Source organism: Malania oleifera, chromosome 12 (genome assembly GCF_029873635.1).
Source record: "Malania oleifera isolate guangnan ecotype guangnan chromosome 12, ASM2987363v1, whole genome shotgun sequence".
Taxonomy (NCBI): Eukaryota; Viridiplantae; Streptophyta; class Magnoliopsida; order Santalales; family Ximeniaceae; genus Malania; species Malania oleifera.
Window position 1 is genome coordinate 58,754,016 of NC_080428.1, and position 72,089 is coordinate 58,826,104.

Consider the following 72,089-nt stretch of genomic DNA (forward strand, 5'->3'; position numbering starts at 1 on the left):
CTTTAAATCCATGCTTTGACTCTTTTAAGCTTCATTTGATCCTTATGAGCACTTTGACCTTACTTTTTCATATATGAGCCCTGAAATATCATTACTCACTCAAATACATTAAATTTCACTTGTTTTTTAGCATCAAAACAAGATAACAAGATTTTAAGCCTTGTAAGGCCAACAGAGAATAAAATATGAAATGGACTATGTTGCTTGTGTATATTAAATGCAACTATGTAAATGTAAGACAGTTGAAAGATAGCCATGTTAGCAGATTCTAGCACATTTTTGTGTAGACTAACTGATGATAGCTAAAAGGAGTTGTAGACTCACTGATGATGGCTAAAGACTAGCTATAGTACGAAGGAAAGAAACGAAAATGCAATGAAACGACAATGGAATGATTATGGTATGAAATGACAAATGTGAACGATGAAATGTTGAAGAATTACGTAACGTGAAATGCAATGCATTGTTTAAAGCAATGAACATGAGCAGATGTGTATGAATGAATAATGACAGAAAGAATAATGTTTTATGATATTAGAAGTATCTATGTACGTAGAACATGTTATGATTGGGCGGGGCGTACCCTTCGTCTAAGGGCTTGCTGAGAAAGGCAAGTGCACTAGTAACTTCAGATGGGGCAGTAGCTGTATAACGTACTAGGATAAAGGGAACCTACTTGTATGGGCAGGTAGATTTCCCTATCCTTGGGGCCATCGCTAGTAAACCATTGTTGAACTGTGTGAGTACGAGATTAATCTAATACTTAAGGGCTTACTAAGTAAGGTAATTGCCCTGATATGCTTCAGCAGCGACCCTAGGGTTGCCTAAGTATCAGAGCAGAAGGGTGCTACTTGTATGGGCGGGTAATCACCCCTATCTTCAGGTAATCTCATAGGTTAAATCTTTTGCATGTGATTGATTAGGTTCAAAGAATGATTTTAGTGTTATGTTAATGATTTGCAAATGTGAGTAAAATGATATCTATATACCTCATGTTAGCCACACGCTGTTTTAATATGTATATTTCTTCCCTTACAGAGATGTGTCTCACCCGAATATGATTATTTATTTTTTAGGACATCCTCGAGGTTGGGCTTATAGAGCTCGAGGGTTTTTAGCCTTTTTTAGGATTGTAAAAGAGAAAGGGAATATTTTTGATATACTTTGGGGAATGTAAATATGTATGTTTTATGTCTTTATGTTTTAAGTCTGTTGAGAATGTAATGGTTGTGAACATACTAAAATGTTTTTAGAGATTTGTGTATGTATGGAAATGCAGGTGATTAATGGATAATATGGATTATAGATAGGAAATAGTGAACTCTGGTATTATAGTGATATGTATATTTGGAGATTATGTTTATGTTTTCCGCTGCGTATATTATGGATTATCAAGATTATATCAGGTATAACGCACTGGACCCGGGTTTAGGGGTTCGGAGTGTTACATTTTGGTATCAGAGTAATGATTTTGGGATTTTGAGAATTTAGGAAATGATTTATACCATAGTATAGGAATGAGTTAGGATGAAAAATAGAGATGGGTAGGTTAGGCGTTGAGGAATAGGTTTGGTGTAGGGAAGCATAGGATTTTGTCTTATAGCTTGGAGGCAGAAATCTCTTGGTGGACTTTTGTGATTTTCTAATTCAGTCGATTGTTTCAGAAAACCACGGTAAATCCATCGACGGTGATGTTTCCTAGCCTAAGATTGGTCCTTATATAGAGATTTTGAATTTTTATTGGATTTAATTTAATGATTATGTTATTTGGAATTATGATATCGAATTTTTATCTATTTTCTATCCTATTTTTCAAGATGGATCCTAAAGATGAGGACGTAGAGACTAAAGGAAGATAAGATTCAGATACTTCCAGTGGAGAGGACATTGATACCTCCAAGGTGCTATGGGATATAGTTCGCCAAGTTAGGGTAGAGATGAAGAAGGAACCTAAAAAACAGAACTATCCACCTACAGGTCAGGGCTACAGTATTAAAGAGTTTATAAGGATGCACACTCCAACCTTTACAGGAGGACCTGATCCAGTGGCTGCAGAGAATTAGGTACAGGAAATAGAGGAGATCATGATTGTACTCGACTGCACAAACGAGCAGAAGGTCCATTATGGATAATATGGATTATAGATAGGAAATAGTGAACTCTGGTATTATAGTGATATGTTTATTTGGAGATTATGTTTATGTATTCTGCTGCGTATATTATGGATTATCAGGATTATATCAGGTATAACGCACCGGACCCGGTTTTACGGGTTCGGGGTGTTACAGTTAAAGCTAGTGAAGATTCACACAGACAAGAACCTTGCGGACATGTTGACAATATTAGTGACTCGTGAGAAGTTTGAGCTATGCAGAGACATAGTCAAGATGGATACCAATTAAAGAACGGTTGCATGCATTCTCCTATGATGGGTATGGAGGGGGAGAATTGATAGGCCCATACCCTAATTAAATCAAGAATTATAAAGCAAAATTTCAGGTGTTTATCATCCCTTGCGGTTTCTCCTCCATTACTCACCTACGGATGGTTCTCCACAAAATTAGGAAAAAAAATTCAAATATGATTGTGACAGTTTTTCTTGGGTGATTAATCCTCTTCTATGTATAAATAGGTGTGTGTCGTGAATGTAAGAGATATCAGAAAATAACATAGTTGAGGGAAGTGAGTATGAATGTAGAGAGAGTTGTGAGAGTTGAGAGAGTTTTGAGTGAGAATTTTGTCTCCTCCTCCTCCTTCTCCATTGTATTTTTTAGAAAATACATGCTGTAGTTATCTCTCCCATGGACGTAGGCTAGAATTAGCCGAATCACGTATATCTTGGTGTCCTTTTGTGTGTGTTTTAATCTCTATTTTTGTCCAGGTTTCCCAACAGGGAGGGAGTAGATATGAAGTACAATGCTTTAGAGAGTTGCATAGTGGACCTTAATGATAAAACATTGACATGTTGGCAAAGGGATGTGAATGGTATCCCATGTAAACATGTCATTTCTACAATATATTTTCATAAATTCTATCTTGAGGTGTATGTGGGGAAGTGCTACTATAAAGTACAATGACACATTTAATGTTGTAAAACAACTTTATTTTGCTCATCACTAATAAAGATGCATGACCAAATACTAACATGGAGTCAACTAACCCTCTTCTATTTAGAAAAGGACATCGAATGCCTAAAAAGGTTAAAAACCACCATGGATTTGCTAAATGAACTTTATCCCCATAAAATAAGTCAATTGCTTCCAATGTTGAGATATGAAAAGTGTAGGGAGTATAAGCATAATGCTTGATCATGCAAGGAGATTGTTGATATGAGCTTAAAGAAGGTGGCAACCGTCCAAAATTAATGAGGTAATTTTCATTTTTTTAAGAATATCTTGCAACTTTTAATAATTGAATTGTAGACATATGACATACTAAAGAATATGGTTGTTTCGTGCTAAACTCTATTGGTGGTTAACAATATTCCAATACTACGACTAGGATACTTTTAGTGCACCAACATCATCCTAGAGGAATGTGGCAACAACTTCACTTGGAGGAGTGCCAAAAGATGATCCAAGTGCTACGATTGTAAGAGATACAAGCATCCAACAGAGTCTCAAATCTCTCATTACCCCACAAGAATCTAGATAAATTGACTTAAAAGGACCTACATGAGAGAGACATTTTATTATATTTCATCGACTTCGATTATATTTTTGGACGTGTTATGTATTTTCATATAATTTTATATTTTTTGATTAATTTATCTTAATGAGTTGTTTGAGTTTGCAATTATTAGTTGATAGTTTTTGGACTTTTTTTTTATTTTATGTTTTCAATATTTTTGAGGTTTTTAGTTAACTTTCTTATGAGTCTTTATTTTTACGAAAATATTAATTCAATGTTGCATGTTATAATGGAGCATATATCATGGTGTGTGGGTATATAGTTGAAAGTTGAGGTGTAGTCCGAAGAGGGGGGGTGAATTGAGTTATTAAAATTTCTTTTAATACTTTTTATGAATTCTTAACTTCTTGTTGATTTTAACAATCACACAACAAAGTCTTACTTATTTAATCAATCCACAAACTAGAATACAAGACAAGTAATGAAAAACTTAATTCACCAAACAACCAATCAACAACTTAAAATGAACAATCAAAATACCAAACCAATATAAGGTATGCAGCTTTTTAGCACTTTCAGCTTTTAATTGTAGCTCTGTAACGAATGAAATTTTTACACTCTCTTAACAAAGATTTCCACAAACGACTAAACAACGTACTCCCTTTTTAGGTTTTTGCAAACGTTTAATCAAAACGTACTTTCTTTTATTAAGAGTCTTCTTGTTAATCTCAGTTCTTAGCTTCAGCAACCTACACTTTGCATTCACACACAAAAAAGTATATAGATGTTGAAAATAAAGAGAGTAAGGAAGGAGAGTGACACCACATTTTTTACGAGGTCCGACTTAACCCTAGCCTACATCCTCACCTTTGGCCAATACCACCAAAGGATTCCACTATTGCACTCCTTTCCAAGTAGAGCAAATTGTTACAAGTGATTACCCACACTTAGTCACTCCTTCACTAGGCTGGAGCAAAGCCTCTCCAAGTGATACCCCACACTCGATCAACGATCCAACAACCTGGAATCGTCCAAGAACTACAAGAAACAAGAAGTAATTTCTGCGTACAAGAATACTCTCACAAAGAGCAGATTAGTAATCAAATATCAAATTGAAATAAGATTGAAGTTCAAGTAAGAATTCACCAAGTTCCTTCTCCAGATGAGAAATAAGCAATGGGAACTTAGAGAATGGTGATCAGCAATGTAGAGATTCAGCAATTCAGTTGAGCAGGAGAAAGCTTTGATAGCAAGATAGCTATCAGTAGATTTTTCAATTTTTTTGTTCTATATCTTATTTGATTTGCAAAACCATATATTTATAGGCTTAGAAAAGTAATTTCGTATTGCCTAAGATTACTTGGAGTGTCTTCCAAGTTTTTAGAAAATTTGGGGCACAAGAAACCTTTATTTGAAATTTAAAATATTTAAAATTTCTAACTGTTAACAGTGTTCAGACGACTGAAGTATCAGGTTCAGTCTTCTGATGTTCCTTAACACATTGAAAAATTTGAACTAGACACAGAGCCAGACGACTGAACTAAGGGTTCAGTCTTCTGAAGTTCCAAATCAGACTACTAAACTGAGGGTTCAGTCTTCTAAGGATGTACTGCCTCTTCTGTATTCCTTCAGAAAAATCTTCAATAGACTAAAATAATTGTTCAGTCTTGTAAAGAAATTCTTCAGTAAACTGAACGAAATCTTTAGTCTTCTAAAGTACATCTTTAGGCTTCTGAGGGTGCACCTCAGTCATCTAGGTAGACCAAATTCAGATTTTTCATTTTAGTTTTGAAAAAACATTTTTGCTCTCTTACTTTAATTTCTTATTAAACATTTTCCGAAGTTTTAAATAAGGTCTTTAAGTCAATGAATAACCCTAGAAGAGCTTTCAACATATTTCACAAGATATTTAAATACGAAGTACTTATATAAAGACTTCTTAGGACTTTTGACATTCTAAGCACTTAAGTCTTCATGCTTGTCTTTTTTTAACTCCATCTTGTCTTCAGGCTTCAACATACTTTAAGCTTTTAGCAAGTCCTCTTTAACAACTATGCTCTTATGATCTTCAAGCATTATTAATTAGATCATCTTTGAATACATGCCTTAATATTCTTTAAGCTCCATTTGATCATTTTTCTTTGAAGTATAAGCTTTCATTGATCTTTGTGAGCACTTGACCTTGTATTCTCTTTCTTAAGTCCTGTCACATCATCACTTAACCAAATATGTTAAGTTCCTATGATTTGTTATCATCAAAACAAGATTTTAAGCCTTATAAGGCCAACAATCTCCCCTTTTTTATGATGACAAATAAGGAGTAAAAAATTGAGTAAGTCTTAAAAAGACTCCCCCTTACTATAAGCATCAACATAACAATATTTGCAATATCAAGATCAAGGTCAATATTAATTTCATTATCATGCTCATATATCATATCATTCAAGATCAAGATACTAATAATGTATCAAATTAAGTATGCAGTATTATGCTCAATTTTTGTCCAAAATTTCTCTCCCTTTTGACATCAATAAAAAAGAGTAAGATATCAAGTAAAACGTATAAATACTAAGGCATTGAGCAACCATAAGCAAAAATTTTCATTCATCATGCATAAAAAGATAGTCAACAAGTTCCAAAGTAGCATGAGAAAAGTACAAAGGATTATATATCATAATTTTCATTGATTTTCAGTAATGAACATAAATCATGATATCGGTACTTATTAAGTCTAACTCCCCCTAAATAAAATGTATCTTATCTTCAATAAATTCTTACTTTCATTTGAAGTATTATGAAGATACCAATTATGCTTTTATATTGATCATGCCATGCTTCAAATATTAATTTATTTCATGTAAGTACTCATAGATACCAATATCAAGAATAATACCAATATCATATCATTATCACAAATATCATAACATGCTTATGAATACAAATATGTTGTCATGCTCAAGTATTAATTAACATACTCATGGATAATATATTTCATAGATACCAATAGTAATATTATATCATGAGCTGCTTATGGATATCAAATTATGTTCATAGATACCAATTTTTTTTAATTCAACTCTCTTTCCCCCTTTTTGACATTAATAAAGAAGGTTATCAATAAGCATATGCATTCTAATGCAAGGTACAACACAAGACAAATAAGCCTTGGACAATTCATCCATTGATTGTGGCCAACAATATTATTTTCATTTGTTTCAATATGATAAGTATCAATAAGTTCTGAAACTCATCCTTATCCCCTATTTCAACATGTCTAATATCCTTGTATTATGAAATGATTTTCCATAGATTTGATCAAGGAGAATTTTCCTTCTTGAGTCAGCCATATGCTATGAGCATAAAACAAATTCATTGCACCTACAATACATTAATCAGTTGTATTTCATATTTTTCACTTATGAGCTTTGTTAGTGATTGATTTTCTAAATCTCAAGCATGTGCAAATAATGTTTTAAGTTGTGCTAAAAAAAATTCAACCTTAAGTATTTACAACAGTTCATCTAAGGTTGTGCTTTATCATCCCTTCAGCTATAACTAAATTATTCACCATGATATGCATAGTTAATATAGACTTTCAGATTTATGCATCAAATCTTTGAGGTAGACATATCTATTTATATTTTATGAGTTAAGCATGTCTATTATCATAGCACATTTATAATTATTATTTTATCTCTTTTTGGATTGGCTAACTTAAATTCTACAGGCTGTTTACTCATTACTAATCCATTTCATATAATTTTAGCTTTTGTAACTCCTAATAAGAAAATACTCATACCTAAAATCTATGGTTTATGAACTAGCCTTTTATCTTGGTACCCATACTTTCTTGGGTCCGGATGGTTTAATAAGAGATTTTTCTTTTATTTTCCAAACTTGTCTGATTTTTACATCTTTCCTCTATAATGGATATTCAAACTTGATGTGTCCCTCCTTCTTACATAGGAAGCATTCAAATTGTTACAAGTGATTCCTCACACTTAGCCACTCCTTTACTAGGTTGGAGCAATGTCTCTCCAAGTGATACCCCACACTCGGTCAACGATTCAATAACCTGGAATCGTCCAAGAACTACAAGAAATAAGAAGTAATTTCTGTGTACAAGAATACTTTCACAAAGAGCAAATTAGTAATCAAATATCAAATTGAAATAAGATTGAAGGTCAAGTAAGAATTCACTAAGTTCCTTTTCCAGATGACAAATCAACAATAGGAACTCTGAGAATGGTGATCAGCAATGCAGAGATTCAGCAATTCAGTTGAACAAGAATTTAAGCAAGAGAGAGCTTTGATAGCAAGATAGCTTTCAGCAAAAGTTTCAATTCTTTTGTTCTATATCTTATTTGATTTGCAAAACCATGTATCTATAGGCTTAGAAAAGTAATTTCGTGTTGCCCAAGATTACTTGGAGTGTCTTCCAAGTTTTTAGAAAATTTGGGGCACAAGAAACCTTTATTTGAAATTTAAAACATTTAAAATTTCTAATTGTTAACAGTGTTCAGACGACTGAAGTATTGGGTTTGGTCTTCTGAAGTTCCTTAACACACTGAAAAATTTAAACTGAACATAGGGCCAGACGACTGAACTGAGGGTTCAGTCTTCTAAAGTCCTAGATCAAACGACTGAACTGAGGGTTTAGTCTTTTGAGGGTGTACTGCCTCTTTTGTATTCCTTCAGAAAAATCCTCTGTAGACGGAACTAATTCTTTAATCTTCTAAAGAAATTCTTCGGTAGACTGAATGAAATCCTCAGTCTTCTGAAGTACATCTTCAGGCTTCTAAGGGTGCACCTTAGTCGTCTGGGTAGACCAAATTCAAAATTTTCATTTTAGTTTTCAAAAAACCTTTTTGCTCTCTTACTTTTATTTTTTATAAAACATTTTCTAGGGTTTTAAATAAGGTCTCTAAGTCAATGAATAACCCTAGAAGAGCTTTCAATGTATTTAACAGGATATTTAAATATGAAGTACTTACATAAAGACTTCTTAGGACTTTTGACATTCTAAGCACTTAAGTCTTCATGCTTGTCTTTTTTTAACTCCATCTTGTCTTCAGGCTTCAACATACTTTAAGCTTTTAGCAAGTCCTCTTTAGCATCCATGCTCTCATGATCTTCAAGATTTATTAGATCATCTTTGAATACATGCCTTAATATTCTTTAAGCTTCATTTGATTGTCTTTCTTTGGAGTATAAGCTTTCATTGATCTTTGTGAGCACTTGACCTTGTATTCTCTTTCTTGAGTCCTGTCATATCATCACTTAACCAAATATATTAAGTTCCTCTGATTTGTTATCATCAAAACAAGATTTTAAGTCTTTTAATGCCAACAATAGTTAATAGTTATAACATGGTTTAAAACACTTATTAATATTATCAATACTATTAACATTATATAATTTTATTAGTTTATTTGGGCCATGGATTTGGCTATAATTGGATGTGACAAGTCCTAGCCCAAACCATGTTCCTTAAAGTACCATCCATGCTTGCCGTCGACCGTAATGACACCATAATGTAAGGAAAAGTTCTACAAAACAAAGAAAAATAAAGCCAGCAAAATGAACACAATATAAAATATTGTATTTTTTTTCTCTTGTGACATTTTATCATGCATATATAGTAAAATTTAATAATGATAATATTTTTTTAAGCTTCCAAAATCTTGTCCAAAAAAAGTTATCACTTATTGATACATCATGTGCATCATATGATTCGTCAAATGTAACTATCTTCTACTAACAAAAAAAGAGTTTTTTCTAATCATAAGGATACCTTTTAGAGTGTAAGTGTCCATTTTTAATAGTGTAAGAGGGCATTTGTGATGAATAATATAATTTAAGGGGTACAAGAGTATTTGTCCCAAAAAAAAAAAATCCTTGTGTCAATTTGTTTTGTTTTTTTTCATGGATCGTACAAATGAGAACAAGAAATGAAAGGCGGTGAAGTTAGACTTTTTTCCCGGTTTATCATTATTTTGAAATAATATATTAAATAATACCCAATTTGGAAAAATATTTCCTAGAATGACGCTCACATAATCTCACTGCTTGGTCCAATGAGATTTAAACAAATCTCGTTGGACCAAGCAACTATATTTTCCACGTGGAGGGCTTCGGTGGTGACGTGTGGCATTGTCTTCCTGCAAATCTTGTTGGACGAAACAGCGAGTTTTGCTTCAAAAATAATCCATGAGCTAAAGCATGGCAAATCTCGCTGGACCAAGCAACGAGATTTGCTTCGGCCCTTCAATAGCCCTTTCTCCTTCACTTTTGTGCCCAAACAAAGAGCATAGGTGTTGACTTTTTGTGTCTAATCCCTATTTTTGATGTTGACAAAGCATATGTATCTTACCTGTGCACCGAGCTTATGAATAGGGTTAATTATTTGCACGCATGGATGGTAAAGATACAGTTGATGTCTTAAGAAACTCAATGCTCACACCATATGATGGCGTTTGGAGAAGCAAAAGGAATGAAGACCTATTTTCAATTGTATTTGCATTCATTTTTATATTGGTCTATAATAATTTATATTGGTCTGTAATAATCTCTGTATGTCATGCATGTAGGTAATTTGTAAGCTCAACATGACCGTAGATTGACCATAGGGACCGAATGACCTTAGGGCACCCTTCGGTTGATTGACGCTGAATTTTTTCGGTGTTCTCATAGACCCTAGAATGACTCTAGGTCCCAACACTCATGCACATATGTCATACAAAATTCAGAAGTGTTAAAAAATGAAAATTGAATACTATAGGGAAGTTTGAGAGAGTTCGGGTGACCGAACCTCAGGGGTTCATTTCACCTCGAGCGCCCGAACTGTTGGGAAGTCAATAGTTTGACTTAGGTTCAGGCTACCAAACCAAGAAAGACTCTATCTGCCTCGGGCGACTGAACCCCTAGATGTGACCTTTTCACCAACTCGGGTTGCCGAGTAGTTTAGTTCAAAATAGGCCTCGGGCAACCGAACACGTGCATTTGGGCTACCGAACCTAGGACCGGGCACCCGAACCTATGAACAAAATGCTATTGACTTTTGTTCGGACTACCATACCAAAACTCGGGCTGCCAAACTATTTTTTATGGGTTTTTAAAAATGAGTATGGTCGGGCAACCGAACCTCGGTTCAGTCACCCGAACCTTTTTTGTATGTTGTATGCTATATGTTGTAAGGTTAGAGTTTTTCTTGTATTTTTTAAAATAAGTTTTGATATTGTAATTTTGGTAATTCTATTTGCTACAAAATTAATTTGTTGTAAATATTAATAGAAGAATTTTTTAACTAAATTTTGCGAGTATGGAATTAATTATTCACTAAAAAATAAAAAAAAAATTATGAAATTAATACTCATCCAATTATCTTGCTAACTTGACAGTTGAAACAATTTTTTTAGGATACTTTTCTAATGAATAGTTAAGTACAAAAGTAAAAGAAATAAGATGGAGTTTGGGAGAGTGAATTTCAAAATTTAGATTTAAATTTGTGTTCATTTAAATGTAGTGATCCTAATTCTATACTCCTAAATGCCCGTTAAAGTACATATTTGAACTTTTTATTTTTTAAATATTTTCAAAAAAGTATTATAAATTGATCTTATTTTGAACTTTTTAAGAGTAGTATTAGAAAGGAAGAAAATAAAGAATTGGTTTAAATGTGTAATTTTTTATTATTTTCAATTTTTTTAAAGGACAACCTATTTTTTAATTTTTTAAAACTATATAAGTTAACATGCAAAAATTACACTACAAATGACTATAATAAAATTTCATGAATCACTCATAACTCTACTTTGCATACATCATATATTCTTATTTTTATTTTCATGACTTTTGAAAACAAGGATACTTGACTAGTTAATAAGGAGAAAATCATATGATAGATTCGATTTTAATTTTCACACAGTATCATTTTTTTTTTTTTTTGTGTAGCGAAAGTGTATTTAATTTTCTTTTTTTAAAAGAAAAGGTGCTAGTATTCCTTGAAATTTGGACAAAAAGTCGCAAAGGGGTTTTGATTAGGCAAGTAATCGGTAGGAATTAAAAACCCTATATTGTTGGTTACAATTTTATGGTCAGTGAAGTTTGATTTTGAATTATATAGAAAAGTTTGATTTTGATATTCCTTATATTATTGGTTACAATTTTATGATCAGTGAAGTTTGATTTTGAATTCCACGTGGTATTGGGTGTAGTATTTAAATAATATGAATAAATTTAAATAAGAGCAATTATCTATTTTTCAGTAATTTCATACAATTGAGATTGTTTTGCATTAATAATTTGTCAAATGATAGTTTGCTACATCATGATTTAAGAATCGTACTTATATTTGTTGAATGTCATTATGCGAAACTTCATACAAATATGATTTAATAATATTATTGCAATACGAGCATTAAATTTGAATTTATGTCAATTTGAAGGAAATAGTATTCTGCGTCGAATGTCATGACCAAACATGGCTTCTTCCTTGCCAAGCTGCTCTTTCTACTGTAACTCTTCGCTATTGTCTAGACCCACCTCTTCTAGACAATTTAAGCAGCTCGATAAAGATTGAAATTGGCTCATTAATCGTTCTTTCTTGTTATTTGCTAGCTTAGAAACTCAAAATCCAGCTTGCAATATGAACTAACTCAATTTAGTTTGTTGGCCTTACAAGATTTAAAATCTTGTTTTGATGATAACAAATCAGAGGAACTTAACATATTTGGTTAAGTGATGATATTTAGGACTTAAGTATGTAAATACAAGGTCAAGTACTCACAGGATCATTGAAAGCTTAGACTCCAAAGAAAGATAATCAAATGAAACTTAAAAGGCATGGATTCAAAGATGATCTAATAAAACTTGAAGATCATGAGAGCATGAATGTTGAAGAGAACTTGCTAAAAGCTTAAAGTATATTGAAGCTTTAAGACAAGATGGAAGACAAGCATGAAGACTTATGTGCTTAGAATGTCAAAGTTTTAAGAAGTCTTGACATAAGTACTTCATGTTTAAATATCTTATGGAAATATGTTGAAAGCTCTTTAGGGGTAATTATGGACTTAGAGACCTTATTTCAAACCCTAAAAAATGTTTTATAAATAATCAAAGCAAGAGAGCAAAAAAGAACTTTTGAAAACAAAACTGAAAAACCATAAAATGGTCTGCCCAGACGACTGAGGTACACTACCAGAAGACTGAAGAGTTGCCTCAGAAGATTGAAGTTTCACTTCAGTCTACTGAAGAATTTCTTTAGAAGACTAAAGAATTAGTTTAGGCTGCTGAATATTTTTCTGTTGGAATACAGAACAGACAGTATAACTTCAAAATATTGAACCCTCAATTCAGTCGTCTGACCCTATGTCCATACTAAAATTTGTAGTGTTTTAAGGTACTTCAGAAGACTGGATCCGACACTTAAGTCTATCGAACACTATTAACGGCTAATTTTTTTAAAATGTTTTAAATTCAAAGAATGGTTTCTTGTGCCCCAAAATGTATGAAAACTTGGGAGATACTCCAAGTAATCTTGGGCAACATGAAATTACTTTTAGAAGCTTATAAATACATGGTTTTAGCAAATTAAATAATCAAGAAATTGAAAAATATGCTCACAAGCTGAAAGTGATCTTGGTCTCTAAAAGCTCTCTCTTGGTCTCACTTTTGCACAATTGATTTGCTGAAAATTATGAAGTGCTGAAGCAATCTTCTCTGATCTCTATACTTCTGAGTTGCTAATTCTCATATGGAGAATATCTCAGTGATAAATTATTTTGAGCTTCAATCTTATTTCAATTTGATATTTAAATATTGAAGTATATAGTGTTTTAAATTGTACTAATCAGCTCTGTTTTGAGAGTGTCTTTGTACACCGTATTGTTTCTTGCTTCTTGTAGTTCTTTGACGATTCCAGGTTGTTGGATTGTTGTACCGAGCATGGGATATTGCTTGGAGAGGGGTTGCTCTAGCCTATTGAAGGAGTGACTAAGCATGGGGTATCACTTGTAATGGTTTGTTCTGCCCGAAAAGGAACGGTATAGTGGAATCTTTAGGTGGTATTGGCCTAAGGCGAGGACATAAACTGGGGATAAGCCGAACCTTGTAAAAAACGTGGTGTCACTCTCCTTCCTTACTCTCTTTAAATTCCAGCATATATTAACTGTGGTTGAATTTACTTTTTGATCATATACACTGTGTGGATTGGATATTAAATAAACTAAAGATTAATTTGATTTTAGGATTTATGGAAACCAAAATGAAGTACGTTGGTTGATCAATACAAATTGCAAAAACCGTAAGGGAGTACGTTGATTGGTTAACACCCAAGACTCATTAACTGAAAGTTTATTTAAAGTCCAAGTTCTTGGAAGGAGTGTTGGATTTCATATTGTGTATCATATTGAGAAATCAAATCCATCAATACAGGGCTTACATATATTTACAGGGCTACGAACAAGCAAATATCTTGAGTTCTTGCAAAAGCTGAGAATTGCCAAGAAGCTGCATATTATATCTTGATTTGGTATTTTGTGGTTAGATGTTTGTTTAAGTTTTGTTTGCTTGTGGTTTGTTAAGTATTGGTTTGTGGATTGTTTAATTAACTAAACTTTTTATGTGCGTTTGATAAATCAACAAAAGGTCAAAGAATTCATAAAAAGAATTACATTTTTTAATGACCTAATTCACCCCCCACTCTTGGGACAACTCCTTAACTTTCATAGCTCCTTAGGATTGCATGCTGATTGATCTAAATGCCAACTACATGGTTGATGCAGTGACTTGTGAATTGCATGCTGTATAAACTCATAAGATATCTGGCGCATGGTCTGTGATATTCAGGATGATAAAATGTCTTGTTTGTAGACGACATGCTGCCGAATTGTTGATAAGAATTTTTCTAAAATAATCAAAGTGTATAAGCCATGTGACGAATGATTAACAAATGCTGCATGTTGAACTTTATTTTAAAGGATTACTGCATAATGAATTGAGTTGTGATTATAGTTTATTAGCTTAGCATAAATGAAAAAAATGTCTTATGCAATGTGCTTATATGTACAATTTTGTTTTTCGTAGGTCTTTATTATATCCTAAGGATCGATCTAAATGGCAAGAAGCTCAAGCAGTGTTCCAGTGACAGTGTTGTTGTATATAAGGGGAATTATCACTGGAGTAGAAGGTGTTAGTTATAGTATTAAGCCATTTCGACCAATTCGAATTGGTCATAGGTGTAAATTAAATCAATTGTATACGAAGATATACAAATATTTACATATTGATCCAAATCAATATGCATTGTAGGTGACCACAAGATACCCTATGTGGGTTTTAATGATACAGTCTTCTATGAGGTTGTTCCCATATCTTATGATTATGGTTTGCGCATTGTGTTGGATGCACACTACGTAGGTCCAACATATTTAACTATGCAGTTATATGTCGAAACCATTCCTCAAATGGGTTTTCGCGGATAGGCAGCCAGAGGCGCCTGTCGAGCATTTGACTGAAGTGGAAGAAGGCACCCAACAAACACATCATGTTAATATGAGTTCGGAGGTTGGTAGTATGCCTACGGTGGATTTCAACGAATGTCCGAGATCGTTGTTCGAGCCATCGACGTATGAAACAACTGTTCTTGACACGGGTGATCGAGAAGGTTGCAAAGAAGTTCTGACAGAGGGTCCAAGATCGTTATTCTCCATTGCAAACGATGCATTGGATGAGGGGATGAACATTACGAATGATGTTAATCTTCAAGATGAAGACACGTACGAGCGGGATACAAGTGAAGGGTTAAATGAGTTCCCCGATGATGTGAACCCACCCCCTAGTGAAACGAATGATGCCATGTACAACACCCAGTTTATGGACGAACCTCCGATGTATGGTCATATTGACATAGATGCTGCATATTTAACTGCAGAAGAGGAGCTTCCTATACGGGTGACTCACTGGGATGAATCCTCTAAGCTAAGTAAGGGGATGCTATTTGGGTCATAGGATTAATTGATAATAGTAGTGCGAATGTATCACGCTCGAACCCACCATGACTTCTACCCTGTACAATCTACCACAATGTTATGGGTTGTTAGGTGTAAGGAGTTCGATTGCTGATGGAGAGTGCGTGCAATGTATCAGATGAAACACCGATTATTAGAAATCACCCAATATGGTGGTCCGCACATGTATTTTAATGATCTTCTCTCGCAAGACCATAACCAAGTCACATTGCCCCTCATTGCTAGGGAGATAGTGAATATGATAAGGGGAGATGCGTTGACATCAATTGCCACATTGAAAGAGTTCATAGATCGTCGCTTCGGCTATTCGATCTCACATAAGAAGGTTTGGTTGGGTAAACAGAAGGCAATTGCCCAAGTATTCGGTGATTAGGAGATGTCCTATCAAACATTGCCAAAGTGGATGGAAGTAATGTGCGCGTACAATCCTGGGACTATAGTCAAGTGGAGATGAACTCTTGTTCCAAGTAGTGAGAGCACTACAACATTTGTATCCGTATTTCGGTCGTTTGCAGCATCTATTCAGAATTTTCGTCCCTACCCTCTTGTTATATGTGTGGATGGGACACACATATATGGTAAGTACAAGGACAAACTCCTAATTCCGATGTGCCTGAATGCAAATAAGCAAATATTTCCCTTTGCATTTGCTATTGTTCAAGAGGAAAGTCTGGACACATGGAATTGGTTTTTGTATTGTCTTCGTTCCATTACTGATAGGGATGACATTTGCCTTATATCAAATCGGCATCTAGGAATTCTTGCTGTAGTGCAATGTAATCCTGATTGGAAATCACCACGTGCCCACCACCGATTTTGCCTTCGACACGTGGTTAGCAACTTTAATACGAAAGTATAGAGTGTCAATCTTAAGCATATGGCTGAGCGAGTAGGAAGAGAGCATCAAGTAAGAAAATTTGACAAGTGGATGGAAAGGATATTCGATGAGGGTGGAGAACCAGCAAAGTCATTTTTCGATCAGATCTCTCCTCATATGTGGACTCAAGCGACAACGGTGGAACTATAGTAGAGTCCTCCCGAGTGCATCTTATGTGGAGACAACCTAGTTGATCTCATGGATAAAACATGGAAGGGATTAAGATGGATTGATTTTAGTATTAATTAGAACCAATCCAACCAGTAGGTAAATATGAGATGGGAAGATAAATGAAAACCGACAAGATAGACAACCAAAAATGCACTGACAATTTAGTTACAGCTCAAGATCAATCATGTACATTAAATTCAGCACAAACAAAAACATGAAAATTCAACTGTAAACAACCGGGTTCTTAATTAATACCACGACTTCATATTTATACTCACAATCATTCCAGCATGTGCGCATACGTAGAGACCATTCTAGCATGTGCGCTTACCAGGAGGAACATTGTCTGGACACCCACCAGCTTGGAAGAACTTAGTGTGATGATTCTTCTAAACAACAATTACCACAAATTTGGGACACCACTTCTCATCAAGGAACTTAAATGCCTACACATATGAAACATTGTTCAAAAAATTTGTGATCATAGATCTATTTCAATTTAATCCAAGGAAATAGTGGGGGTAACAAGTGCAAAAAAAAAGGACTTGGATAAACACAAACACCTCTATAATTTGATCCAACTCAATGTTCAAAACCTGGTTGAACTGAGATTCGCTAACTCCATCCCTAAATCAAACAATTAACTAACTAATAAGTGAAGATTAATCTAAGATAAATGAAGAAAATAATTGATAGGAAAATCATCCTTTTAATACTTGATAACATTAATACTTTGGATCCAAAGGATATGTATATTGATGTTATCAAGTATTAAAAGTCATATTTTTGTTTCTATTTAGGTGAATGATTCATGCTACAAAAGGAATTTTTTTTTGGGGGGTTTCAATATGCTAGTAAGGCCAAAAGATTATATTTATATAATATTGCAACTTCTCTAATATCTACAAGGTAGTTAATGAACCATACAAGCTAAAGAGAAAATAAACAAATCTCATACACACATGGCGTACAAATCTAGAAGACGACATCAAATGAGAGATGTAGTTTCGGGACTTCCAAAATGTATAGTCTGAAGGTAGGTTGGAGCTTTCAGCTTTTCTAAACAATTAGGAAAAGAGAAGCATATATATAAGTGCTAAAAACGACAAATAAAACAAGGATGGTACGACCACACGTCTTTCTAAATTCTTGGCATTTAGGCTGAGACAATGAGACTGGAGCCTTTTCCTGTAATAAGCATATAATGACTGTTACGTGGCTCATTCCTATTGAAGGTTGGTCATTGTACTTGAATAAGGATCAACCAATGCAAAATATATTAAAGCAAAAGAATCCATCCATCTGTTGCCTCCTACTATTATAGGCTCACATTTTAAAATTTTCATCAAGACATTATTTGATAAATAAATAATGCTTGCATTGTAACGTCCCCAAAAAAATAATTATTATAGGAGGATGTAGTGATTTCAATAAATAAATAAAATAATAATAACAATAATAAATAAAATAATTAATTAATTTAAATAATAATTATTAATTAAATAATATAATATATAATAATAATATAATATAATAATATATAATATATATATATCTTCCTAATAGAACCCCCCCAAATAATTTCTCTCTCTCTCTCTCTCTCTCTCTCTCTCTCTCTCTCTCTCTCTCTCTCTCTCTCATTTCCTCGGCTAAACGGGCGTCGATCAAAAAACGGAAGATACCTATCGGTTCCATCCTCCGCGACTGACATTTTAACTGGAGTGGATTTGTCATAGGAGTGACGCAGGCACCACTCCTAGGATAAGGTAGCCCCTCTCTCTCTCTCTCTCTCTCTCTCTCTCTCTCTCCTTAATTTTTCCTCAAATCTTTAATCAAATCGACGATCGGACACCACCACGGGATCCTAGCTCCGATCCTCGCCATTTTAATAGGAACAGATTTTTAATTTGGGTTTCTTAGGCACCGCTCCAAGGCTAGGGTATGATAGTGGAATTATATCCATGAATTATTTTTAAAGTTTAATTAGTATTGGGAGTGTGTGGGCCTATGAAATGTTAAAATAATTGTAATTCTAGGATGTAGTTGATTGAATTAAGGAAATGTGAATTTCAAGGTTTTGAACTTTGAATGCCATGGGGCGTGGATTTATGATTGTTAGTAGGCCTTTTAGTAAGTTAGGTAAAGGGAATAAATTATAACAGTTATTTTGAAAACAACTAGTTGAATTAATACGTGAAAATGAGAATATGATATTTTGCCTAAAATTATTATGATACAAATGTCAAATAAAATTGTATGGCATATGATTTATACTGAATTGTGATGTTTTGGGATTTGCAATATGGGAAATAATGAAAAATGGTAAATAAAATTGTTTTATTAAGAATGATAAATTATGTTATATCAACGTGTATTTTACTAAGAAGTGATAGAATATGAAATATGAATATAGAAATGTTTTCTATGATAAATGAGGAAATATGAAATGATGATATGTTTTATTGAGAAATGTTGAAATACTTGAAATGAAATATATACTAAAATGTGATTACTGCAATGTGAATATTGCAATGTGAATACTGAGTTGTGAATATTGAAATGTGAACATTGAAATGTGAATGTTACAATGTGAATAATGGAATGTGAATACTGAATTGTGAAAATGGAAATGTGGAAATGAGAACCCTGATGGACTGGAGTATTTCTGAAAGCACGGTACCATTGCTAGTGGGATGATAAGTGTAACCACACGGTCTCGTGGAGAGTGTGGCGTGACAGTCGATTGAGCTAGTGAGAAGGGTAGTTTTGCCCCTAGAGTCTGGCCAAGAGTTAGGTAGACCAATCGTACTACAGACAATGGATTTCGTATTTTGATTTCTTATTTTGATCTAACTGGGTAGGCCAACTGTGGTTTAGATCTAGCCTTCGAGCCTCACAACCTTGACCATGGGGGGAAATGAGGGAAGCATGGCGTGGAGAATATCCTCAAGGCAGCCATGAGTTATAGACAACACATGTATTGGTTACCAAGGATACTCATGAGTTAGATTGTGAAATGAATATGAGAAATGGAAGAGTGTGAGTTTAATAACATAAATAACTAGGGCGAAGTAAAACTCTCTGTCTGAGGGCTTACTGAGTAAGGTGAGTGCCCTGATAAGTATCAGTTGTAGCCGCACCCGAACTATTCGGGCAATGTTACAAATGATATCAGAGCATATGGGCGTGTAATCTCCACTATCCTCGGAAATTTTTGTTGATAAATATGGGTTGCATGTGCATGAATTTGAGAAATGGAATAAAGCTTATAAAAGATTGTGTTTTATATCTATATGATTATGAATACGAATTTGTATATTTTCTCAGATGGTATTATCACTTAAATGAATATATTATGAAATAATGAAACTCATACTGTCACACACTGTATATAATTTATTCCGTCTTACTGAAATATGTCTCACCAAAATATCTAGTATTTCAGGAAACTGTGACAGACCAGGTGATAGAGTTCCGTGGTGTAGGGGAGTTGGTACACTGATAGACAAGGTGAGTATTTTATTTAGGGATACATGATTCCTAGTGTATATTGTGGGTTTTTGGTGATGTGTATGGTTGTATAGAACTCTAGGTATTTGTATTCTAGATGGTTTGTAAATATTGACTTCTGCTGTTAGGAATGTGTGTATATGGTGAACTGATTACCTGCACCCCACTCCGGGTCAAGTTATGTTTAAATGGTATTAGAGTTTTTGACGTGACCAATGTTTGATTAATATTTATTATTTATTAAAGAGGAAAAAAATGATATGAAAATCGGGGCGTCACATGCATGAAATTCATAATGGTGACGTCAAATAAGTACCACGAATTCTGCATGCACAATTTTTATGATCTACTACAATCAAGACAAATAAATAAGTGACTTGGAATTCCTTATGTAGAAGTGTTGAATTTAATAAGTATTGATAATAATTGTTGGATTGGAGAAACCCTGAAAATTATAAGTGATATTTGATTGTATTTAAATAAATGTTATTATTAGTTTTAAATATAATTTAAATTAGAATTATTAAGATTTTTAGTTAACAATTTCAATAATAATTATTTTTAATTAAAAATAATCTTGTTATTAATATACATTTACAACGTATGATTGTTATATTATTTTATGATAAAAATAATAATTTTCATTAAATTTAAAAATTTATTTTATTTTATGTGAAAATTTAAATTAATAAATGATTCTGTTAGTTTTGGTGTATTCCCAAGAGGGGGGGTGAATTTGGTATTTAAAAATTTATCTCGTAGGTTAAATTAACCAGTAGCGGTTTTACACAAACCTAGGGTCTTTCTATATAATTATAAACCCAATCAATACATGTATAACAAATAATGAATTAAACATAAAACATACATGTGCTGAAAATGAAAGTGCGAAAAATAAATTGTGGAAATATAAAACACACGCACGATATGTTATCGGGGTTTGGTCAATACTGCCTACGTCCCCGCCTCTAGCTCGCAAGCCCAAGAATTCCACTAATGAGTCACTTAACGGGTGGAGCGGCACTGATTACAACCAGGTCAATTCAAGAGGTTGACCTTAACCAACACGCCTTACCAGAATGGCGCACCTAGTTTTCCTAACCGGGTTTAAGCCAATCCGGGACTATTCCACAAGGCTAGTCTCCCTCTTTAGGCCTGTGCCTGAAATACAACCAATGTAAAATTTTCGTACAAATAAATGCTTCTTATACAAGCTGATTATGTACTACTAAGCACAGTATAATCAATGCACCTCAAGTATGTATGAATTATAAACTTGGTGCTCTATGTGTGCAATCAACACCAATATTATGGATAATCTCAAATATGCACAAGAGTGTATAAACAAGGTTTTTTTTTTATTGAAATACAATATAAAATATCTCAATGCAAGCTTAGGGTTTTAAAGATGCCAATAGAGTATTCAAGTAACCTCAAAAATATTTTCTCGAATGTATCTAGCACAAGAGTTATTTGAAATCTAACTTTATAAAATATTTTTGCACACACAAAATACAAGCCAAAATGAGTCTTGCAATAACAATGCAAAGACCCATTTAGCTATAGGATTTTTCCCACACAAGATTTATCAAATTAAATCGTTGGAGAAATCTTTGCTTACCCTTCAATATGAAAATCAAATATCTCAACAAGATTTTCAAATGCTCAAGCACAAGAGATAATTTTTGAAAAACAAGTTTTGTCAAAAATATTTTTTCTTCACAACATAAGACAAGCTTTTGAGTCTTACAATGAGAATGCAAATACTCACAAGCTTAAGAAGGTTTCCCACAAATGAATTTATGAATTAAATCACTGGGAACACCTCTAGGCTTACTCTTACTAAAATAAAAAATCAATGCACTTATATGAGAGTATAAGCACGTAAGAACTATATGGAATAACTCAAAATACTCTCTCAAAAGGGTTTTGCAATAGAATGATCAATGGAAGAATATATGACTTTTAGTGTGAAGAATATGGAAGTAGGGAAGATTTTGGCCAATAAAATTTTCAGAGAATTTTAGCTAATCTAAAACCTTAATCATTCCTTAATTTTGCAAATGAAAGACTATATATAGAAATTGGAAGAATTATAGCCATTGGGGACACATAGGAAATTATAATAATTGTTTAAAACTATTTTAATCTAATTAATCCGGTTTAAAATATTTAACCATGGTAAAAATATTAAGGCAACTTGAGAGCATCGGTCGACCGAAGGCGAGGTTCGGTTGATCGAGTATTTAAAGTTCAGTCGACCAAGCGAGATTTGAACTAGAAGTTCGGTCGATCGGTCAATAGGGTTCCAGGGCGATTTTTCTTTTCCGCGTGATTCGTTCGACCGTGAGGTTTTGAACTAGGTAATTCGGTCGACCAGACTGTTGGCTAGACACACGTGGGAATTCAGTCGACTAGGTGGTTGGCTTAAGATTTGGGCTCGGTTGATCGTATGGTCAAATGGTTGACTCAGAGGAAGTTCGGTCGACTGGGTAGAATGAACTGGGCATGGCTCGGTCCACTAGGCAGTGGTCAAATTGTTGACTTGGTCACCGATTCGGTCGACCAACAGGTTTTGTACTTGTGAAGTACGGTCGACCGAACATGCATTTTTAATGCATTTTAGTTCTGTTTCCTTATGTAATCACCTTATCCTTATAAACACATATGTTTATGCATGTATGAGTGTTCTAAGGTCATTCTAGGTCTTTTTGAAGAAACCAAAAAAATTCGACGTCGGTCGACCGAAGGGTGATCCCTAAGGTCTTTCTAAGGTCATAATTTTTTGTAGGGACATAGAGTCGTTTTAAGGTCTCTGAGCTTGTAGTTCCTACATGCATGATATGTATTAAATATTATAGACATTTTTCCTATTTACTATTACAAATCCGAATTGAATGAAAATATAAATTACAACATCAATTAATCTTTAGGGTCTTCAGGTTTCAAGCTTTTACGTGCTATCAATGTATTTGCTAATATAAGTCTGCACATGAACTAGACAACCATTAAATACTTGAGTTATGTCATTATTAAAACCGGGATATGACCCATAGGATCAACATATTCTTCGCTCCAAAAATTTAATTTATTATTATATTAATAAATAAATAAAAAAGAAGAACACAAAAAATTGAAACAATTTATGTTACAAATTGTAGTTAAATTTTTTTAAAAAAATGACATACTTTGGATTATTAATAAAAAAAAAATTGAATACACATTAAATCTCGCTAGACTAAGCAACGAGATTTAAATGATAACCCAATTGAGTGTTGACGCGTGGCAAGAAAATCTCGTTACTTAGTTCAGTGAGATTTGTTTAGGAAAAAAGTTGGTCTTGATACGTGACAAATCTCGCTGAAGTCGAGATTAGGTGAGTGTCATTCTAAAAAATATTTTTTCAAATAAGATATTATTTAATATATTATTTTAAAATAATGATAAATGGGGAAAAAACCTCGGTGAAAGTCGAGCCAAAAGAGCCGGTGTAATTGTGCAAGGCGTCGTTGCGTCATCAATATGTAAACTAGCTTACTTCTGTTTTGTAAAATGAAATTGAAAAAGCAACCCCTCTGCGTGACTGCGTCCAATCCCACTCACATGCTTAATAGCGGCCCCCATTGTGTTCCCCACTTCCCGCAGACGGGTGCTTTGGGAGATACGATAGCAGGGGCATGTGATTCTTCGGAGGGAGTAGATGGAGGCGAAGGTCCCTGGAATCGCCTCCATTTGAGTGTCGCTGAGAATTAGAGAAGGTTCAGAGAGTGTGTGAGAGAGGGAGATGGGCGATACTTCCGGGTATAAAAATTACGTGGCGGGTTTGATGGCGGGCCTGGCCACCGTGATTACGGGTCATCCCTTCGATACTGTCAAGGTTTGCATTTCTCTGTAACCCAATTTCTTATTTATTTATTTATTTATAAGCTTGCTATGTTTCTTGGTCTGCTATATTTGAATATTTCTTTCAGCGTTCAGTAGAGTTCACGGGATCATAAGGGCATTTCTTAAATTGTCACATTTGTCCAAGTAGAAGAGCAACATGACTTTCCTTTTCTTACTTTTGCCAAACTCAGGAACTTTACCTTCAAAAAACATTCACAGCATGAGGAGCGCTCACATCTCACAGCAAAGACAATTCACCTGACATTGATGAAACAAGGATTTTCTGGGTCATTAGAAGCTAAAAACATCACACGGATATTGGAACTGATTACTTAATTAGGAGTTCTCACCGGCAAAGTTTTCAATAAAACACGCAGTTCTGTGAAATTTCTTAACATTATCCTCCAGGAAGAACATTTTGCCATCAGTCAACTGAAGATGGAAGGCCTCTACGGCCTGCATGATCTCTACCAACCCTAAACCCCTTAAATAGCACCTAGACTTGAGCATGTAAAACCATCCTGTTTGATACATCGACCCTCATTGCAAACAAGAAATGGGACTTGTGACGCAAGAAATTATGCGGTCAAAACAACTCAAAAGGATTATTCACCAGACATGGGCTGATTTGTAGTGATTCAGATTTTATTTATGCCATTGGTCTTTTAATCTATGCCATATAAATGCCCTTACAGTGCATTGTAATATTCATACCGAGAAATACAAGATATACATTTCTCTTCCGTTCTTATTCTCTTCCTCTAAGTTATTTCACATTCTGAATTTTTTCATGGTATCAGAGCGTGAAATTTCTTTGGGATAAATTTCTTTTCTCTTCTCAACTCCTCTCTGTTCTTGCTCAGAAAAATCAGAGTTTTTCTTTCGATTTACTATCAATGTGACTGTCACATGCTGATTGGCATTCATTTTCCCCTTCATATATTGAGGTTGCTTCTTTTCCTTTTGTAAGTTGAAGTAGAGGCGCCGTCCTAAACACCTCTGCCCAGAATTTTTTCTTTCTTTTGATCCTTTTGTCGAACAGGTCAAATACACCATCTGAAATTCACTGTTCAAGGATATTGAAGGAAAAGATCACGTGACCAGCTTGTGATTCTGAAAAAAAAAAAAAAAAAAAAAAAAATCTCCAATTCCTCCTTCCCAATGGCTTCCAATGTTGAAAGCACACAAAGTTCTCCACATTTTGATGATTCAAGTCATGCCTTGTATCTCCAAAATTCTGACAATCTGGGTGTTATTTTGGTCTCTCATCCATTGACCGAAACTAATCAGCTAATGTTATTGACTTCCACGCACGGAAGCTGTCAAAGTAATATACAAGGGTGAGTCTCAGAATCGAATTCACGAGAACAATGGGAAATATTTAAGCATTAAAGTTTCAATTATAACCCAAGAAATCAAATTATTATTTATGGTGACAGGAATTCCTAAAAAGAATAATTAACTAACGGTTTAAAACAATAATCAGGAAAACAAAAGATAAAAATAATGAGGTTCATGCACAAGTAGGATTTGAAAGTGATAATGAATCTAAGGATCTAAAATTACCAATAACTAAACAATTCAAAGGGAACACATAGAAAAATAAATTGCGGTTGTAAAAGATAATTAATTAAACATTTAAGACGTAAGTTCACCCGTTTTCGATTTGGTAATGGATATTCCTCTAATTTCGTCTTCTCTCAATCACTTTCCCATTCTTGGAGATCATGACTAGTTAATATAACATTTAAGCCTGCAATTTCAGTATAATCCAAATTACTCAACAGATTGTATAACAAATTCAACAATACTAGTTTAAGCATCAGTTGTTCCTTCATGTCTACAACTGATCAAAACCCAGAGCAGAGAATTTACAGAGAAGTATTAAAATCCTGTTACCAGTTCAAACATCAATTGTGTCTTCACGTCTACAACTGATCAAAATCCAGAACAGAGAATTTTAATATTTTCTAAATAAAAAGTGAAATAAAATCCATTAAGTTAAACATTAAAGTTCCAGGGAAAAAAGAAGATATCCAACCCAAAACATCCACGGGTTACTCCTTGAATCTCATGATAAAATTTAGCCTAACATGTTTGTAAATTGAAATTTTCGGAACAAGATAAACCAAAAATAAATCATTGCAAAACAACCAAAGTAAAAGACAATAAAAGTAAAGAACAAAGGAAGAGAGGAAGAAGAAAAGTGGGAAAGAATTCCAGCTTGGCCGCAGCAAGCTGCTGTCCTTCACGCCTTTGTGCTGTGCACGGCCAGCCCTAAGCTGCTCACAGTCATATGGTCATCCCCCTGCGGCTCCTCCTTCGTTCTCCTTATATAAAACCCTCTTTTTCTTTACCTAAAGGTTGCCCTACTTTTTTGATTCTAAAAGCTGCCGCATCCTATAATTTGTGTGGGTTGCCGCATGCCTTTATTTTGCACGGGCCATGCATTTTGGACCCCCCTTGGCCGCATGACCTGCTCCAAAAGCTCCCTGCCGCATGTATGCTTGCATGTTCCTTGGGCCTACGTTGCTTTTTGCTTTTGGCTGGGTGCTGCCCTTACTTTATTCTCTCAATATAAAACCTTATTTTATTCCCTTTTGCATGGCTAGGTGCTTTTGTATATTGTTGCTTTTGGCCCAGAATAACCCTGCAATAATTAAAAATAATTGCTCGTAAATTTAAGGGTAAAAATAGAATAAAGGTCCTAATGTTGTCAATTAAGCTCTATTTAAAGTAATGTGCATAACTAGGCATTTAATCCAAATTGCAATAATAAATAAATACATTTAAACACCTAATTATGCAATTTTCACACTTAATCTGAAACCAATTACACAACGTGGAGTCAATCCATGCTTATTGCACTCAGCACCAAAAACAAGGCCGGCTTCATTGATGGCACCATTCCCAAGCCTTCAAAATCCTCAACTGCAGAATACCGCCAGTGGTTACGCTGCAACGATATGGTAAAAGCATGGTTGATTAATTCTCTTTCAAAGGATATTTTTGCTAGTGTTATTCTTTTGTGATCTTGCTCGAGATATTTGGGTCGATTTGAAGGACCATTTCTCACAAATCAATGGCCCCCGAATGTATCACCTTGAATAAGAAATTCACAACCTTGTCCAAGGCAATACATCGATAGCCACCTACTTTACTAAGCTAAAGTTCTTATGGGATGAACTTGCATCACTTCAATCTCATCTTTTCGAAAGAGATATAGTTCAATACCAACAGTACCAGCGAACCATGAATTTCCTCATGGGCCTTAATGAATCCTATGGTGCCATCCGTGCTTAGATCTTGTTGATAGATCCCCTTCCCACAATCAATCGCATGTACAGCTTGGTCCTTCAAGAGGAGTGTCAACGGAACATTCAACTTCCTCCACCCACCCATTGACGGCGTTGCATTAGCTGTCAAAGGTATCCTTTCCACTCCAAAAGATGTCAAATCTTTTCGTAAGACCAAACCGAAATGCACTCACTGTCACAAAGAAGCCACACTATTGATCGTTGCTACTTCATCCACGGGTTCCCACCTGGCTCTTGCAAGATTGGATCGGGTCCCAAACCAAGTGCTCACCAAGTCTCTTCCGCTGACTACCAACCATCCATCTGCAGTTTCCCTTTCACCAGTGATCAATGCCAACAACTTCTAGCCATGCTCAACCATGCCACTCAGACACCTTCTATGGCACATCATGTAGGTAATGCCGAGTCATCCTTATTAAGTATACCATCCCGTCTTTCTCCTGAAACTCTTTGGATTATAGACAATGGAGCCACTGACCACATGGTGTGTTTTCTTGTTGATTTAACCTACTTTATCCCTGTGCATGGTTGTACTATACGACTACCAGATGGATCTCATGCTGTGATAACCGACATTGGATCTGTTGTTTTTTCTCCCTCTCTCATTTTAAAAAATGTCCCGTGTGTCCTTTCATTCCACTTTAATCTTATATCCATTCATGTGTTATGTCAAACTCTCAATTGTCTAATCATTTTTTTTTGCTCATATGTGCCTAATTCAAGACCTACGCTTGATGAAGACGATTGGACTGGGAACTGAGCAGGTTGACTTGTATTACTTTACAAAAACAAATCCTGCTCTTTGTCAGGTGGCTACATCAGATCCCCAACTTTGGCATTGCCGACTCGACCATTTATCCAATAAAATTATGTCTTTACTCTCCAATTATGTTTCTAGCATTTGTTCAAATTTAGAACCATGTTTTATTTGCCCATTGGCTAAACAAACTCACCTTGAATATCCTTCCAGTTCAATTTCTTCTTCTACACCTTTCCATTTAATACATGTGGATATTTGGGGGGGTTATTGTGTTCCATCTCTCACTGGGGCTTAATTTTTTTTGACCATTGTAGATGACTACACTAGATGTACCTGGGTATATTTAATGCGTCATAAATCGGATACCCATCCTCTACTCCAATCTTTCATTCAGCTCATTGAAAATCAATTTTCAACCACTATAAAGATTATCCGTAGTGATAATGGGCCAAAATTTGATATTTCCTCCTATTTTGAAAAAAGAATCATTCATCAAACTAGTTGCGTCTCTACTCCCCAACAAAATGGAGTAGTGGAATGTAAACATCATCTCCTTTTGAATGCTTCTCGGGCCCTCCTATTTCAAGCCAACATGCCTAAACATTTTTCGGGTAATGCTCTCCTCACAGCAGTTTACTTGATAAATAGAACACCTCCTCCTATTTTGGGTGGAAGATCTCTTTATGAAAAGCTATACAATACCTCACCTATATACAATCACCTTCAAGTCTTTGGATGTCTCTGTTATGCCTCCACTCACTTCCGCCATCCTTCAAAATTCGATCCTCATGCCATCCGCTATGTCTTCCTTGGATATCCATACAGACAAAAAGGTTATCAACTTTATGATCTTACAACTTATAACACCATTGTGTCTCGTGTTGTGGTATTTTACGAGGATCATTTTCCATTTAGCCAAACTATTTCTGAGTCACTGTCTTATGTTTTACCTCATCCCATTGACTCTCCAAATCTTATCTCTGAACCTTCCACCCAGACACCTCTTTCTCCTTTACTCGATTCTTTCCATTCTCCCACTCCCACCATCCCAATTCGGCGATCCGCACACCCCATACAACCTCTTGCCTATTTGTGGGATTTCCATGTCGAACAAGCACTCTTGTCTCGCCCTGCTCCATCCTCTGACTCGACATCAGTCCACTCCTCAGGTGTTCTTTATCCCCTGTCACATTTCCTTTCTTATGATTCTCTTTCCCCTGCACACCGTGCCTTCACCACTACCATATCCCTTGTACAAGAGCCCAAGTCCTTCATACAAGCCATGCAGGATCCTCAGTGGCATGATGCTATGTGTGCTGAGATTGATGCTTTGGAAGCCAACCATACTAGGATTTTGAGTCCTCTTCCACCAAACCCATTGGTTGAAAAAGGGTGTACAAAATTAAACACAACCCATATGGTTCTGTGGAACGTTACAAAGCTCGTCTTGTTGGCTAAGGCTACAATCAGAAAGAAGGTATCAACTACTCTGAAACCTTTGCTCCTGTTGCCAAAATGGTTATTGTTCAGACAGTTCTTGCCCTTGCTACTGCACAAAATTGACATCTTCATCAACTCAATGTCAATAATGCCTTCCTGCATGATGACCTTGATGAAGACGTCTACATGCACCTTCCTCCTGGTTTCAGACGAAAGGGGGAGACCAGAATCTGCAAACTCAATAAGTCCCTATACGGCCTCAAACAAGTATCAAGGAAATGGTATGCCAAGTTTTCTTCAACCCTCATTAGTGCCAGATATAAATAGTCTAAAGCAGATTGTTCTATGTTTGTCCGATTCCACGAAAACAATTTTACCATTATCTTGTTATATTTAGACGACATCATCTTGGCAGGAAACAACTTGGAATAGATTGATGCACTAAAGAAATATTTGGGAGAATGTTTCGAACTCAAAGACCTTGGTACTTTGAAATACTTTCTGGGGATAGAAGTGGCTCGCTAAAAAACTAGCATCTCTTTATCACAAAGGAAGTATGCCTTGGAGATACTTGAGGAAACTGAATTTCTTGGTGCTAAACTAGGAAACCTACCCATGGAACCAAATATGGCTCTTAGTGAGACTGATGGAGAACTACTCTCAGATCCATCTTCATATAGACGATTGGTTGGGAAACTTATATATTTGACTATCACAAGGTCAGACTTAGCATACATAGTACACATCCTGAGTTAATTCATGGACAAACCTTGAACATCTCATTTGGATGCAGCACATTGAGTCTTACGATACCTCAAACAATCACCTGGCCAAGGAATTGTTATATCAACTTCCAGTGATATTCAAATACGTGCATTTTGTGATGCGAACTAGGCTCGATGTAGAGATACTCGGTGATTTGTTACTGGGTATTGCATTCTACTTGGAAAATCACCAATCTCTTGGAAGACTAAAAGGCAAACAACAATTTCATGATCCTCAGCTGAAGTAGAGTATTAATCTATGGCATCAACTTGTTGTGAAGTCACTTGGTTAAAGCAACTTCTAACGGATCTCCAGATAGCACATCCACAACTAGTCAAGCTATATTGTGACAATAAAGCAGCTATTCATCTTGCATCAAACCCAGTGTTTCATGAGCGAACAAAGCATATAGAGATCGATTGTCTTATCATTTGAGAGAATGTCCAAACTCAAGTTATTCAGACTATCCACATACCCACAAGTCAGCAGCCTGCAAATCTATTTACCAAAGCACTTGGACCAACACAATTCTGCCTCTTACTCAACAAGTTGGGTGTCATTAATATCCACTCCAACTTGAGGGGGAGTGTTGAGGAAATTGCCAGACAAAGGCAAATTCACCGGAAGTAAATAAATGTAGGAAATCATGCTTGGAATTGGTCAAAACAACTCAAATGGAATATTCACTAGACACGGGCTGATTAGTAGTGATTCACATTTGATTTAAGCAATTTGTCTGTAAATCTATGTATATAAATATTCTTACAGGACATTGTAATATTCATATTGAGAAATACAAGATATACATTTCTCTTCCTCTCTTCTTCTCTTCCTCTATGTTATTTCACATTCTGAATTTCTTCATAGTGAAAGACAAACAGCCCATTATCCTCATCCTTCAAACAGCCCCAAATCCCATCTTTCTCCAACACCCTATCCAAGAAATCCCAACACACAATATCATAAACTTTTTTGAAGTCCAATTTAAGACAACAAACCTCCTTGCCCTTCTCTTAGCATCATCTTCCATCTCATTGTTAACCGACTGACATCAATAATGAATTTATCTTCAATGAAAGCAATTTGTGTTGAGGACATAGTACTGCCCAAAACCTAACTAAACCTCATGGATAACACATTTATCAATATTTTATAAGGACTATTAAGTCAATTAATCAGCCTATAGTTTGTCACCTTACAGGAGCAGAGGAGCGATCTTTCTTTAGGAATAAGAGCGATAGAATACAATTTGCACTCCTCCCAACCACTTGATTACCATGAAACATATGAAAACCTCACTATATCTTCGTTGATCACCTCTAAATTGCTAACAAAAGGCCTCTCTTAACAAAGTGCTTTCTCTTCCTTTATTAGAAACCAATTGGGCCCTTGAATCATCGGCCTAACTTGAAATTCCCATATGGATGTCTCTCCTTAAAAGCTAGTAACGTCCTCAACAATTTGCCCCTGGTGCCTCTCCACAAATCTTCAACCTAATTCTTAGATCTGTAATGAACCTCTTCCTCCTCTTCCCATTAGCAATCTCATGAAACTACCAAGAATTACAATCATCCTCCTGAATCCACTTCAACATAAAAATTTTTCTCCAACTAATATCGTGCATCCTCAATGCACTTTCTAGAACATGCCCCCTCGATGCAACAACCACATGTCTCCAATCAATCCAAACCTTCCATTTCCAATAAATGCCCCTCATCTAATCTTAGATCGTGAGTGCTATTGGGATAGGAGAAGAAGTGTGTGGTAGTTTCTTATCTGCATCAAATGAAGGCTTCCACTCTAGTGATGGAGACTAGGAGGCATGAATCAGCTATGGTGGCCTAGTTGTTATATGTATGTCAATTGGATTTGAGAATAGTGTTATCTTGAACCATCAAAGCTTCAGAAAAAAACTAACCGAAGTAGGCAATAAAAATATCACATTTGATCAGGTGGAGAAACTATGCATCAAAAATCACCATTAGATGCTTATCCTTTATACAATTGGGGTTTGAAGGAATTACACATTTTTAAGGCAGTTAAATTGGAATATATATGGTTAAAAACCCTTACGCCGTGTTTGAGAGTATGGATTTCAGACCTTGAATTTGGATTTGGTTGGATTTGGACAAATTTCAATACAATTTTGGGAAGGTATTCTTGGAGAATAAGTAAGAAGAATTGGGTCATGGGATTGTTGAATTTAATTAGTAGTTAATTGTGTGTTTGGTGTAATTAGTAGAGGACTATGTGTATTGGGGGTTTGTTTATAATATTTGTGTATTCTAGGGGTATGTTTGTAATGTAATGTGGTTCTAGGGGTATATGTGTAATTTCATGTGTTAGATGCTTTCTTATAAATAGTGTGTGAAATCCATGTAGAAGGTTGTGGAGTTTGAAATTTGAAAATGAACGTGTGACTCCCCCTTGTATGTCGTCTCTCTTCTTTTCCGTTTTCCTTTTTCTTCTTCTTCTTCCTTTCTTCTCCCCTACATACTTTCATGGCTGCAGATTGTTGATGCTGTCCCACATCATTTGGTATCAGAACCCAACTTTGATCTCTGTTCATCCTTTTCTGATCTCCCATTTTCCTGTCACTCTTCTCCTTTTCTCTTCTTCGTTCTCTATTCTTCTTCCTTCTTTCTCTGTTCTGATCTCCTGTTCTGTTCCTAATCCCTTGCTGCCCAGCTGCATTCAGCCCCCTTTCTTCGTCTCTGTTTCTCTTCTCCTCTTTTCTTCCCCTCTTTTCTTCTAATTCTTTCCCATAATTCTCTCTCTCTATTTGTTTTTTGATACTATCTCTCATTTCTAATTTTCACCCATTGTTCTCTTTCTTTTTCCTCTGTACTGTGTAAAATCCGTTTGCTCCTCTTTCTTAATTGTTTCCATCTCTCTCTCTGTTTCTAATTTTACATTTCCTTGTTCTTCATCATCACCATTCCTATATTTCAGGGGGAAAAATGGAAAATCAATTCTGAACTTCCTGAAACCCGCCCCCTAAAATTTCATCACCTTCCACTGGTGAAAGCCCCACACACCTCCTTGTCCTTCGTCATCACCATTCCTAGATTTTGGGGAAAAAAAAGGAAAAGCAGTTCTGAACATTTTCACAAATTTCAGTCATGTCCCCCCAACTTTTTTGTTTTTTTCCCAAACACATATCCTAGAAGTTTTTTGAGACACCTCCACAACCATTGGAAACAGAACCCCTTGAAACCCTCACCTAAAATTTCATCACCTTTTGGCCACTGGTGAAGCCCCCCGCACTGGATGAAATTTTCCAGCTGCCAACCCCTTCAGAATCCACCATGCCGGAATTGTTTTGACACACTAACACTATCATTTGAGTCACCACCTTTTGATCTACCACCTTCTATAAAATCATCACTGGTGGACCCCTGCCAGCAGCGTACGCGCCCCACGTGCCAGCGACTTGTGAGTGAGAATCTGTTAAGAGTCTTCTCCTGTGTCCAGATTTGCGAGAAATTGCTCCAGCCATGATATTTGGGTTTTCTCCATGGTATTTTGACTTGCAATGAGATATTTTGATTATGGACATGAAATTTTGAAAGCAAGTGTGATAATTTGTTTTGAAAAGTGAGAAAATGTTGCCACCAGCTCAAAAAATATGGTTCTATTGCTGCATTTTTGTGAAATTTTTTTAAAGTGAATTTGTTTCATTGTAGCACGATACTCAAGATCAAAGTTGAATTGAAGATAGTAGTTGAAAATTGGGAGCCAAATTTGTGGTTTTGCATGATTAGATTGAGAATTGTGGGCAATTGTGTCAAGTGCTTTTGGTGATATATGGTTGCAATATATATAAATTAATCCAGAAAAATTGTGACACTTACAGGAAAAATGAATGGCTTTTGTCATACTCTAGTCATAATATCAAGCCATTCCATACTTCCGTAAGCTTGGGGAAGCTGCAAATTCATCTTTGATGAAAGATGTCCTATGAATACTTCTTAGGAATGGAGTCACCGGTGTCCAATTTCATCCCGGACCTCACCTTGGGCCTTATGAGATATCTTGGGCTGATAACTCTATGTTACATGTTTGTGAAAGATGTTTGGTTCCTATCCACAAGGGTAACTATTTTGATAATATTTGGTGTGATATCACGCCTATAAATATTGGCCATGTGCTCCTTGGTTCTCCTTGGTTGGATGATTCGGGTGTGACTAAAGGATATGAAACACCTATATCTTCAACTATTATGGGAAGAAATTAATTTTGAAGCTTGCTTTACCAACCAACCAGCACAAAGAATATGAGATTATTGATCATGTTAGAGTTACTCAACTTGAAGACACTATAAACAAGGACATGAATGTTTTTGAAGGCATCCAAAGTCTTTTAGACATGCATTTTTTTGAGTTTGTCATTCTCGACGTGTTTATTGATGGCAATTCTCCGGTCAGATCGGTGCTGCCAATGGAACATGGTTTCTTGTATCACTCAAGCGCTGAGTTTTGTAGTGTCCAAGTTTGCTTCTTACTTTTGATCCTCTGACATTTCAAAATTCAAGGCTGAACATTTTCTAATTGGAGGAGATATGGAGGGCCAGAAGCAAGTCCTTGGGAAGATCCTTGTTGGTTAATAATTAAAAGAATTGGGTCAAGGGATTGTTGGATTTAGTTAGTAGTTAATTGTGTGTTTAGTTTCAGTAGTGTAGGATTATGTTTATTTGAGGGCTTGTTTGTAATATTTGTGTATTTTAGGGGTATGTTTGAAATTTAATGTAGTTTTAGGGGTATGTTTACAGGCTTTCTTATAAATAATGTGTGAAAGCCATGTAGAAGGTTGTTGAATTTGAATGTGTGATTCCCCCTTGTATCTACTCTTTCTTCTCTTCCCTTTTCCTTCTTTTTCTTCCCCTCTCCTCTCATGCGTTCTTTCATGGCTGCAGATCCTTGTTGCTCTCCTGCATCAGTAGTGCTTTAAAATTGGAAAGAAGAAGATTAGGAGGGGAAGATCCTCAACTTAAAGATGGGAATAAATCGTTTCCAAATTTTGAACAACATGGGTTGTATAGTACTTAGGATACGCTAGTAGGGGATGGGGCAAATATTAATGTATTATTCTTCACAAGATTTGAGCTTGGCGGTTTTTAGTTATGCATGCATTTTAGGTTAGAAATATTGAGATTTTAAAAAAAGAGTTACTAGGTTGGAAGGGCTTGGGTCCATAAAACCAAGAACCTCGGTCTCTGTAGTTCATTAAGCTAGAAACCAATACAAGTGCAGCAAGAAGATGACAAGGTCTAATCAGCCACTAAAGGCTTTAAAATGGGGCTTGGAATCTTAGAACCCAAAGATGACTCAACCTAGAGTCTCATGATGATGATGTATCTCAAGTAAATAGGGATTGTGTAGCTGCACGTGTTTAAGGGGAAGTGTGATGCTTTAGATGCCACCTTGCTTGGAGGGGATGTAGATGCTATTGTGTCAATCTTGAAGTTAGATTTGGTAAAATTGAAGAAAAGGGACATGGATGGGTGTCCAGCAGGGTGTCTTGAGGTGGCAGTGAAAAACATTATTGTGGGTTTGAGATAAGTTCTACGAATAACTCTAGCTGCTAGGAAAAATTCTTGTTGAAGGAATATAGTGGATTCTATTCAGGGTTGCTCTCATTTGGAAGATGAGATGATGTAATTGAATTTGATTATGACTTGGACAAAGATGGTAATATCTCATTAGATAGATTGAGGGATCATAGTGGTACTGTCACCAATGACTTCTCTTGCAGAATCATATCTCTTTGAGGTGTAATAAAACCTAGCGTATCAAGTGGAGGCAATGGAATCTTCTGCTGATGAGGGAACATTAGTACTCATGAAGGATGAGGCTTTAGTGGTTGACTGCCTTGATGAAAATTAGAAAAATTATCTTGGAGTGATGTGGTGGACCAGATTTTGGTTACTGTGGCGACAAACAATATTCCAAGTACCCTTGTCAAGAGGTTTGATTCTAATTTTCATTTGTTTGAATTATTGTCTTTTTGTTGCTATCTTTTATCTAAAAATGAATGGGGAGGAGCTCCTAAGATGGTTGTTAGTGCTAGGGTTGGTATTCTACCGGAGAAAATACAGTTAGTTGCAGGTTTATCTATATCCCATGGAGTTTAAGTGAAAATAACAAATGTTATAAGTATTGATTCTAGGTGGTGGGAAGGATTTGAGGGACTCATAGTCGTTGTTAGCTGAGTTATGGATTAAGTTGGTAAGTCTGGCTGGTGAAGAGGTTTATCTATATCCCGGGGGTGGTGGTGCCTCCTAGGATGAGAGTGGTGAGAAAAAATGGAGTTGTAGAAGTTGGTTTAGATCTATTTATTATGGAGATCAGAGGGCAGAAGAAATGGTGTGGGTTGTAAGATCTTTAGATGAAGATTATGAGTCAAAACGTTAGGGGGTCCTAGGAAGAGAATTAAGATTAGGTAGGTAGTGCTTAAAGCTTGCTTTGATGTGCTTATGATTTATAATTTAGGAAACTAGTAAAAGTTGTGGCTGTGTTCTTGGTTTAGATTTGAAGCCTGGTTTGTTCTTGCTAGTTATTCAGGTGTTATTCTTACTATTTGGGTACTAGGGTTGGTGTTCTAATTGATAGGGTTTTTTGGTCTTTTTTCATTATCAATTCAGTTAGAGGTAAAAGGCATCAGGTTGTGGTGGTTACTTCTATTTATGATTCCAACTATCCTCATCTTAGGAGTTTGTTATGGAACAGTGAAATGTTCTTGGTTTTTGTGTCTGGTTGGGGCTTATTTCAATGCTATTAAATTTTTTTTTGATGGTAATTAGAGGGGTCAAGGATTGTGGCTAGCATGAGGGGTTTTGATGAATTTATAACAGGATTGTGAGTTGTGGATGGGGCATCAAAGATTTGTTGATTTCCTAAGGGGTTGGTGGGGAGAAAGTGTTGTGGAGGGTTTATGTTTTATGAAAAATATTTAAATTTGTTAGACGTAAATTAAAGGCATGGATAAAGACATTTTTAGGGATATAGGCATTAGAATCAACAATATTATTTAGGAGATTAAAGAGTTTGATAGGCTTGGGGAGGATGGTACTTTGCTTGAGGAAAGAAGGCTAGGAGGGTGGAGCTGTTAAATGAGTTAGATGATATTCTTTTGGAGAAGGAAATTGGCTTGAGGTAGAAATCTAAGTTGTAGTGGGTTTAACAAGTTGACTTTAGCTCTAGATTTTTCCATAGAGTAGGTATAGGTAGAAAGTGCAAAAGTTTCGTTTAGGAATTGGAGAATGAGGGGTAAGCAATGACTTGAATTTTGATTTTGACTAAAATTTTGAGGCTTCAAAAGTACATAAAATTTGATGAAAATTTCAATCTTGATGTCATTTATGCCAATCTTGTTTCGATTTTTAAAATGATGGAAACATGCATTAAAGCATGAAATTCTTTTATGAAAATTTGGAAACTATTAATAGCCATAACAATATAAGATTTAGAACTAAAATATTATAAATAAGATACATCCAGTACCAGATTGTGGTTTATTAGGTGCAATAATTGTATAATAGTGATATAAACATATTCAAGTAAAATAGATGAAATTGATAAATCAGTTTAATATTATTTATTATACAAATACAGATAAATTAGAGAAGAGGAGCTCTTGCGCAATGGTGTAGTTGTTGGTGTGTGACTTGGAGGTCACAAGTTCGAGGCGTCGAACTAGACTTGCAAAAATGCATGGGAAGGCTGCATAATATGGATCAGAGCTTTGTGCACTAGGCTCCCCGCCCCACCCTTTTTTTTTTTTAAAAGATAATTAGCCATAAATGGTCAAATAACAGCTAATATCTAAGTTTATTTCTCATATAATTTTGAAAGTTTGAAGGCTATTAATATCTTCTTATATTAACCTTTAATTTCAAAAAAATAAAAATAAGAAGAAGAAAAATTAAGTGGCTGTTTGCTATCATTTATGTTTTTTGTTTTTTATTTTTGTTGGTGCACAGTGAAGAACAAATTATAACAATGCATTTGCTTACATGGTTAGTTTTCTATTCCTGAAGGTTTTTAGCTATTTAAAAAAAAAAATCGAAAACCAAATCTTATACTTTTTAGTTGTTTGCATTGTAGTACTGTACTTTAATATCCAAAGGACTAGAATTAACTTTTGTGGATTAAATAATTAGTTTTATGTGTAATGTTTTATTTAAAAATTAGAATAAAATAACCATGTGAATTTTAATTTAATTAAAATAAAAATATTCATAAAATTTCTAAAAAAAATTTGAAGAAAAATAGTGAAATTCATTTCAAAAATATTTTTATGCTACATTTGGGAGCATGGATTTTAGACCTTGGATTTGGATTTGGGTGGTATTGAACAAATTTCAATACAATTTTATATAACTTCTTGTCCAAATCCAATGCAACTCCAAATCTAAGGCCTCTCCAATTTAGGGTTACTATGTTTCAATTGTCAAGTGCATAAGGTTGTTCTTGTAGAACTGAAAAGTGAGTTTTGAAGTATAATAATCAAGTAAAATAATTATAATAGTTTCTATTTTTTATTAAAATATTTTTAATTTGAATTCTTTTATATTTTTATTTCTTTAGTTATATTTTTAATTGTCATATGATTCTAGGACAAAAAGGAGCATTTTTCAATCAAAATTTTAATTTTTTTTTAAGAAATATGAACCAAATAGATTGTTGGTTTTCAATTTTTAGTTTTTTTTTTCTAGCTTCTTTGACACTGATACCAAACAACCCCCAAAGAGATTTAAATTTGAGTTTCGACTCTCAAATTTGAACTTTCAAGGAAATTTCATAGGACAATTAAAATTTTGGTAAATTTTGTAGGAATTTTGATATTTCGATAAATTTTGAGTGATTTGTGGAAATGTTGATGGATAGACCAAAAATTGAATACCATTCAGTTAAGGGGATCATTTAGAGGGCTTGCATACCAAATGGAGTGGAGGTGTTTGGATAGAATAAATTATAGGTAGCAATGAGTGGGGAAAGTAAAGGAAAGTAACCCAGCTAACCTACATCAAAAGCTGTGATGCTTTGATTGTGGCTCCATGAATGTGGGTAAAGAGTATAGACACAAGGAATTGTTAGTCTTGTCAAGATTGGAAGCTTAGCCTTACTCGTAATGGATAAACTTTAACGAGTTTGGTTGAGAAGGGAGAAGCTGCAGCAAAGGAAAGTCTTGACTATGAGGGAAGTCGAAAAGGAAGGCTTCTCCAGTTTTGAGTGAAGTTCTAAATTCAAATTCCTCACTTGGTAAAGATAAACATGGTCCTCAAGGCTTTGAGTCTAGTGCTGAGAAGAAGCCCTATAGCAAGAAGTCAAGCAATGTTAATGTTAAAGTGAGTTCTAAGGAGACTCCAAACTCCAAAGAAAGATGGATGAAGCCTAACAATTGAAAGAGGTCTATAAGAGATCTCATCTTTGCTAGAAGGAGGTGCTCATGCAGGGGGTTCCTAAATCTAGGGTAGTTGCCTCACTCGGGCATGAACAAATCAGGCAAAGGAGATTGGGGGAGATCAGGGTTAAATCCTTAGAACATAACAATGATCAAGTTTCAAGGAGATTGGGGGCCATGTTAGAAGGAGATCCTCATATGCCAAACCAAACTTTAAATCGGTTGTAGATTTATCGTAGGTTGTTGTTAAAGCGGGCCATTGGAGAACAAGTTGTGGAGTCAAAAGGAGATGCATATTCTTCAAGCTTCAAAGATTAGGAATAGGAAACTACATCTTACTTGTAGGAATCCAGGAATGAAGGGCTATTGGTTGAGCACTTGTGGAGGAGTAGCAGCTGTTTTAGAAGGTGATTTTAGGGAAGTTCATGAGACAAATTGAATTTTTTGAAGAGACTATGGAATCTTTCAAAGAAGGCGTTAATTGTACTGAGAGAGGTACTAGCTATAGTCCTGAATTAAGAAGAGCTTGACTGCTCTCCCTCGGGAACCTAGCTTGCTATCTAGCCATCTCTGGTGTTTCCATTGTCCCTAACTCTGGCCCATTTTCGGCCACAATGCACCTTAGTAACGACCAACTAGAGGCCCACTAGGTTAACAATGTTTCTTTTGAAAATGCTCTTTCAGATTTGATGTTTTCTCAAACAAACCTTTTGTCACCATTTTACCAGAGGGGATTAACCAATGGGAGTCTTCCAAAATTATGGATTTTTAGAGGATGAGAGGGATAGTCAAGATGGTTAAAATCCCCCTTGGACAAGTTAAGTTGATCTTTGGTGAATCCTAGTGGTGAGAGAGTTAGATTGAGGGTAGAGGAGCCAAGGGATAGGAAAAAAAGAAAAGAAATTAAACAGGGAATATGAGCGGCTGGGTTCGTTGGTTAATTATGATAAAGGAGGCAATGCCTTGGGGGATCCTGATAATGTCAAATGAGAATCCTTACTTGGAATGTTTGGGGATTTGGTGAGGTGGCAATAGGAGAATGGTGAAGGAACTAGCTAATAAGATAAACCTTGGCATCTCATTCGTGCAAGATTTTAAAAATAAAAATAAAAAATAAAAATAAAATAAAAGAAGAAGCTATGTTAGATATAAAGAAGGGAAGATAAAATGAGTTGGGACAAGGAGTCCACCAAATAAAAAAAAGTCACCAAAGAAAATAGAAAGACATAATTCACCGAGCTTTTAAAATTCACTAGTTCTCTTTGATCCTTCAACTTTCAACTTATGCCACTATCCATGTGAACTTCATTTCCTCCAATATAAGTCAATTTTAAGTCCATTTTATTCAAAAGATTTTGAGCTTCTAACTCCTTAGAAACCTCCTTTAGGGGTGTAGGCAAAATTCCACCCCTTTGCTACGGATTGTTGTCGAGCCCATTGTTATCAAAAATAGAAATTTCTTCCAAACCTTCCAATGGGGATGGATGAACATACAACAAATCTCCTATTTCCTCACAATCATCTAAAATGTACTCATATTGTTCTCGAATTTCATCCAACAACAACCCCCCATCGCAGTCAATCTCACAATATCATCACTTTCTAAATCTTAAATGTCCCAGCATTTCTTTCCTTCATTTTCTTTACTTGCCTCATTGCTACACCCAACCTCCTTAGCATGAAATCTTTCACTATGCTAAGCTCTCCCTTAGAATCCCTCATTATTTTAGCCACCAACTCACCAGATTTTTCTCTCTTATTTTCAAAGTCCTCATCTCAGCACTCAGACAAGCTACCTTCCAATAAGCATAAACCTTGTTTCCATCAAATTTGTTGTGAAGATGGAATCGCTAGTAATTGCTGGCCAGCCATACAATGGTGATTCATTCTCAGGCCTTGTACATTCTGTTTGTCACACTATGGGAGTTGGCCATGCTTGAAGTCGTTACCTTAACCGCAAGGAGGGGGATGCCAAAGGCAGGGTATTTAAACCAAAACCATCAGCTTTCCCCGCCAAGGCGTCTTCTGATTTTTTATTCTTTTCTGTCCAACCCCTTAATCCCTTTATAAAACTAGTCGTATTTTTAATCCTACAATCTTGTTTCAAATCTAACATGCTAATATTTTGAGCTTGTTTCAAACCCTGATCAATTCGACTACTAATAAGGAGAGCAGTAGACTGAGAATGGGTTCCACTGTCAAGGTGCAGGTCCTCCTTACTAGTACTTGTGCTCTACGTTTTATGATTCAGATAATTATTGTAGGCTTGCCCACTTTTGTTTTCCAACGAGGAAGTTCTTGGACTATTCTTACACAAACCATAATCCTGACTACCACCAAGGCCCATCTGCGTAGAGCCCAAAGGTTAAGCATCCTTTAAGTCCATATTAAAATCCAAAGTAGACTTTCCTGAACATCTGGCCTGTTCAAATAAGTGATCCAATTTGTAAAAAAAAGACTAGCCACCTTTATCAATAATTTGGGCTAGGTCCAACACGAGAGATATATCCCCTGGCCTAGTCCTCTTTGTAATCTCGTCTCCAAGTGCAACCCTAGCTACATTTAAGAGAAATGTATCTCCCACCGAAACCCTAGCTTCCTTCACCTTTTGATCAATTGATTTCAGTCAGTTCATGGTGGAACTTGACTTCGAAACCCCATGTTTCTTCAGCTACATCGCACCTCTACATTGATAACATTGTTCTTCTCTTCCAGCCATCATATCAGTATTGCTAGAAAGTGCTTGACTACCAAGCTCCACATCTTTTCCTATTTTGCCTTCTTGCACCACCTGACTGCGCAACCTGGGGCGTGAAGGGTCATTTGTACCTGCACCAACAGATTCCTTTCAAAATTACTTAGCAAACTCACAAAAATTCTTTGCAAATTTTCTCCACCCATTGCCTTTTGTACAGTTAGGAATGGATACTGCAAATTTATTTCCTTTCCACCCTAACCGGAACTCCAAAAACTTTCCCACTTTTGTCCATCTAATCGACATCCAGTATTGTGTGATACCCTTGTGAACGCTCTGATAGCCCCTTTCCATTTGATTGAAGACTGACAACTCATCAGCAGACCTCAAAGTTGCCTCCCTAGACAACCTAACTCATTTGTTTCAAGCAGCATTATTTTCAACTATGAGCAAAGAAGAAATCTCCTATATCTTGTCTAGATGCAGATTGAAGGATTTTCCTTTGATTTGGATTGAATGAGTCATCTTAGACTATAACATAAGGCTCTATAGCTCCTTAGCCACGAGCGAGAGAGAGGATTGTTTCACAAGAGGGAAAGAGAGAGGGGGAGAAAGAGAGAGAAAGCGAGACATTTTCCCTCTCCTCTTAATTTTCACCATCACAGAATTCAAACTTCTCATTCTTTCAAGATACTAAGCTAGACCAAGTTGATGCTTGTTTGATCATAAGTATTTAGGACTGTAGGGTGAGAGATTGGGTTGTCCTTTTTCAAGTGCTTTGAGGGGTCAAATTGTGATGAGATATGAGGGTAGCTTCAACTAAATATTGTCTAGCAGGGTCTTTTCTGTTGGTTTTGTTTTCAGGGGAGTGACTAAAATAGATTTCATATAATAGTAAAAGAACTAACTTATTAGTTATTATTCACTATAAATAAATTAAAAATTGAAATCAAGGGGGAGAGGGGGCAAGTATTTTATTTTGTGAATAAAGGTGTTGAATTAAGAAAATGTCTGAAATTAAAGTATTTTTATAATTTTTAAAAAATAATTAGCAAGGCTTGGGAAGGCGACTTTCCCTCAGCCCCTCTTTGGGTTCCCTTGACCCTGCTGTTGGAGAGTTTTAGTTCTTGTTTTTTCTGCCTGGATGTTTGCATCGTTTAGCTGTCATGTTCTGTGCTGTAGACTGCTTTGAGCTTGATTCAATGTTGATTTTTTGTGGGTGCTTTCTTTCTGTATCTTGGGTGCTGCTTTTATTTATTTCTTTATTTTTTTAAGTTCAATTTGTTTGGTATTTCTCTTTGCCTCGAAAAGTTTCCTCATTTTCCTTGCTCATACTTTTTTGTGATCTGATACATTTCTCCTGCATGAAGAAAAAAATTGTTGATTATTTGTAGTTTTAATAGGTAAAACTAAAAGCTCTTATTAAGCTTCTTTGGTATGTGCAATACTTGTTCTGGACCTCTAGTGGAATGTATGGCTACTCATGGAATTGTACATGTATTAGGTAAAGCTGCAAAAGCACAACACTGAAGCACATGGAATCAAGTACAGGAATGGATTGCATTGCACTGCAAGGATTTTGAAAACTGAAGGAGTATGCTTCTTGAACTTTTCCATGGCATAAATCAATATCCACCCATTAATGCTTTTTCATAGCCCAAGAGAAGTTGTGTGTCTCCATATATGATCGTTGTTAATTATTAGCAAGCATCCCACTGAATAATTTTCTGCAAAGAAATTTAAAACAAGATTACTAGCAAATGTAGACTCAATAGGAACATATTTCTTTGGCAATTTGGAGTTGGTAATTTTTTATATATATATATATATATATATATATATATATATATATTTTCAATTATTATGTTCCATTGTAAACAGAATTTAGAATGTGAGGAGAATAGGGATCCAATAAGGCAATAAATGAGGAGAGAAATGAGCCTGTCTTTAAATGCGAGGGCAATGCTTGGGAGGTTTTGTGCTCGTGAACAAAGTTGATTGGTTGTTTCTAGGCATCTACCTCAGACACTTTAGAGATTTAAAAATGTTTCAGAAATACTTGCCAAGTTATTGCAGATGGTTGTAATGCTTTCTCATCACTTGCTCTTATTTATTTATTTATTTTTTCCATTCTCTTATTTTTTTTAGTTGTAGAAGTCCATGAGGTATTGATGAAGAGCAGAATTTTGTTTTTGTGACCCTGGAGGATAATGCATAATGGTCTTATATTATAATAATCTTATCATATGGAGATAACTTGGAGGTTAAAAAATTGTGTTGGAAAAAAAAAAAAAAACAGTAATGACATATCCACATGATATTTATGTTCACCTTGATTATACGGCTATTTTGAACTTCTATCAAAAACCACATCAACATATTCATATTGTTTTTTAGGTGCAAAAGTGGGAAAATATCAAGCTTCGTAATGTTTTTGAAACCTAAGGTGTAGTCCCAAGAGGGGGGGTGAATTGGGTTATTTAAAAAATTCGTTAGAGTCTTTTTAAGAGTTCTTGATTTTTTTACAATCTTTTAAAGACTTCTTAAAATTCTTGTTGATTAGGCGGTCTACACAAACACACACTTCAACTATTCAATCTGCAACCACAACCAATGTAATAACCATTCAAGCCAAACAAACACCATACAAGTAATTAATATTAGTTTTGCAATATTTAGCAACCCTGTTTATGAATGTGCAAGTCTTGTAATTGGCTTTTGAACTGAAGATTAAAATAACATCCAAATACTTTTTCAAGATCAGATTTAAATAAATCTTCAGCTAATAGGTTTTGGGTTGTTAACCAATCAACGTACTCCCTTATGGTTTCTGCAAAAAATTGATTAACTAATGTACTCTCTTTCGGTTTCCACAAGCCAAAGAACAAATTAAACTTTAGTTTATTTAATTTCCAATATGTGTTGTTTTTATAATTGAAATAATTACAACATTCACGCAATTTATATTTTTGCTGAAATTTAAAAAGAGTAAGGGAAAGAGAGTGACACCGCTGTTTTTACGAGGTTCGGTTTACCCTAGCCTATGTCCTCGCCTTAGGTCAACCGCCTAAGGATTTCACTATATCTTGTTCCTATCGGGTGGAACAAAAATCTTTACAATAACCAACCTCTTTTTCAGGAAGAGAAACCTCTCCAATCAACAACCTATGTTTGGTCCAACGATCCAACAATATCTTGAACTGTCAAAGATCAAGTAGAAAGGAATGGATATCTGCGTACAAAAACACTCTCAAATACAGAGCAAGTTGTACAAGTTAAATCTCAAATCGTACTTCAAAACCAAAACTAAATGGAAAATGTGAAACTCAAGGTTTAGAAGTCACCAAAGTTTCTTTCTTATTGATATAAGAATTTTAGATGCAACTCAGAATTAGAACCCCTTTTTAGTCCAGCAATTTCGTAGAGTTTTCCCCCAGCAAAGGTGTGATCAAGAATGAGCTTTAGGAGAGTTTTAGCATAAAAATCATGTATTGCTTGAATGTATTTTTCATTTAGTAAGGAAGGTATTTATAGACCTTTTTAAGGAAAAGTTTTCTCTTTTAACATGAAGCATTTAGGTAACTTTTCAAAAAATATTAAATTATAGAATTAATTTTGAAAATCTTCCATTTAGGTAACTTTTCAAAAAATATTAAATTATAGAATTAATTTTTGAAAAATTTCCTTCAAGTTTGAAGTTCAAAAATTTTCCGCAGAGTCAGTCGGTTGACTCACTCGACTGGGTCAATAGTCAGTCGGTTGGGCAGTCCTCTCTTTTCAAATATTTTATATTTCTGATTTTTTTAAAATTTAGTTTACTTGAAAAACTTAATTATAACCTCTCAAAAACATTTTCAAGAGTTTTTTCAAGTACTAGTCTCTAAGTTTTTGTATCTTTAAGGAGCTTCATATATCTAAATAGTGATGACTTGACGTACTTACAAATATCCTTTAAGTATGATTTCTTGAATCACTAAGTTTTGTAGCCTCTTGAGATTCACTTTTTACTTCAAGATCTGCTTGGGTTTTAAGTTCTTCATTTGTCATTCATTGTTTCAATATATTGAGAAACTTTCTCTTGATTGACATTGATCTTCAGCTTGCTTCAATGATTTAACGGTGTGTCTTTAGACCTGAAATAACATCACTCAACAACACATGTTAAACTATCCTTAATTTTGTTATCATCAAAATAAGATTGAAAAGCCCAGTTAGACCAACAGTTTTTCCCTTATGTATCCCCAAAAAAAAAACTTGTATCTTTTAATAGCTGAAATGATCTAGGGTGAAAGAAAAGAATAAGATGATTCGAGTTTTACAGTTACCTTTTTTTCTATGACAATACCTTCCTTTTTTATGTTTTTATTTTATAAAAGGCTCCTTCTTAACATCCACTTGACACAGTTTCTGTGGAGTTCAAGTTCTTTCGTCTTTATATGGAATCTTATTTTATAGAGAAGAATATAGTGAGTACCAAGAGCTAGAAACTAGTCATGCATGGCGTATCATTTTGGAGCACCGCCTTCCTACAATCCAAAGAAAGATTTTTTTTTGGGCGTGGGGGGGGGGGGGGGGGGGGTGTGGCGCGGTGGGGGTGGGTTGCAACTTAACAAGAACAAAGAAAAAGGGAGCTGAAGAGTCTAATGGTTTTCTGTTATGGAGATTATTGAACAAGAATTACAAGAAATAAGCTGCACACTTTTAACTATCCCTGTCTGTCCTCAGAGTAAGTTGAATGCCTAGGCAAGTGCATGGGACTCAATTTCTTAAATGTACTCAAATTTTGGTATCTGGGGGATTGTCTTTTCCCAAAATGTTTTCCTCAAGATTGCTGATCATAGTTTTTGGTAGGTGAGAGGACTTTATCAAGGCGCAACATCTTCTTTTGTTGGAATGGCTTTTGAAAGTTCACTTCTTTTTGGCATTTATTCCCAAACAAAACAATCACTGCAGGTTTGTAGAATGAATTGCAAATTCTGCATACATTTTTTTGGGACTCACTTCTGGGAACTGCTTCTGACAGCATGAAACAGTTGCAAATCAGTTTCTTGAAATGATTCTGTACATATATTTCTGGAATTTAACTTGGTTATTAATATCATAATTTCTGTTTTCAAAGGGAGGGCTGGAAAGTAGTACACCACAGCTCCAAGTAATTATTCCTTCAGCAGCTTATGGGGGAGCTGTCATTAGTTTTATATTGGGTCCATCAGAATTAGTGAAGGTAAGCGAATTTGAAGGTTAATGAGTTTATCTGTTTTCCTGTTAAGCTTTTGACTCTGAGCTTTTCCAGTGTAGGATGCAAGTCCAAGGAACTGACTCCTTGGTTCCAAAGTCCAATAGATACAGTGGTCCTCTTAATTGTGCCTTCACAACCGTGAAAACTGAAGGGGTGAGAAAATTCTCTGCTACTGTGAACTATATATCTCGTGGTTCGGAGCTGATAGAATGCTTTTCAGGTCACAGGCATTTTTCGTGGAGGTTTGACAACCTTGTTAAGAGAATCTTTTGGAAATGCTGTCTTCTTTAGTGTTTATGAGTATGCCCGGCATTACATGCATTTACAACTGAAAACTGCTTCTTCTGGATACAGCAACTTGATTGATGCAGGAATTGGGATTATGAGTGGCGGTATTGCTGGGGTTGCTGTAAGATGTCATCTTAGCTTGTCAATTAACTGTGAACTTTAACTCACATGTAATTTTTTCTTCAACCTGCATATTTTACATATGTTTGTTTTAATCCTGGTGTTCCCCATTTTTCAGTTCTGGTCTACTGTTCTGCCTTTGGATGTGGCAAAAACCATAATCCAGACTGCTCCAGATAAAAGTTCTACTAGAAATCCTTTTCTAGTTTTGAATTTGGTAAGATGTCCCCAGTTTTATGCCCTTCCATTTTAACCAGAAACTCTCATTCCAACCAGAAAAGATGAAAATCCTTTAAGATTAGACTTATTGTGTCACTTGTCATAGATTTACAGGAGGGCTGGACTTAGAGGATGCTATGCGGGCTTGGGTCCCACAGTTGTGAGGGCATTTCCTGCAAATGCAGCTGCAATCGTCACGTGGGAGCTCGCTGTAAAACTTTTAGGGATCAAGCGAGATTAAAGGTGTGCCCATGTGTTTATGATTCGGGGTTGAAGTCCATTTCTCCACATTTCTTATGGTGTACATCTGTTGGCATCTTGTGCGACATTTTATGCACAATTCTTCGGACGAAGTATGAGGGCTATAATGAAGCTTAAAATGATTTCGCTCGGGAGAGGTTCTCTACTTTTCTTGGTCATGCCATGTGAGTTATGACCATGGCAAATTATAATGTAGGATTTTTGGCTATTTATGCCATTTTCTCCATTTTACATTTTCTTGAAGCGCTCAATGCTGCAGATATTGAAGTTTCATTTTGGAACAAGATCTGTTCAGGTGAGTCAGCTTAGATATGCATCAATTTTAGTCTCCAGTGAAGCTGCTCAGAATATCTGAGCACCTTTTTGGTCGAGATGTCTGTTTTGAAGGGATGGCATTGGGCTCTCCCTTTGGTGTGCGGCAGTACGTGGTCGATGCATGGGAGCGAAAAGCAGAAGCTTCATAGAGTTGGCTATTGAGAGGCCGCAAGGTAGCTCAAAAATTAAATGATGTTTGCTTTTTGGGACTGAACATCAATGCTGGTTAAATTTTATGTATTAAATGCTTACAATTATAAGCATTTAATTTATATAATTATCTCAAAATTTCTTTATCACCAGTTTTTGTGTGTGCATGAGTTGGCTTTATGGTTCACTGATAATCTATCTTCTATATTTGGATGCGTATTTGGGGGGGGGGGGGGGGGGGGGGGGGGGGTGGTGGGGGTGTGTTCTCTCATAAGACAATGTATGGAATGGTGGATTATTGGATGGAAACTAGATTGAGGGGAAGGAAAGGTTTTGGAATTAGGGTTTGGGTGGAAAAGAGTTTTCCTTTTCTGTCGCGGGCAGTATTTGAGATGAACGCTAGTATAGTTCTACAAGTGAGCTTCATCCATTGGTGGTGCAATTAAGGAAGATAGCTGTACAAGTGGCAAATTTTTGGTGCAGAGCAGCGAGCGCCATGATCTTGGATTGAAGTTGTTTTGCAAGGAAATAACAACTTTGTGTAAATGTGCCGTGAATATGTGACAAAATTCACTTAGGCTCTGTTTGGATCAAGGATTTTGCTTGTAGAAATGAAAGAAAAGGGAAATAAGGAAGAAATTTATATTCCTTTTTTCCTTCTCTGTTAAATCCTATAAATAAAAATGAATGTTTTAATATGATTAGAAATTAGGAAAAACTAAATATTAATGATGCTTAAAATTAAAATTTTATTGATAAATATATATATATATATATATATATATATATATATATAGTTTTCTTTCTCCTTTTTTTTTTGATAACAAAACATGAAAATGTAATTTTTTTGATATCTTTCTTTTCTTTCTCTAATATTTTTTGAATTCCAAACGGAACCTTAGAGTTGATGTTTGGAACAATTGGAATGACAAGTAGAAGAAGCTAGGAAGATGCTAGCTTCTACCTTCCTATTGCAGTTAGGGTTTTGCAGGAAGCTATGCAAGATCTCATGCCTATCTTTGAGTTGAGTCGAGTTAAGTCAATACAATAGAGTACTTGAACTTGACTCAATTCAAACATGTTGAAATTGAAGCTCGACTTGAACTCAATCGATTTCATAGTTATTAAACTTGAGTTCAACTCAACTATAAGTTCATAAAACTCGATCTTGACTCGATTAAGCTTGACTCGATTATAAATTAATATGAAATATATAAAAATTTGTATATAATGTACATATAATATTAAATATATTTGTAAATATATATTATATGAATGTACAATATAAAAATAATAAAATAAAAAAAACTTGATTGGGTTTGAAACTTGACTCAAGTACTGTTATTGAGTTCGAGCTTGACTCGTTACAATGCTCGAGTAACTCAGACTTGAGTAGAATTGAGTTGAGTTGAGTCGACTTAGGGGATGAATCAAGTTGGAGTAGCTTGTGAGCAAGCTTAATTTACTTACTCCTAGTTAGATCTAAGCTTATTGTTGGTAATATGGTTTCGTTAGACTTGACTTAGGCTCAATATCACCCCTATTTGGAGTTAATGGGGCCCAATGTGCACAAAGTAGTATTGAGTTTAATGAGCCTCCATTTCAAGCCTAATTAACTGAATGGTGTTAGGCTTCTCAGTACTATCTTAAAAAGGGTCCTTTGGTCCATTGTTCATCTTAGGCTTTGTTAGTGGTATTAGGTAGCATTTAGGCCTAAAGTTCAAGTTTCCTTTTCTAGATTGGTAGTCTTTTGTTTGTTTGAGGAAGCCTAAAGTTCCACCATCTTCTTTGTAGTTGAGGAAAAAGTAGACAACTATCTTCTCCTTAGGAAAGACAATTTAGCCTAGACAACATTGAAGGACAAGAGATGGTAAAAGCTGGTAATGAATCTATCAATTTTGAAAGTTTGGTTGATGTTATTGCACTTTTAATGAGAGAGGAATCTTGTGCAGAAGACAAACATCAAGTGAAGACTGTTGAAAAAGGGGGTATACAAAGGATTTAAAACGCTAGCATGGATACAATTAATAGGAAAATGATGGTTTAGGCGTGGGGGAGGAAAAGATATAGAAGAGAAAAGAGAGCATTGTAGTGAGACACAACCAAATATCTTTAGGTGTGATCGGAAAAAGGAGAACTAAGTATTGAGAAAGATCCATATGCCAAAAAAGGCGTACTTAGTGAAAGAGCTAGCAAAGGTAAGGGGAAGAAAAATTAAGGGACATCTCAAATAATGATATTGAGGAGCTTAGTTCGTTGTGGTGGGTCATTGCTTTTGGATGGGATTTGGAAAACACGTGAATGGCTACACATCTCGACATATTTTAGGGTCTGTCGTATATACATCCATCTCAAGTGGAAGGTTTGGAGAAGGTTTTTATTTTTTAGGATGATAGTTTGCTTAATAAACATCAATGTAAGGATAGAATTTTACCTACCAATTATAGAGGATACTTTTGGGAAGGGTTTAGAAGCTTTGGATAAGATGGGTTTAAATTAAAGCTGTTTAATCTTGGAGGAAACAATTGCACTTTGATGATTAAAGTAACACAAACAAAGGTCAAACGAAGATAGCTAATTTGAATTGTTTGGTGTATTATGGTGGAAAGGGATTAAAGAGGGGCAAAGTATGCTCAACTCAAATTTCATGGCAAGGCATGCTTGACTTAGATTATTAAGGATTCAAAAATATTCCTAAACCTGAAAATAGTTTCAAGGCTCATGAGTAGGGGCAACTATAGAGAATGAAAAGATATCTTGGTCTAGAAGGTAAAAGGACAATTTGATATGAAAGACGTAGATAACTTGAAGCAACTGAATTCGAGAGGTGAAAGAATTGTAACTTGTAAATAAGGAGGAAGAATAAAATAGAAGACCTTTTATAGGCTTATAACTTTTAAAAATTGAAGATTCCTAGTATTGAATGCCATGGAAGATGCTTCATTTACAAAACGGATTCTTGAGAAAGCTAGGGGATAGAGCACAAATTTTACATTGTTACCATGTTCATTCTTACTTCTTTGATTCCTTACTTAAGTGTTAGAGAGATAACTCAGATTGCGCCCAAGTCTTCCAATCTTTGTTTACTTTTTTTTTTTTTTTTTATTTAAAAATTAGGTTATAAATCAATCTAGCGAATTTCAGTGACAATAATACTCAATTGAGATGTTTGCTACATGAAATTTAGGGATAATGATCCTTATCCATGGTAAGTTATGTAGGTTCATAAGTTTAAACTAATTGATCTATAGGTAGTGATAGGATCATACCTCTCACTTAATTTATTCAATTAATTAGGGATAATGATTTATCTTAATCATAAAAAAGTTGAAAATGAATGTGAAATTGTTTTTTCTTTGAAATCTATATTTTTTGAAAACTCTATTTTTCAAATAAAAATATTAATTTTCAAAAATAACTTATTTTTATTTTTTGATGGATTCAAGGATGAAGTTCACATAGTTGCTTTAAATGTATATGCTATGAAGGCGTACCTATTGCAATGTCTTGGAGGGCCGACACCATGAAGCAGGCGGGATTGAAAATTTTGAAATGCCCTAACCGAGTAGCAGATTCGACATTATATGATATGAAGCCTAGTGTAATGCATGGACTGAGGAATGGGTTACTTTTAAAAACAGTAGAGTTGTCAGTAACCTATTTATTCTAGGTGCAGCCAAAAACACCTATTTAATATAATACTAGTTCATTGGTCACTAGGTCTAAGGAAACCAGCAGTCAATGGTTTGTGCCAGGTTTAAATTTGGGAGTACGATTATGCAAATGGAAGGTATTAGCACCTCTTTGCACTCGTCCAAAGGACGTTACCTTATTAGCCTAAATATTACATTAAAAAAATTGACCGATCAAGATTTCAATTCTACAATTTATTCACTTACTTGGCCTTTAAATATTTGATAGTCTTGCGAAGGACAAAGACTATCCTCACCTTAGGACCCCAAAAGTGTGCTAAGAGTACAACTCTCGATGATCCTTTTGAGAATTATTTATTCAATGTTTTTCCTTTATTTCTTTTAAAAGGTGCTTATTACCTGGTCTTTACTTTCAGAAAGACTTACATGAGACAAAGTCCTGCCTTCAAACCTCAAAGTCATGCAAAGACACAACCTTTAAGATTAAAAGAAAAATTCATTAAGGTTTTAGATCAATATTACAACAAGATAGGTAAGGATAATTAAATAATTAAACAAGTAAAAAAATACATGCAAGGTGTGCACCATAGTTCAAAGATTCTAAAAGAACCACTAAAGACAAAGTGATTCGGTTAGAATCTCCGCCCCTCAAAAGATAATTTAGGATTAAAGATTCCTCATTTTTTTTTTTTTTTTCTCATAGGGGAGGTGCATGCACACACATACATGCATAAAAGAAAGGGTAAAACATGCATTCATGCAGCAAATGGGGCACACAAAAACAAAACACATAAGAAAAACCATTGAAAATTAATCAAAATTGAGTAAGGATGCTCCCAAAAATTTTCTCTACTTTTTAGAATTTTCCTGCGATTTTTCAAAAATTTTAAGGAATTTAACCATTTTCTTTATTATTTTTTTTTTCAAAATTTTCATTATTTGGATCCTAGGTCAAAAATGGCTTGGGGAATTTTAATTTATTTTCTCTAATTTTTCTTGACTTTCTTTGATTTTGTTAAAATTTTTTACCAATATTTCATTATTTTTTTTGAATTAATAAAGAATTAAAAATGAATTTATTAGATAAATAAATAACCAGCGGTTCAGAGGGTGAAATAGGCTCAACAGTTTGAACCGAGTCAATGGGTTAGCCCACGTTGACTTGAGTCAAATTGGGTTGACCTGGTTTAAGGGGAGAGGTATAGACAGAAAAAAGGTTGGGCTGGTGTGTGTCAGCCACCCGTGTTTACATGTGGCAGCGCATGAGTGGATCAGATTTCCTTTTTTTCTTTTCTTTTTTTTTTTTGAAATAGTAGAGGACACGTGTCGGGTGATGTTAGCATGACGTCACTAGACATGTCATACACGTGGCAGTAACTGACTGATGTGAGTATTGAGGCAAGGATTGCTAACGTGGTGCTATCCTAACTAGCTGTTTAGAGAAACATACCTTAAACGGTCAGGATTGCACCATGTCTCCCAATGACGTCACCTAGATTTATGTGAACATGGTGGTGCCACGTGTTACTGTATGGATGGTGACACATGATCCACCCATAATTTTTTTCTTTTAGATTGTATATTTTTTATATTTTTATATTTTTCCTTTTCATTTTTTCTTTTCTTTCTTCCTTTCCTTTCTGCATTCTCTTCGTCTCTCCCCTTTCTCTTTTACTGCCTTCAACCCTCTTTCTCTCATCTTCTTTGTTGTTGGCTACCAAGGCCACGATTGGTCTTTGGTGGCCCCTGCAGCAACCTTGCCATCCACGGTAGAGTTGAGGCAAGACTTCCCTCCTTCGGTTAAAAGAGCTCATTAACCGAACCGAACTGAAAATCCATTTTAACTGAACTTAAAACCGATTGCACCGAATTTCAGTTTAATTGGTTAATCGATTTTAACTGATTTAATGTTTTAATATATATAAAATATAAATAATATATGTAATATATATAAAACTTTAATATATATAAAATATTTTAATATATAATATATACAATTATTTATTATTAATTTATACTATTCAGTTAATTTGATTAACCGAATTAATCAAACTCAAAATCGAATCAAAAATCGAAAATTGAAATTCAATAAAAATGAAAATTGAACCGAACCAAATAAATTATTAACCAAACCGACCGATCAAATTTACTTGATTAATTCGGTTAATTCAGTTTTAATCGAATTATGCTCACCCCTATCAATTTCTTTTTGTTTCTTCTTTTCTCTCAATCTCTTTCATCTCTTCTTTCTTTCTAACCTACTCTTTCTCTTTTCTTTTTTGGCAGGTCACAAGTACCACCATCGTAGAGAGCCTGCACTCTGCCTCTCTCTCTCTCTCTCTCTCTCTCTCTCTCATATCCGAGTATGAATCCCCAAAGTAAAGAATCCCTTTCCTTTTTTTTTTTGTTTGTTTGTTTGTTTAGTTTCTTGGATTTTAGTGGGATTTTCCCCTAGTCCAAATAGATTTGAAAGGGAACTTGGGTTAGGTTAACTTGGATTATTAACCTAGGTCTGGTTAGGATCAGGTTTAGGGTGTTGGGTTTAATTTTATTTTAATGGCTAGGGGTTTGGGCTTGGTTGGTTGTGGACTAAGTCAAGCCCAATTGGGTCTGGTCTAGGTTAAGTGAGTTTGACTGAATTGTATTTAGGCCAAGGGGCTTAGTTTGGGCTATAGGTTTGGGTTGTTTTAGATTTTAGTAGGGACTTGGACTGTATTAGTTTAAGTGGGATTTGGGCCTGGGTCCAAAATGGTTTTTTTAGGCTAGACTGGGATTGGGCGAGTTAGGATTGGGCTATGGGGGTGTTGGTTTGGGATGATTTGGTTGACCCATGTAAACATTGACTTAGGTCCAAGTGTTTGGATCAAACCCGGTGGACTTGGACCGTATTTGAGTAAGTGGACTTGGACTTGGGTCAAGTTGACCTAGGTTCCTAATTCGGGTATGGTTTTTAGATCCGAGTCTTTAACCTAGGTTTGGGTATTTTGACCCAAATTTTGGGCCTAATTTTTTAGACCTGGACTTGTTTTGGTTTTTTTTTTTTGGAAAGGTTATTTTGCTATATTTTTAAGCGAGTTTCTTTTCAAATTTTAGCTCTATTTTAAGGATCTTTGTCGGGGTGTTTGGTGGATTATTGGGGTTCAAATTTGAGCTATATTTTGGGGAATCTATTTGGGGACTTTGGTGAGTTATTTGGGAATTTGATTTTCGGGATTTGACTAGGATTTTAGGGACTACCTTGGGGATTTTTTCTAAAACTGAACTTTGAACTAATATGATCAATTCATTTCAAAAATTCAGAAACTAAATTTTGGGGTTCAAGGGAAGGGTACTAACCTTTTAGACGTCCAAAACTTCCCTTTTGCACTGATGCCTCTGCCCAATGTCTTACTCAGTTTTTCTTTTCTTTGGTCCTTCTTAGCCCTTTATTTCCTTTTCTTTAGCCTTTAAAATCCAATTTTACAGCCAATTCTCTTTTCAATTTCAATCTCTCTATTTTCTATTTCAACCTTTCGAATTTCAATTTTAGTCTCTCAATGTTCCTGTCTCTTTTTTTTTTTTTTTTTCAATCTCTTAGCCTTAATTTCTCTCTAAATTTTTTCTTAGCATTTCTCTCCAATTTTTAGCTCTCTTCTTTTCTAAATCTCCAATTTTTTCTTTTCTTAATTTTTAGCTGGTTCATGGTAAATGAGTGAAGATGGCTGGCCATGGGAACTAGCCACCTTGAAAATGGCTGCATGGGAAAGAAAGAAAGCATGCATGCTTACCATGGGGAGTAGCTGTATGAGGTTGCTAGGCTGGCTTCAAATTGGGCTTTAATGCTGATTCTAGCTCAAAAATGGGCAAACGTTTCAGATAGTGACACTCTTTCTCTTGTGTATGAAGGTGGTGAAGAAAGCCTAACAAAGCAACCCAAGACGGAAGACTTAATTTTGCATTTGCTGAAAAATGCACTTGTAATACTCAAAATGTATGAATAATACCTAATTAATGAAAAACCTAATTCCGGCCACCCGGTAAGGTTGAAAGAACAAAAAATGAGAGATCTGTTTAGATAAAGACCTTAGATGACACCCAAAAAATAATGACTAAAAGAAACTATAATAAAGGAAAATTTCCAAATTTGACTATATAATGGTCGGAGAAAACAGGATGTCTACAGTTTAAATGGGTAGATTTGGCATATTCTCATGTTAATGATTGACTTACACTGTAATGAACTTGACTTGCTGACTAATTAGTCTTTGTAAGACTTCATTGTTTTTTTAGGTTGACATGACTTCGCTTTTCACTAGACATACTTGTTATATAACATCACTTATTTTAAGTGATAGATACTAGAAGTATTACTTTAGGTGTTCTTAATAAATTTTTATTGACTATAATTAATTTTCTCTTTACTAGAATGCAAGTGTGATGTTATATATTGTGTCCAGCTTTATGTTTATGTTAGTTACTTAATTGTTATATTTTTAATTTTTTTTTTAATTTTATGTATTTTAACAATCATTTAAATCAAGGCCAAGAGTGATTTTAGTTTGAATAACAGTCACTTAGAATATCCATCGTTTAATCTTTATTTTAAACTAAGTATTTTATTTGGAAAAAAAAAATAAAAAATGAGAAAAAATAATTTTTTTTTTTACATTTTCCCGTCATACCAAATAGTGTTAACTATTTATTTAAATATGATTAAAATCAAGTAAAATTAAAAGTTAATAATCTGGAATCAAAATTTTATTTATTGACTTATTATATATTTTATTTTTTCTTTAACTGCTTTTATAAAAATATAAAAAAATTAGGGTTTGGTTAGTTGTGAAAAATAGTTTTCATTTTTTTCATTTTAATTTTTTGAAGCTAAATTTTTTTTACGACATTAGTATAAAAAAGAACAATAATAAAATTTTTTGATATCATTTACTTGTGAAAATAATTTTATTTTTTGTTTCTAATATTTCAAATTTTACAAAGATATTACCTTATTTTTTATAATTTTTAAATTTATATAGAAAATTTTAAAATATCTTTTTATTATTTCTAAAATTTTGATTCTTACTTTGTGTTTAGAAGTACGGAATAGAAATATAGAATTTGGATCCTGGAACTTTAATTTGTGCAAATTCTGATAAATATAGTATAAAATTATTTTATTTGAAATCTAAGCTCCCAAAACCATCATCCCAACTAATATGTTACATACCTTTTTATTTTATTTTGAAGATAGAAATAAAAAATGAAAATCTATTTATACGACTAAATGAACTCTTTTTTTTTTTTTTTGTAAAAGAAGGCGGCACCTCCATTTATTTATTAATAAACCTTCACTTTTGGCGGATGAATACCGTGGTTGCAAGTTAAAATCAATCAACCAACCAAACTAGGACTAAATAAACTTTTTGTTTTCTGCTTTTCTAGTACGAGTCTTAAAAAAGTAAAAATTCACTCAAATATTTATATTTCTTTGGAAACGTAAAAATAGAAATAAAAAATGCTTTCCACAATCAAATGACCCCTAAATTTTTATTTTATATATATATATATATATATTTTTTTTTTTTTCCTTTTCTTTTATGGTTAACGAGATCTAACATAATTTTATATTTATGTATTTAATTACAAAAAAATATTTAGCATCACGGGCTTTGTGTTCCGACTTTCTAAGAGACAAGCAAGGACCCCACACTCATGTAAAATATTTTATATTACTTTTGTACATTGTATAAATAAAAAATGACAATACATTTACTTTCATTGTCGGTTCTACTTTTTTTTTTTGTATTTTTGACTCTTGCAAAATCAAAAACCATATTTTCTAACTTCATTTGCTTTAACAATATGTTGGCATTTTGTGAGAACATTAGGTTGGATTACAACTGCAAGGGTTTAAAATCTCACTCTTTTATAAATTTCTATTGGGTGGGTAATACAGTGCATCATGAATTCTACTTCACAATGATAGATATAGTTGATATTGAAGGATCAAAAAATAAATTTATCACAACACTTTAATATCTAAAAATAACTTTTATAAATCAAATCATTTATTTGATACATAAATTTTAATTAAAATAAAAATAAAATAACTGTATAATATTTAAATATAGTCCAAAAAAATTGTTCATAGATTTTTTTAAACAATTTTTAACAATTATTAAACATTTTTAACAATTTTATTTATATCATGATAATTTTTAGTTTTCACTCATTCGAATCCTTATCATTTTTTATTCATTATTTGATTTAACGGACAAAATAAAAAAATTTGCTTAATTAATAATTTAATTTAAATATATTAACTAAATAAGTAGTTGATTTCTACTCTAATTTTTATTTTTAGTTTTATAATTTTTATAACTATACCAGATGCTTTTTTCACCATATAAAATTGTAACATGATTGTACGACCTAATTTAATAATGTGTTTTTGGGATCACAATCATTTAAAAAAATCTTCTTGATGACTATCTAATCAATAGAAAAATAAATCAACAAAACATTAAATATGTTAAGTATTAGTGGACGTCGCTTTCACTGTCTCTACGACATTCCAATGGGCCCACAGGAAAGACCAGAACTTGAAAATTCCCATGGGCAAAAAAATGAGCGCGAAAATTCTTGGGGATGCGCACATCACCTCCATGCCATTTTCCTTTGGGGGCCCATTGGCGAGGTTGGGCCCATTGGGTGTATTATATTTGACCGTTCATCCTCAGTGTGGATGATGTCATCCATGATGTTATTTTAGTGATTATTTTTAGTATGTTTTAATTTCATATTTTGCATATTTGTTATGTATTGATTTAAGATTTTAGTTTCTCTTTTTTGCTTAAAGAATCCCAACTTATAAGTTATTTTATAAATTTGAAAGATAATTGAATACACATTAAATTAATTTTTATTTATAAATATTATAAATTACGAATCAACTCATCTTTATTAGAACTGGTTTTGGACTTTTCATATAATTCACGAACTTAAATATCATAAAAATAGATGTTTTGTGTCCTTAGATTTGTAAGGATATTAATTTTCGTTAAAAAAAAATTAATAAGAAAAGGGAGGGAGGGACGACTCAGATGGTATGAACACTTACAACGTAAGCCTTATAATGCATTTGTGAGAAAGAGTGACTTAATTACTGTGGAGGTAGTAAAAGAGATAAAAATAGACCTAAAATAATTTGGAAGGAAATAGTGAGTAAGGATTTAATATTCTTGAATCTATTAAAAGAAATGGTCCATGATCGCTTAAATTGGCAAAAAATGATTCATATAACCGACCCAACTTAGTGGGACTAAGACCTGATTTTGTTGTTGTTGTAGGACATGCGCATGATGCGGATGAATCTATTAGGTTTAATGATAATATTAATATATTTTTTACGAGTAAAAATATATATATATATTTAATGTAGTTTATACAATCGTTTATTTTTTTATTCAATTGATATTTATTTAAAAGTATTCTAAAAATAAAAACATAAAGCAAACAAATCTCATTTTGTGCATAGGCAAGTTGTAAAATGGATTGATAGGGGCCTCGCAGTTGGAGTCCAGTTATGCTTGTGATGCTTGCAGAGAGGGTTTCGCAAAAACGAGCAATTTTTTTTTTTTGACAAAAAATGGAGGGAGAGACGTTTGTCTGCACATTGTTTAGTGCGCTGGTCCCTCGCGCTCTCTGATCAGTCACAGGGAACTTCCTTTCGACGTGCGCGTCGGGTGGCGGGGCGAATGGGGCCCACTTCACCTCTCATGGAGCGGATCCACTTTCAACCGGCCCACCCGTATTTGACAGTTTCTTTGTTTTATCAGGAAAATAGTCACGGTTATTATTTGCTTACATTCAAACTATGCCATGCCAATAATTTAACCATACTTAAATATGCGACATACAATTTTAGTGAAGGAGATATCATATTCTTGCTATACCTAACGTTTTTTTATTTTATTATATATATATATATATATATATATATATATATAATAGTTAGTGCACCTTTGACCTTTAACTTTCCCCTCCCATTTATGTTTGTTCACATAAACAATTAAGTTTCACTATTATTTATCCGATCTATAGAATATTATATATACCACTCCACTCTACTCTCCTCCGGTCATTTAGGACATTTTTGATTAACTATACATATAATATATAATAAATTAAACATTTTCTTATAATTAATAGTGGACATGCTTTAAATTTGACCGTCTTTGGTATTGAAACTTATTAATGGTTGAATGGATATAGATTTGATCAATACAGTCAAACTAGTGAATTTTTAATCCGAAGTTGCCTCATATGGTCTTTTTTTTAATAGCATATTAGTTTCACAAAAAAAATAAAAAAGTTAGACCGTTAACTTTTCTAGTTTGACTCGTGAATCTTGCATTTTTTGTCTTTAAAATGTGTCTTGAATGGGCGTGTTGAGCTCCAATCAATAGTTAAATTAATTAGATTTATCCTAAATCTTAATTAATCATCAAGCCTCCTTTCGCACATTATTATTGCCCTCAATTGAGGGGAAGCATGTGCTGGTTTGAGTCTCTTTATCATGCATTAACTTTAATTTGCATTTCCTAGGTGTTAATTATTAATGGTAAAAACTATATATCTCGTAACTCATGTAAGTTATTACTTTCTATAACTTATAAGTGTTATAATTTTTCTCTTAAAATGTGTCTCATAGAGTGGGATGATTCTTGGTTTCACGAGTTAACATTTCCTTTAACTCCTTATCAACAAATTGGACTGCACATCTTCTCATGGGCAAAAATACCCAGAGCATAGTTGTAGGGATTCGAAAAATTTAATTTATGAAAATAATAAAGGAAAAAGGAAAAATAAAAAAGGAAAAAGAAAAAAGGAAAAAGGAAAGGAAAGAGAAAGAAAAAGAAAGGGAAAAGAAATTGAAAAAGGGGCATCAGCAGGGACTCGTCAACGAACCTATTGTCTTCGACGAATGTCCTTCTTGGTCTCGTTGACGAGGAGATACCGAGAGCAGAGAATTTCAGACCATTAAGGGTTCGTCAACGAACCCATTATCTTCGTTGACGAACGCTCTTCTGTGACTTGTCGACGCTTTCGTCGACGAGTACACGTGTCTCGTCAACGAGGACACATGACCAGCAGTCTATATATAAAAGGGGCATCAGCAGGGACTCATCAACAAACGCATTGTCTTCGTCAACGAACGTTCTTCTTGGTCTCATCGATGAGTACATGTGTCTCGTCGACGAGGAGAAACCGAGAGTAGAGAATTTTAGGCCATTAAGGGTTCATCAACGAACCCATTATCTTTGTCGACGAATGCTCTTCTATGACTCACCAACGAGTACACGTCTCTCGTCGACGAGGACACATGACCAGCAATCTATATATATATGCATAAATCAAATTTTCAGCAAGAATTTCATATTCTCATCTCTCTCTCTCTCTCTCTCTCTCTCTAGGTTACAGCTCCTCCCCCTTCTCTCTTTGATTCCGGCTTCATTTTATCCTGTTTCAACGATCAGGAACCGCCACGATGATTTAGGGGTAATTCTCTGCAAGTTGATTGAAGCGGATTGTTGATTTGGAGTCCTTGGGCACCACTCCAAAATCAAGGTAAGTGAGTTATTTTAGGGTTTAAATGATTATTTGGAATATGTAGACCTAGGAAATGTGTTAGATGATAAATATACTGGGGTTGAGTTGATTGAACAGGAGATAATGCGATTTCAGGGTTTGGAGTTCTGAATGCCGCGGGAGTGGTTTAAGGTTTTTCAACAAGCTTCTTAGGAAACATGTAAGAGGATAGATTAAGTAAAGTATTTTCAGAAAATTAATCATTGAATATATAGTATTTGATTCAAAAAGGTATATATATGAATTAGTATAGTTTTTGGGAATAATGATGTTGAACTGAGGAAACTTTAAAAACAAATTTAATATTATTTTTTTAGCAAAATATGTTTTCCCAGGCTAGATGATTTATTATAGAGTAGTATTCACTTGTGTGTGACATGAGTATAAATTTTACTGTAAATAACGGTATGTTAGAATATTTTATGAATTCACAGTATAAGTATGATTTGACGATAGTTTTTAGAAAAACTATAAACAATATACAAATTATATTTTAATTATATCATGATATTCAGCTGGCGCAGATGCCGTGATGTTCAGTCGGTGCAGATGCCGTGACTAGACATATTTATGACAGATATTCAGAAATATTATTATTATGACAGATTTTTCATAGAATCATGAAACAATATTTATACAGTTATTAATGAAATATACTATATTGTAGAAGAACCCTGATGGACTAAGTATTTTATGAGCACGGTACCGTAACTAGCTAGCTAGATCAGATAGTGTAACCCCTGTGTGCCAACCTAAGAAGTGTTGTGGAGAGTAGGATGGGCAGATCAAGTTGGTGTTAGCCAACAGTGCAACCACACTATTCAGAAAGTGTTGGGTCGAAGGCCGATTAGTCCCGAAGTGTTGTGGAGAGTAAGATGGGCGGACTAGGTTGGGTGGGCAATCATGCATAGTTATGTCATGTTTGACTTAACCTCGTAGGCTAGCCATGGTTCAGTTTAGCCCTTGGGCCGCACTATCCGATCATGTGGAGTTAATTCATGATTTAACCTTCTATCAAGGGTATAATTTCAGTAATATACAGATATATCAGATGATTTATATATATGCATAAATTTAGTATGATACAGTATGTTATGTTGATTTATGATTTATTCTTAGATTTATACAGAATAGTTTTACCTGACTTGTCAAATGCAGTTAAACTATGTACAGATACAGTTTATCACGAACAGTATATGTTTATAACACAATAATACTCATGTTACCACACACTCATATTAGTATATCTTCCTTACTGAGAGGTATCTCCCTTACTGAGAGTTGTCTCACCCTAACAATACAAACATTTCAAGAAACCCAGACAGACGAGCGGAGCGAGTTTTGAGATAGAGGAGGCTGTTAGTGCTACCCTAGCTGAAGGGTAAGTAGTTGGGTTGAGCTCGGGATGGATTTTTAGGGTATGAACGTAGGATATTTATGGTTTTTTTTTGGATGTATATGTATTTTGGTTACATTAAAATTTGGTATTGTATATAAGGTTGAATAAATCATGGTTTCTGTTGCATAGTTGTCATGTACGTATGGACAGGTATATCCCCGATTTCCTTTGGGGTTCGGGTTGATTTAGTTTATGTTTTTTGGTATTATTATTATTATTATATGGGAAAATATATATATAGAAGAATTTTCGTGGCGTTACAAATGTGGTATTAGAGCCTAGGTTGCTAGGTTTTGTAGACTTTAGTGCATAGCAGAAACAATACCAGAGTATAGAAATAGATCTTGGAGAGGATAGTAAATGGGGTGGATCAGGATTTTAGTGAGTCAATGTTGGGAAGTTAAGATGAAAATTTAGGGTTTTGTTCCACAATCTGGAACCGGGATTTTCGTAGTGGTTTTTGTGTCTTTCTTAGGGTGACGATTTCAGGAAAGTTATAGTAAACTATTGTCAGGTTAGGTTTCTAAATTGTAGGACTGAATCTTAAATTGAGAATAAAGACGTTAGGTTAATTGATGATATGAGATTTCAGTTAGATAAATATAATAGTTATGTTATGAAGATAGAGTCCTCAGATTATGTTTATTTTCTTTTCAAAATGGGCCCTGGGGGTAGTAGTGCTCACGCCAGTGGTGATGATGGTGCAGGCCTCTTTAGTATGGGCGGCGGGGATTCAGACGTAGTTCTGCGCAATGTAATTCAGTAGGTTATGGCTGAGATTGCACGGAACTCTAGGGAGCAGGGAGACCCATCAGCAGACCAGGGCTGCACTATAGAGCAATTCACCAAAATGAAGCCTTTGGACTTTTTAGGGAGTGTCGACCCGATTGTGGTAGAGAACTGGGTACAGGAAATAGAAAAGATACAGACTGTACTACATTGTACTGACGAGCAAAGAGTATTATATGCCACCTTCAGATTGACAGGGGAGGCTGAGTGTTGGTGTAGAAACCTAAACCTGAAAAATAAAAGGGGAGTAAATAAGAAAAGAAGAAAGTAAATATTTAAAAGGGCAAAGTAGTAGGAATAGCAAATGAATCCCCTATTTTCGTCAGCGAGTTCCCTTTTGTGAGTCGTCGACAAAGAAATCCCGAGAGACGGTAAATTTTACGCTTGAGGTTCATCGACGAACCCCTTCTTTCATAGATGTTAGATTTGGTGCAATCCCAAGAGGGGGGTGAATTGGTATTTAAAAAATTTTATCCCCTATGTCAATCCACTAACAGCAGTATTACACAAGCCTAAGGTCAATTTAGTGCATATAAAATAAATCAATGTAAATATACAGTGGAATTTAAATTGCAATAGAAATTTAACCAAGCATGCACAATAAAGCAGTAAAGGAGACGACACCAAAAACGTTATCGAGGTTCAGCAAATTGCTCATGTCCCCACCTTGGCTAACAAGCACAAAGATTACCACTATAAGCTCACTTAATAGGTGGAGCGGCACCTAAACAACCAGGTCAATTAGCACAGGGCTGACTTCAACCTTTGCAACCAAGTCAAATTAACATAGGGCTGACCTCAACCTTTAACAACCAATCCTTACCGAGCTGGATTACCGCCTCCTCAGGCCACGTCTGGAATACAAAAAATTTCTCAATAAAATTTGCATACAATAAATATGCTTCTCAACTAAGTAGATTATGTAATAATGTAATCAATACACTACCGAATGATATGATAAGATAAGTTCAGTGTAGTCTTAGTGTCTACTCTCAAAGATTAATGCAACTATTGCAATCAGTACGTGAGAGTGTAAGTGATAGAAATTTTGTGTGAAAAATAGTCTCAATTACAGTGCAGCGACAAAGATCACAAGTATGCTTCAAATATCTCAACAAATTTTTTTTCTCAAAATAAACCACAAGAGATATTCAAAAATGATTTTTAAAACTTTATTTAATCTTTGTATTAAAATGATAATCTCAATCAAAATGTATATCAACAAATATCTTTAGCACTCAAGCAAATATCTCAAAATAAATTTCTTAAAGATAAGCACAAGAGATATTTTTGAAAATGTTGTATAAAATATTTTTAGCAATCAAAATCCAATATGAACTCCTTGAGTATTGCAATGACAATGCAAAACTCAAAGACTCAATGAAGTATTCTCGAGGAAGACTTATTAACAAAGTCTCCTAAGGAAACTTGAAGCTTTGCTCTCTAATAAAATAACCTCAATCAATCAACAACAAGAGAGACCTTAAGCCTTTGAGATGAACACTCAAGCAAAATCATAAAGAGATTTAAGCAATAAAATTGAGTAAGAATGAGTGTAGGAGGCTTAAAAATGGAAGTAAGATTTTTTGAATTTCAGAGGATTCTTACTAATTAAGATTGCTTATCCTTGACTAATTTTTTCAAATGAGCGGGTATATATAGAATTCCTCAAAATTATAACCATTCAGGACATATTAGTCATTTTAGAAAAATTTTAAGTGAGGTTAGTAAAAATAAAAAAAACGCTTTTAATCTTGGTAAAATTCGTCAACCTGAGAGCACTAGTCGATCGAACTTAAGGTTCGGTTGACCAAGTGGCAGGGTTCAGTTGACCGGGAGAAATTTGAACTGGATAGGTGGTCGACCGGACTTGTAGGGTTCAAGGGCGATTTTCCAAATCCGTGCGGTTCGGGTCGACTGGGTCTATTTGAACTACGAGGTTTGGTCGACCGGGTGATTGAAAATTCCCACATGGGGGTTTGGTCGACTAGGGCGTTACCCATATAATTATGGTTGGTCGACTGGGAAGTCAAATCGTTGACCGGTGGGAGTTCAGTTGACCAAGCTGTATGAACTTGACAAGGTTCGGTCGACTGTACTGTGGCCAAATCGTTGACCTCTGACCAATTTGGTCGACCAAATGTTCTTATACATTATGGTTTGGTCGACCGAACATGCATTTTTAATGCATTTCAGTTCTAATCCCCTTATATATTAACACTATTCATATAATGATTAACTTAAATTTGATAGGACATTCATTTATGCATGCATGGGGAACCTAAGGTCTGTCCAGATCTTCTTGTGCTTATCTATCCTACCATGCAGGTAAAGCATTGATTATTACAGATCATTTTCCTTAATTACTATTATAGACCCAAATTGAAAAATAATGAATTACAACACAAAATGATTTTTAGGGTCTTCCTGCTCTTCTTCATATGCCATCAAAGTATCTGCGAATATAGACTTGCACACAAACTTGATAGGCATCAATTACCAGTATTTTTCATTATCAAAATTGAGTGTGACCTATAAGGTCAACAGTCGACAAATGTGCTTCTACAACTCGTCGACGAATGCTTTTTTTCATCGACAAAGGTGGCCGAGTCAATGGCTTATTAAAGAAGCTAAGAAGCTAAGGAAGATATTTATAGAAAAATAAAATACTCTCTCTCCCTCCCCCACAAACCCCATTCTCTCTCTCTCTTTGATTTCTCGCTGTTCCTCTCCTGAATTGATGATTGGAGGTCACCACGAGGATCTAGGAGCATTCCTTTACAAGTCTAGTGGAATAGATTTTTGAAATGGGCTTTCCAGGCACCACTCCAAGGTTAGGGTAAGATTTAGGGAATTAAGAAAATTTGATAACTTTGGAAGTTTACTCATTTATTTGGAGTTTGTGGGCTTGAGAAATGTTAAAATAGTACTTTACCTAAGGTTGAGTTGCTAAAATTAAGATTTTTAAATTTAGGGTTCATGTGAACGCTACAGACACAGTTTTCGGATCCCTGCAGGCGTAGTTTTAGGAAAACAGGTAAGGGGATTATATTATGTCAGTTGTTTTTGAATTATGGACCGATTAAATTGCAATGTATGTTTAAAGAAATGGTATATGTGATTTTCTGAACGAATCGGGTATTTAAAAAGGGTGGTTTTGACTGTTATACACTTTTGGGGAAATTAACGTGAATGATTTGAGCATCTCTTATTTTCTATAAAATAAATAGTTTGAGTTAAATAAAACCTTAGAGATGCGCATACCCCTATTTTCAGCAACTTGTATATTTCCTAGTCAGTTTATTTTATTTATGGTTTATCAGACAAAAACTGTGTGGCATGGGAATAGTTTTTAAATGGCATATGTGAACATAATGTTTTAACTGATTTTATATAGTATATGATGTGACGGCTATAAGCCAAGTTTTAATATAATGGTCAGGGGTCGAGTTTTAATAGAACGGCCGGGGGCCGAGTTTTGATATAACGGTCGAGGGTCAAGTTTGATATAATGGTTGGGGGGCGAGTTTTGATATAATGGTCGGGGCGGGGTTTTACTTGACGGCTAGGGTCGGGTTTTATTGAATGTCAGGTTTTATACAAAATGAGTTATAATACAATTCTTATTGTGTAAATTGCCATTTATAATTCCAGAACCCTATGGATATGCGATATGTGATATTCTGAGCACGGTACCATAGCTATATGTTGGTAATGAGTGCAATCACATAGGGATGGAAGTGTGATATGGGTTAGTCGATTGGAGACCTGGGCTATAGTACTACTCCGAGGTTTTTTCCGGGGGGCCCCATTTGAGGCAGTTCCGAGTGACCATAGGTAGGCATAATTGTACTTACAACCTTATTTTTGACTCAACTATGGTCGGTTGGCCATGAGTTGAGTCTAGCCTTTGGTCCACACAACCCATCATGGAAGGAAGCATGTCGTATGAGTATGTGATAGTGTGACGACGCTACTTCAGCAGTACATGTTGTATCTTTTATGCATATATGGGAAAATTTACTATAAATGGGCTATATTGAGTTGACAGTTTATTATCCAGAAAATATGTATTTTCAAATATATAATGTAGTACAATTTTTAAATGCCATTTCATATATGGTTAAATAATGAAAGTTTATATTCACATCGAAACTTATGCTAGCCACACACTGATAATGATATAATCTGTTTTACTGAGAAGTGTCTCACCCCATTATGCAAATTATTTTTCAGGTCCTTCAGGGAATCGTGCCTAGCTTACCTCAGGGTTGGGATTAGACATTTAGGAGTAGTTATCAGAACTGGTGAGATACCATATATTTTATTTTGTTATTTTGGGATTGTAGTATGTGGACATATAGTGTTATGCATGTATGTATTTGGGAACAGTTATAACTCTGGTAAAGTGTTTGGATGTTTTAGAAATCTTCCGCTGTATGGTTTTCAATTCTAGTAATGAGAGGTGCACCCGGGTTTTCCCTAGTTAGGGCGGGTTGCAATGTATATATTTGTGGTATTTGAGAGACTTATATGTTTTACTAGCACTCTGGGCCCACATGACGGGTTGGGCTGTTACAGGTGGTATCAGAGTCTAGGTTGCTTGGTTTTGCAGACTAGGTTAAATGATCTTACCAGAGTATTGGTTTAGATTGGGGACAAGGATAAGAATGGGTAGAATGAGAATGTTGAGTTTCGCTTTGTAAGCCTGGAGATAGAAATTCCTTAATAGACTTCTGTTTTTTTTCTGGATCAGTCAATGGGTTCAGAAAACCACGGCAATCCATCGACAGTTTTGTTTCCAAGCGGAGGGGCAGGAACTTGAAAACTAGAATGAGAATATGAAATTGGCGGAGTATGTTGTAAATTAGGGGAGAAGATTTAGGCCGGTATTGGAAGTTATTTAAAGTGAATATTTTAGTGTTATAAGTGCACCAGACATGTTAGGATATTAGAATTCTAAAATCATCTCGGTTATCTCTTCAGGATGGATCCTAGGGATAGTAACGCTATTGCTGGAGGGAGTAGCAGTGAGGGGGCTGCCCATGAGGGTAGTCGTGATTCTACAGTGGCATTTCGGGATTTCGCCCAACAATTTATGGCCGAGGTTATGCAGAGTTCTCGGGGGCAAGATTGTCCCACTACTAAGCTGGGAGATTCTATCGAGAAGTTCACTCGCTTGAAGCCTCCTACCTTCGTGGGAAGCACCAAGCCAATCCTTGCGGAGAATTAGATTCAAGAAATTAGAAAAATATTGGCCATATTGTGATGCACCGATGAGCAAAAGGTGCTATATGCCATGTTTAAGCTGACTAGAGAGGCCGAGAGATGGTGGGAAGTAGTAAAGATGCTAGAGGAGCAAAGACTGGTACCAGTGGTGATGATGTGGAGCCGCTTCAGAGAGGTGTTATTTGATCAGTATTTTCCAGCCTCTGTCAAGAAAGCAAAGGCAAAGGAGTTCATGAACCTGACTCAGGGACAACTGGCAGTTCAATAGTACGCTGCCCGGCTTGTGGAGTTGTCACGTTTTGCTCCCTATATGATACTTGATGAGTCCATAAAGGCTTGGAAGCTTGAGAGGGGTCTGGGGTAGGAGATTATAAAGCAGGTGGCTTTGTTACAGGTGTAGGAGTTCGCTACACTGGTGGATAAGGCCACTGTGGCAGAAGCGAGCCTACAGGGAGATGTGGAGGTTCAAAACCCGAAGAAGAGGCTGATGCCTTCTAGTTTACATATGAGTGCAAGGCAGGGTCCTTGGAGGAGGTATGGTAACGGTGGAGGCCAGGGACGGGATATGATTACTATAGCATATCAAGGCACCTTATCATACCTTGTTTTTCCTAGGTGTAACAAGAGGCATTTAGGAGAGTGCAAGGGTAGACCAGGTGACTGTTTTCGATGGGGTAAGCTCAAACATATGGCGCAAGATTGCCGCACGATGTTGAACTTTCCACCTCCACAGCAGCAGTATCAGGGAGGTAACCAGGCACCGTGTGTGTAAGAACCCGAACCATGATAGGTGGGTTTAATTAATTAAGAGAAGGGAGAGATGGCAATTAAGAAAGCTTCGTCGATGAAGCTAGAGTTCATCGACGAAGGCCTTACATTTTTCGTCAATGAAATTCAGAGGCTCGTCAATGAGGAGAAGCCGGGGGGTTTTAGAAAATCGAAAATCCCAAGCTCGTCGATGAGGCCATTGTCTCGTCGACGAGCTATCTATATGACCTCGTTGATGAGGACGCAATTCGTCGATGAGAACAGCTGAGTCAAGGGTACTATAAATAGATATTTTCATTATTTCTCAGCTAAGAAATCTCATTTTCTCTCTCTCTCTATATCTCTAGAAACTCTTCCTACTCTCTATCTCTCTAGAATTCTTCGTCGTTTGTTGTGAGAATCGTTAATCTGAGGTTACCACGAGAATTGTGGAAGGATTCTCTACAAGTTCTACGAATTGGATTTTCGGTTTGGCTATTTTTGGGTTTTGGTGTAAAATCGAGGTAAGGCTCAATTTTCAATTGTGATCCTGTAGTTCTGTAGAGAACAGTGTTGTGATTATTTCTATACTGGGATTTGTAGGTTTTGGAACTCGGTTCGTTGGTTAGGGGCCTTGGAGTTCGGGATTTGATCATTGGGGGAAAGGTAAGGGGAATCGATTTATGTCAGTTATTTTTGAAATCGAATTTGGTGGAACTGTGGTCTACGGTCCTACGTGCGTTTTGACTACTCATTTGGGGGGATCTAATAGGTAAAACTATGGGTTCATGATTACAGTTTTGGGAAAAAGGGGGCGACGGGCTGCATCCTTGGTTTTATTGAAAACCGTATGTATATGATGATTTATACTGTGTTATAGGGATGACCGTGCCTTGACTTGTTTAAACTTTATGTGTTTGGAAAACCATGTTTTTAGATTACCAAATGAGTGTGGTTTGTTTGGTTATATGAGCATGCATAGTTGTGTTTTGTTGAAATGCGAGTAGGAACGAGGTTCTGAATTTGTTCCAGGTACTGAGAGTGTCCGGCTCTATATCTGTGGGCGTATAAAATCACTAGGCCATGTTTGGAAAGAGTGTTCGGCTCTATATCCGAGGGCGTGAGCCTTACCGGCTGATCACCGAAGGGTGTGGATCTACCAGTTTGCGCCGATATGATGCCATGGGAGTCTTAGACTAGCCATGTGCTAGTGGCGCCGTGTTTCCCGGGTTGGCTATAGGCCAACGCCGGATGTTGCGGGCCGGCTTCGGGCCAAAGGGTGTGACGACAATGGGATTGCTTGATCATGTGTGTCTGTGCATATATGCACTGTTGTGAAATTAGTACTGAAACTGCATTTAACTGTGTATGTATTGTTGTCATGATAACACTTAAATGCTACACATTGATATAACCTATATTCTTCCTTACTGAGAGGTGTCTCACCCCTGCACATACATATTTTTTAGGTCCTTCGAGTAACCGAAACTAGCGTCCTTGTGTTGGGAGCGTAGTGGCCGGTGTACTGCGAGTAGCGCTTGGGTAAGTGCTAGGAATTTTGTTTCATGG

General features: G+C 35.2%; 1 protein-coding gene across 2 annotated transcripts; it reads left to right on the forward strand.

Annotated features, from left to right (window-relative positions):
* The first annotated feature begins 23,771 nt into the window (after nucleotides 1–23,771).
* LOC131144177 (mitochondrial arginine transporter BAC1) lies at nucleotides 23,772–49,228 on the forward strand. Of its 2 annotated transcripts, XM_058092627.1 has the most exons (8): nucleotides 23,772–24,094; nucleotides 43,989–44,078; nucleotides 47,336–47,437; nucleotides 47,604–47,708; nucleotides 47,778–47,876; nucleotides 47,944–48,132; nucleotides 48,250–48,348; nucleotides 48,457–49,228. In XM_058092627.1, exons 1-8 carry the CDS (start codon nucleotides 24,002–24,004, stop codon nucleotides 48,589–48,591), a joined length of 912 nt encoding a protein of 303 aa, XP_057948610.1. In that variant the 5' UTR covers nucleotides 23,772–24,001; the 3' UTR covers nucleotides 48,592–49,228. The 2 variants fall into 2 exon arrangements, with proteins under 2 accessions (XP_057948610.1, XP_057948611.1); XM_058092628.1 differs by lacking the exon at nucleotides 47,336–47,437 and having other exon boundaries at nucleotides 23,790–24,094.
* The last annotated feature ends 22,861 nt before the right edge of the window (nucleotides 49,229–72,089 follow it).

Coding starts and splice junctions, on each gene's coding strand:
- LOC131144177 (XM_058092627.1), top strand. CDS start 24,002: ATGGGCGATACTTCCGGGTATAAAAATTACGTGGCGGGTTTGATGGCG. Junction 47,709..47,777: donor GTCCATCAGAATTAGTGAAG/GTAAGCGAATTT, acceptor GAGCTTTTCCAG/TGTAGGATGCAAGTCCAAGG. Junction 48,133..48,249: donor GCGGTATTGCTGGGGTTGCT/GTAAGATGTCAT, acceptor CCCATTTTTCAG/TTCTGGTCTACTGTTCTGCC.